Source organism: Bombina bombina, chromosome 2 (assembly GCF_027579735.1).
Source record: "Bombina bombina isolate aBomBom1 chromosome 2, aBomBom1.pri, whole genome shotgun sequence".
Taxonomy (NCBI): domain Eukaryota; kingdom Metazoa; phylum Chordata; class Amphibia; order Anura; family Bombinatoridae; genus Bombina; species Bombina bombina.
Window position 1 is genome coordinate 673,927,789 of NC_069500.1, and position 72,089 is coordinate 673,999,877.

Here is a 72,089-nt window from a genome sequence, read left to right on the forward strand (position 1 = left end):
TTTAAAAAGTAACAAATAAGTGTAAAGTTTTAGTGTCTACAAAACACTGGGAGCTGCCATGTTGTAACTTGTGTTACCTTCTCTGCTGTGGCCCATTAGAGACAGTTATACATAGGTCACTAGAATGTGCAGCCAATGGTTGTGCTGGATGTAACAGTGTTCTGCACTTCCATTTCAAACAGGAACTGAAAAGCTCACAATTTCAGAATGGAATTACAGGCAAAGAGGACAAAATAAATAATGAAAGTATATTGTAGAGCTGTTTTTTATATACAATTTATCATTTTATATTACCATCTGAAAGTGTTTAATGTCCCTTTAAAGGCCACATCTTTATCTCAGGGCATTTTGACAGTTTTTCACAGCTAGAGAGCGTTAGTTCGTGTGCACCATATAGATAACATTGTGCTCACGCACATGGAGTTACCTACGAGTCTGCACTGATTGGCTAAAGTGCATGTTTGTCAAAAGAACTAAAATAAGGGGGCAGTCTGCAGAGGCTTAGATACAAGGTAAAAAGTATATTAATATAAAAGCGTTGGTTGTGAAACATTGGGGAATGGGTAATAAAGGGATTATCTATCTTTTGAAACAATAGAAATTCTGGAGTAGACTGCCCCTTTAAACAGATATGTGTCTAGTGACAAAATATGAAATGACCGCATGAAGGCATATATTTAAACACATAAAGTTCCAGTCTGGAGCAGCAAGCTCCTGAGCAGGACATGGCAGGTGAGTCAATCATTAAATGACAGTTATAAAACCCCACCTATCACTGGCTATGTCTTGCTTAGGTTTTGCAAAGTTTGTTGCTCCAGAGCTGAGCTTAATATATGTTTTTAACCCAAATAAGGTGTGAAAGACATAGTAATCAAGTCTCACTTATGCAAAAATGATATACTGAAACAAATGAGTGCATGTTATTTTTGCATTAGAATGCCCCCTTAAACTATGTAAAAGAACCAGTATTTGGTAAGATAGATTCTGATTTCATACTGGAAAAGGCAAAATAGTATTATTAATATAATAATCATCATCATAATCATCATTATTATAATAATCATAATAATAACCTTTTATTTTTTATAAAACAGCATTCTCTCTGCTGCTACAGAAACATTCCAGACCAAATCTGCTAGGTCTTTGCAATCATTTGTAGAAATGCAGTGCTTTTGAATGGCTGTTTCACTAAACCGTGTTTACCAGAATGATGTGTGGTCCTTTACGGACTTGGCTATTTTAGCTTAATCTTTGCTTTTGATACATCATTCATTTGTTCTTTCTGTTTGACAGAAGCTGTTTAAACAAATGAGGATGATGATGCAGAAGAGAATGGGATTTTGGAAACTCATAATTGTCATCTGTTCTAGAATGTAGTTAACATTAGAGCAAATATCTTTCCCTGAATGTTTGCTTCTTATAGCTAAGTATAAGCAGCCAGTGATGCCAGTGAGCCCCCATTTGTAAAATGATACAATCAGTAAAGGACCTACTCAACAGAGGGCACTTGTGCACACATTTTATTGGGCCCCCCAAAGGTAACTTAGTAGTAAACAATAGTAATAATATAAATGCTGCTCTGTATAATGATTTTGAGTATAGATAGATAGGTAAATAGATAGGTAAATAGATAGATAGGTAGATAGATAGATAGATAGGTAAATAGATAGGTAAATAGATAGGTAGATAGATAAGTAAATAGATAGATAGGTAAATAGATAGGTAAATAGATAGATAGGTAGATAGATAGGTAAAAAGATAGATAGATAGATAGATAGATAGATAGGTAAATAGATAGATAGATAGATAGATAGGTAGATAGATAGGTAAATAGATAGATAGGTAAATAGATAGATAGGTGATAGCTAGACAGATGATAGGTAAATAGATAGATAGGTAAATAGATAGATAGGTAAATAGATAGGTGATAGCTAGACAGATGATAGGTAAATAGATAGATATAGGTAGATAGATAGGTAGATAGATAGGTAAATAGATAGATAGATAGGTAAATAGATAGGTAGATAGATAGGTAAATAGATAGATAGATAGATAGATAGATAGGTAAATAGATAGGTAAATAGATAGGTGATAGCTAGACAGATGATAGGTAACTAGATAGATATAGGTAGATAGATATGCACTAATAAAAGGCTCTCTGCATTTGGATTGTACATATTCTGCTCACACCTATGTGTAGACTGACTGCTATGGGTCCCCTCCAGCAGTTGGGCTTCTTCAGCTGCTGCACCAATGGTAGTTCCGCCTCTGCATACAATGATGTGTGGCTCTTGTGCATAGACACAATGCTCTCCTGCAGCTCACGTTGTCCTGATACTATTATGTTTGGGATATCTCATTTTTGTGCCCTTTCCCATACATATTTTTGTGTGGGTGCCCAGGCATAGAAGTACTATATATGGTTCTAACCTACACAGCAGCTTTACATACCATAATATGCCACGTCAAGTGCAGATTTTATACAAAACTTTTCAAAGGAAGTAGGCAAATATCTCAGCAAACTGGACATTACAGATGAATTATTTATTGTCCCAATATCACTTTCTAAAGCTTATTAAAATCACTAATATGCACAACTATTTTCAGATGTTTAGGATTTGCTAGTTTCTCTACTGTGACGGAAAGAAAATTCTATATAAAGCAATCTTTAATTTATGCTAATTCACTTTGCACAAAGTCTGCTATCGGCAGTTGTTTATTCAGAACATTTTTATCTAATTACTAATGAACTTTGTAAATTGGAACTTTTTAGTTGACCAACTAATCAATCAAACAAACAACTGGATAAAACTCCAGAGGCCCTTTTTAGATTTGAAGAACTGACCCATAAAATCTAAAAACATGATGCTTATTATTATTGATCGATATGTACTTCCAATAAAACATAACAAAACATGAATCTGTATGGGAATCTATATGTCTAAAATTGGAACAGCACAACAGCCTTAAAACATGAAGTGCAGGGTTGTCATATGGAGATAATTATTATTATCATTATGGCTGATAATTTGCACACATTGCTAATATATGTAATACAGAATAAATCACTGGAAAAGCTTGATGACCGTTCTTTAGCACCCAAACTTCAAAGGTTCCAACAACCCCAAAGTTTTCAATACACTCAAAGAAGTCTATTTTTACCTGGATATCTCAAAGCTATTACTTAGCCCTCCTGTAAGACTATGCCAATGGAAGCAGAGATATGAGACGGGCACCTGAGGTAAAAATAAATAAATCAGTAAGTGAGAAGTAGGAAGCTGAAAAAGATAGGACAGTGAGACAGTGGGATTGCTGACTATATACCTGCCCTGTGTCTGAGGGACTAAGCCCTCTTCACCTCCCCACGACATGTGGATTAAACAGCTACAGTATATATATAATTTAATGGTTTGGTGAATATACCGACAGAGTATATTTTAAACAACTTTCCAATTTATTTATATTATCTAATTTGCTTCATTCTTTTGGTATCCTTTGTTGAAGAAGCAAAAATGCATTACTGGGAGCTAGCTGGGAGCCAATAACATGAGGCATATAAGTGCAGCTACGAATCAACAGCTCCTGAGCCTACCTAGTTATCCTTTTCAACAAAAGATATCAAGGTAAGAAAACAAATTAGATAACAGAAGTAAATTGGAAAGTTGTTTAAAACCCCATGCTCTATCTGAATCATAAAATAAAATAAAAATGAGTTTTATGTCCCTTTAATGATGCTCATATGAAATCTTTTTGTGAGATGGCCTTCTATGTAAATACATTTTGTATGTGGGGTTATTAGATATAATATAGAATCAATGACCATTTACTTTCCGTTTGTACTTATAATATCTGTCTGTATAATTGCCCTTATCTTTAAGATAACAGACTTAAAACCAGTTTATTTGTTACAGGAATTGCGTGAAATTGGCTGTTATATACAATACCAAGGAATTTCATAGAATGCCTAAAATGACCATGGAAAATGTGAAAAAAAAATATTTCACATAATGCAAAGATATTTTATACACTGAGTGCAGAATTATTAGGCAAATGAATATTTTGACCACATCATCCTCTTTATGCATGTTGTCTTACTCCAAGCTGTATAGGCTCGAAAGCCTACTACCAATTAAGCATATTAGGTGATGTGCATCTCTGTAATGAGAAGGGGTGTGGTCTAATGTCATCAACACCCTATATCAGGTGTGCATAATTATTAGGCAACTTCCTTTCCTTTGGCAAAATGGGTCAAAAGAAGGACTTGACAGGCTCAGAAAAGTCAAAAATAGTGAGATATCTTGCAGAGGGATGCAGCACTCTTAAAATTGCAAAGCTTCTGAAGCGTGATCATCGAACAATCAAGCGTTTCATTCAAAATAGTCAACAGGGTCGCAAGAAGCGTGTGGAAAAACCAAGGTGCAAAATAACTGCCCATGAACTGAGAAAAGTCAAGCGTGCAGCTGCCAAGATGCCACTTGCCACCAGTTTGGCCATATTTCAGAGCTGCAACATCACTGGAGTGCCCAAAAGCACAAGGTGTGCAATACTCAGAGACATGACCAAGGTAAGAAAGGCTGAAAGACGACCACCACTGAACAAGACGCACAAGCTGAAACGTCAAGACTGGGCCAAGAAATATCTCAAGACTGATTTTTCTAAGGTTTTATGGACTGATGAAATGAGAATGAGTCTTGATGGGCCAGATGGATGGGCCTGTGGCTGGATTGGTAAAGGGCAGAGAGCTCCAGTCCGACTCAGACGCCAGCAAGGTGGAGGTGGAGTACTGGTTTGGGCTGGTATCATCAAAGATGAGCTTGTGGGGCCTTTTCGGGTTGAGGATGGAGTCAAGCTCAACTCCCAGTCCTACTGCCAGTTTCTGGAAGACTCCTTCTTCAAGCAGTGGTACAGGAAGAAGTTTGCATCCTTCAAGAAAAACATGATTTTTATGCAGGACAATGCTCCATCACACGCTTCCAAGTACTCCACAGCGTGGCTGGCAAGAAAGGGTATAAAAGAAGAAAATCTAATGACATGGCCTCCTTGTTCACCTGATCTGAACCCCATTGAGAACCTGTGGTCCATCATGAAATGTGAGATTTACAAGGAGGGAAAACAGTACACTTCTCTGAACAGTGTCTGGGAGGCTGTGGTTGCTGCTGCACGCAATGTTGATGGTGAACAGATCTAAACACTGACAGAATCCATGGATGGCAGGCTTTTGAGTGTCCTTGCAAAGAAAGGTGGCTATATTGGTCACTGATTTGTTTTTGTTTTGTTTTTGAATGTCAGAAATGTATATTTGTGAATGTTGAGATGTTATATTGGTTTCACTGGTAAAAATAAATAATTGAAATGGGTATATATTTGTTTTTTGTTAAGTTGCCTAATAATTATGCACAGTAATAGTCACCTGCACACACAGATATCCCCCTAAAATAGCTATAACTAAAAACAAACTAAAAACTACTTCCAAAACTATTCAGCTTTGATATTAATGAGTTTTTTGGGTTCATTGAGAACATGGTTGTTGTTCAATAATAAAATTAATCCTCAAAAATACAACTTGCCTAATAATTCTGCACTCCCTGTAGAGTACCACATTAGCATTAGATAATCTATGTAATTAAATACAGAGGGCAAGATTACAAGTGATGCGCAACTGCCATTTTGCGATCCAGTTTTCTTCCGCTGATATTACAAGTTGGGAGAAATCAGCATTGTGCTAGCGCAATTGTCCTTTCTGCATCAATTCATACCGCGATCTAAGAGCTCTGGTAAAGTGTTTTCCAAAACTAAAAAAGTTGCACAAAACACATAAAAAATACATTAGAAAGTACACTTGCACCCATAAACTACACTATTGACCCCTAAACCGCCATCCCCCCCATCGCAAACACTAAATAAAAGTATTAACCCATAAACCGCCATCCCCCACATTGCAAACTATCTAAATTATTAGCCCCTAAACCACCATCCCCCCACATCGCAAACTATCTAAATAAATTATTTATCCCCAAGATGCCACCCCCACATTAAAATCACTAAATAAAACTATTAACCACTAAACCCCATCCTCTCATAACGCACAGTAACGCACAGTAATAAACTAATAACTAAACCCTCTAACCTAACACCCCCTAACTTAACCCCAATTAAAATACCCATAACTTAAATTAAAACTATCCAAACTACCTTGAGATAAATAAAAACTTACCTGTAAAATAAAATTTAAACCTAAGCTGAACCTAAAAAATAACATTACTTAACAAAAAATAAATAAAACTACCCTCACAAAAAATAAACGAAATTACCAAAAAATAATAAAAATGATTACTATTCTAATACCCCTAAAAAAAAAAACGCCAAAATAAAAAAACCCTGTTCTAAAAATAAACTATCAATAGCCCTTAAAAGGGCCTTTTGTAGGGCAATGCCCTAAAGCTAACAGTTCTTTTGCATAAATTAAAAGTACATTTACTCCCTAACATTAAAATGCCCTAAACCCCCCCCCCCCCAAAAAAAAAACAACCTAACTCTAACCCCAATATTGGTACTCAGCAATGATGATGTGCCGCGCTCCATTTTCATCCCGGTGGCACCCCATCTTCATCAATCACGGGTCCATCTTCTTCTCACCCACGGTCCATCTGCTATCTTCATCCCGGAGCGGCGGGGAGGTCATCGGCGATGGCAATGTCAGTCTTCATCTTCAGCCCAGCGATACAGAACTACCCGTTCATGCGGTCTCCAGCCACACACTGAAGATTGACTACAAGGTACCCCTTTATATAGGGATACCGTAGCATTCCTATTAGCTGATTTGATTTTTTCAAATTCAAATCAGCCAATAAGATAAAAGCTTTTTACTTTCATCCTATTGGCTGATTTGAATTTGAAGAATCAAATCAGCCAATAGGAATGCAAGGGTATCCCTATACAAAAGGGGTACCTTGTAGTCAATCTTCAGTGTGCGGCTGGAGACTGCATGAAGAGGGAGCTCCGTGTCGCTGGGCTGATGCTGAGGACCGATATCGCCACAGCCATCATCGATAACCTTGCCGCCACTGGGATGAAGATAGAAGATGGACCTAGGCTGCTAAGAAGATGAACCTGCGATGGATGAGTACCAATTTTGGGGTTAGAGTTAGGTTTTTTTTTTGGGTGTTTTTTTAACATAAAGATTTATTTTTTATTTTTTGTGGGTTGAAAAAGAGCTAAATGCCCAAAAAGAAAACACCCCAAAATGAACAGAAACCCCTATTTTACAAATAAACTACCAAAACCCCTAAAAGGGCCTTTTGTCGGGCATTGCCCTAAACCTAACAGTTCTTTTGCATAAATTAAAAGTACATTTACCCCCTAACATTATAAACCCCCAAACCCCCAAAATCAAAAAATCTTAACTAAAAAAACCTAAAAAACCAATTTTTTTATTTTGGGATGTGTTTTTTTGGAGGGTATTAGAATACAAATAATTGTTATTATTTTTGGTCATTTCGTTTGTTATTTTTTGTAAGGGTAGATTTTTATTTTGGTGTAAATGTCAGTTTTTAGTAAAGGTTTTTTTTTTGGTAATGTTAGGTTTTTTATATTTTGTAAAGTGTTTTTTAAAGTAATTTTAGTTTTTTTTTAAGGTAAGCTTAGGTTCAGTTTAATTTTACAGGTAAGTTTTTTTTAAGGTAGTAAATATACTTTTAATTTAATTTATGGGTGTTTAAATTGGTGTAAAGTTAGTGGTTGTTAGATTAGGGGGTTTAGTTTTTAGTTTAATACTTTGCGATGTGGGGTGATGGTGGTTTAGGGGTAATAATTTATTTAGATAGATTGTGATGTGGGGGGATGTCGGTTTAGGGGTTAATACTTTTTTAAGATAATTTGTGATGTGGGGGGATAGTGGTTAATACTTTATTTAGATAGTTTGTGATGGCGAATTAGGGGCCAATACTTTATTTATGTACTTTGGAATGTGGGGAGATGCAGCTTAGGGGTTAATAATTTTATTTAGTGTTTGTGATGTGGGGGGATGGCGAATTAGGGGTTATTAGACTGGGTGCTTATGGTAGGGTGTTAGGTTTTTTAAACTTTTTTTGTTGTTTTCGCGAGTAGGGTGGTTTTTTCCACTTTTTTTCTCTCCATTAGTTTCTATGGAAGAACACATGCACGTGCTAGCAATGTTTGCGATTCTCAGGCTACCGCTTGCAAAAAGAAAAAGATTTTTTTTCAACTTGTAATTTGAGTGGATCCTGAGAAACGCAAAAACCATATTGCTAGCGGTGTATTCGCTAACGCTAAATTTAGATTTGCTGCACAATTTGTAATCTGGCCCAGAATTAGCTTTGGAAAATTATTTAATGATGCATGTTGATGCCCTTGTTAAAAATTTTATTTAAATATATATTCCTGTAGTAAAACTAATTGCTTTTCATTACGTTTTGGAACCTTTTTTTCTATAATACTGAGCTAGTTTTAGGTAATCTATGTAAGGATGCATGTTGATTTCCTTGGTAAAAATGCATTTCAGTTTTTGACCTCTTTGAATACAATAATGTATTTAATGATATGTATATGTAGGGTGCACTACTGCAATTGTTTCTTGTATTCTTAATTCTCTGTATTTTCAATCCTATTTGATGAATAATGCCCATCTGATTAAGTTTAAGCACGTTCCATTCTGCGTGGGATGATGGGTCTCAGATTGGTCTGCTTAGGCCAAGGTAGAGATAGCTCCATCTACGTATTAATTGTTACATTCTTTAGACACCAGCTCAGAAATGGACTTAGGAAGGAAACATAGAATTTGATGGTAAATAAGAACCAAAAAGGCCCATCAAATCTACCCATATTATATGTTACTTTTTTCTTAGGACATTCCTATGCATGTCCAAGGCATTTTTTAATTCTTTTGCAGTCCTTGTGTTTACCACCTACCACCTCTATTGGGAGTTTATTCCACAAATCTACCACCTTTCTGTAAAAAAACTGATGTCTCGCATTTCTCCTTTAAACCCATGTTTTGGTATTTCTTTTTTTTTGTGGAAAATATTTTCAGCTTCCACTTTTTTAAAGTGATAGTAAATTAAGTCTAAAAAAATTTGAAAAAATATACATCTGTTTCTTTACTTTATAATAAAATTGTGCCTGGTAACATATTGGCAAGCAGGGGCCACTTTCTTCAAGGGTTCCTAGGTGGCTATTGGCAATCGATGGCCACTTTCCTGGGGTGCCTGAGCGTGTATCCATGAGCAGGGGCTACTTTCCTGGAGTGCCTGGGCATCTATTGGTGAGCAGGGGCCACTTTTCTTTGGTACCTGGATGCATATTACTGAGTAGGGGCCACTTTCCAGCAGTACCTGGGTGTGAGCTGGGGCCACTTTCTCGGGGTACTTGAGTGTGTATTGGTGAGCAGGGATCAGTTTCCTTGAGGGTTTCTAGGTGGCTATTGGTAAGCAGGGGTCACTTTTCTGGGGTGTTTAGGTGCATATTGATGAGCTGGGACCATTTTCCTGGAGTGCATGGGCACCTATTAGCAAGCAAAGGCCACTTTCCCAGGGTGCCTGGGTACCTATTGATGAGCAGGAGCCACTTTCCTGGGGTACCTAGATCCATATTGGTGAGCAGGGGCCACTTTCCTGGGGTACCTGGTGTATGTTGGTGAGCAGGGGCCACTATCCAGGAGCATCTGGGGACCTATTAGCGAGCAGGGGCCATTTACCCTGGGTGCTCTTGGGTGCATATTTTACTTGAGGGTTCCTAGGCAGCTAGCAATTGGTGTGTGGGGCCACTTTCAGGAAATGTCTAGGCACTATTGCTGAGCAGGTGCCACTTTCATAGATTGCATGGTCCCTATTTCCTAGGCAAATGGCTTTGAAAGCTGAAAAAACCTGAATACTAGTTAGGCAATAGGCTTTTGCCTAGGCAAATGGTTTCAAAACTTAAATAACTATTTGCCTTACATAACATAATAAATTAATGTTAGGTAAGGGCAGGATTCTAGAATCTCCAATACATTGCTGAACTCTATGAAAATCTTCATTTATGCTTAAATTTGAACTGAGATTTAGCTCAGCATCCTCATTAGTTGAAAATAATAAGGCATTCAGTTTGTTGTCATGTGTGATGTATTAAATCTTTATTGGTGTTATGCACTTCCTGTTAACTCACTGATCCATGGAAATAACAGTCAGTTGTAGCAGTCGACCTTCTCTAATGGTGTTTGGCTAGGGCATCAGGTGTCTGTGCCATATAAATGAGACATTACGTAGGTCACAGATGAAAACATTGTTATTGTTCTGTATATAAGTGATTAGATGTTTTAAGATGCAGGGATATCCACAAAAATTGGAGACAAAAGTTGTTACCTATTGTTTATAGTGAAAACACTAAACATTTTCAGCCAGATTATGAGTTTTGCGTTATGGCTGGCTCGCTCATAACTTGTACTTTATTTCTACTGCTCACCTTTCATAGCGCTGCTATTACAGGTTTGCAAAAAAACGGCTTGTGCGGGCGATATGGTTGCGTTGAGCTCCATACCTCACCCAAATACAAGCAGTGTTTTGACATGCTCGTGCACGATTTCCCCATAGACATCAATGGGGAGAGCCGGCTAAAAAAAAGCCTAACACCTGCAATCGCGGAGCGTAAAGCTCCGTAACGCAACCCCATTGATGTCTATGGGGAAAAAATGTATGTTTAAACCTAACACCCTAACATAAACCCTGAGTCTAAACACCCCTAATCTGCCGCCCCCCGACATTGCCGACACCTACTTTACACTTATTAACCCCTAATCTGCCTCCCCCAATGTAGCCGCCCCCTACCTACATTTATTAATCCTTAATCTGCCGCCCCCAATGTCGCCGCCACCTACCTACACTTATTAACCCCTAATCTGCCGCCCCCAATGTCACCACCGCCACTATACTAAAGTTATTAACCCCTAAACCTCTGGCCTCCCACATCACTAGCACTAAATAAATATATTAACCCCTAACGTAACCCTAACCCTAACGTAAGCCTAACCCAAACACCCCCTAACTTTAACATAATTAAAATAATTCTAAATTAAACTTACTATTAATAACTAAATAATTCCTATTTAAAAAATAAATACTTACCTGTAAAATAAACCCTAAGATAGCTACAAAATATCTATATAGTTAAAATACATACAAATTTACCTGTAAAATAAAACCTAACCTGTCTTACACTAAAACCTAACATTACAATAAAATTAAATAAATTAACTTAACAAAATACAATTATCTAAAGTACAAAATATAATAAACACTAAATTACACAAAATAAAAGAAGATATTATCAAAAAATAAAAACGAATTACTCTATTTTAATAGCCCTATCAAAATAAAAAAGCCCCCCCCAAATAAAAAAAACCCTAGCCTACACTAAACTGCCAATGGCCCTTAAAAGGGCAATGTAAAAGAGCTAAATGCCCTTTTTAGGGCAATGTCCATCCAAATGCCCTTTTCAGGGCAATGGAGATGCTTTGGTTTATTTAAATAGGATTTTTGGGGGGTTTGGTTGTGTGGGTGGTGGGTTTTACTGTTGGGGGGGTTGTTTGTATTTTTTTTTACAGGTTAAAGAGCTGATTTCTTTGGGGCAATCCCTCGCAAAAGGCCCTTTTAAAGGCCATTGGCAGTTTAGTGTAGGCTAGGGTTTTTTTTATTTGGGGGGGGGGGGCTTTTTTACTTTGATAGGGCTATTAGATTAGGAGTAATTCGTTTTTATTTTTGATAATTTCTTTTTTTATTTTGTGTAATTTAGTGTTTATTATTTTTTGTACTTTAGATAATTGTATTTTGTTAATTTAATTTATTTAATTTTATTGTAATGTTAGGTTTTAGTGTAAGGCAGGTTAGGTTTTATTTTACAGGTAAATTTGTATTTATTTTAACTAGGTAGCTAGTAAATAGTTAATAACTATTTACTAACTAGTCTACCTAGTTAAAGTAAATACAAACTTAGCTGTGAAATAAAAATAAAACCTAAGCTAGATACAATATAACTATTAGTTATATTGTAGCTAGCTTAGGGTTTATTTTTCAGGTAAGTATTTAGTTTTAAATAGGAATTAGTTAGTTATTAATAGTAGGTTTTATTTTGATTTACTTTAATTATATTTAAGTTACGGGGTGTTAGGGTTAGGGTTACGTTAGGGTTTGGTTTAGGGGTTAATAGGTTTATTATAGCGGCAGAGTGGGCGGATGGCAGATTAGGGGTTAATTATATTTAAATAGTGTTTTTGATGTGGGAGGGTGGCAGTTTAGGGGTTAATAATTTTATTATAGTGACAACGATGTCGGGGAGCGGCGGAATAGGGGTTAATAAATGTTTTAAGTGGAGGTGATGTCTGGAGCGGCAGATTAGGGGTTATTAATTTTATTTTATTATTTGCAATGTGGGTGGGCCTTGGTTTAGGGGTTAATAGGTAGTTTATGGGTGTTAGTGTACTTTTTAACAATTTAGTTATGAGTTTTATGCTACAGCTTTGTAACGTAAAACTCATAACTACTGACTTTAGATGGCGGTACGAATCGTGACGGTATAGGCTGTACTGCTCCCTTTTTGGCCTCCCTGCAAAACTCGTAATACCGGCGCTATGGGAGTCCCATTGAAAAAGGAAGTTTTTAAAAGTGCGGTACTGACGTTGCGTGACGGTCAAAAAAGTGTGCGGTACAGCTATTCTGACAAGACTTGTAATAGCAGTGGTAGCGAAAAAGCAACATTATGGACCATAACAATGCTTTTTCACTCATAACGACAAACTCTTAATCTGGCTGTTTATTATTTCCTGCTCATTTGTATATTTGTAATAATTGTGGCTATAGAAGGAGAACTTATAGCATATGAGGGATATATCTCAGTGAAGCCAATATTAAGAGAAATAACAGTATATATATATATATATATTGTGTATATATATTGTGTATATATATTGTGTATATATATATATATATATATATATGTATATACAGAGAGAGAGAGAGAGAGAGAGAGAGAGAGAGGGAGAAGGAGGGATAGAGAGAGAAAGGGGCCCATTTATCAAGCTCTGTATGGAGCTTGAGGGCCCAGACTTGCCAGAAACACAAGTTATGGATGCTCCATAACCTGTCCGCCTGCTCTGAGGAGGCGGACAGACATCACCGCAATTCAACCCGATTGAATACGATCGTGTTGAATGACACCCCCCTGCTAGCGGCCGATTGTCCGCAAATCTGCAGGGGGCGGCATTGCACCAGCAGTTAACAAGAGCTGCTGGTTCAATGCTGAATGCGGAGAGCGTATTGCTCACTGCATTCAGCGAGGTCTGTTGGACATGATCCGCAATGTCGGATCATGTCCTACAGGCCTTTCATAAATAGGCCCCAAAGAATGAGATATATACTATACAATACCTAAATGATTTATAATTAATTAAATAATTTATGTGCAATTTACATTTGTGTTTAATGTCTCTTTAAAGGACACAAACATAAAATACCACAAACTTGTGGGACACACATAAAAGTATAAGTTTCCAACTTATTAATGGTTTCAGAATATGTTTCTATCTAGAAAATGGTGCCAGGGAACTCATTTTCCACATTCCTGAATTGTTTACTACTGAATTACAGGGATATTTATACAGAATCTGTTAATTTAGAAGAATTTTACCATAGAGGCAAGACATCTTCAAGAGGTTGCTGTGAGGCACCATGGCCAGAAATGGCTAAACATGATAGCCAAGCCAAGGGTACCCATAACAAAGTCAGTTTTTGAGAGGTGACGATAAAGACTAATGACTCAAAAGCTAATAAACCATTTGACAACAATAGAACCAGGATTAAGATGAAGATTCATACTTTTGTGTTGGTCCCTTAGGGTTCTGCTTTTTGAGTGTGCCACCCTCACAGAAGTGCAGTAGGGGGGGCATCTGTTAGAAGAGTTCCTTTATGGCCTTAGAGTGGGGGAATTGTGAAAGAAGGTTCCTTCAGGGAGACCCTCTTTTGGGAATACTTAGGAGGGGAATGTTTCAGTATGGGTATCCATACGGATTATCTTGCTTGGGGGTTTTGGTTTATTATAGACTTTATTGCAGTACTTCATGTAAGGCCATACCTTTGTGCGGGCAAACTGTCAATGAAAGGCTTATAGTAACACTATAGATTGAGAACATTTTTTAAAATATTACAATTCCCATTTTCTCTTAAATTGTATTGCATATAAACTGTCATTGTGGACTTATTGGGGTTAAATATCTTGTCATACTCTTAGCTCTGGTATTCTGGAACTTTTTTGATGGCCTATGTTTGAAGGAGAAGGTGGCTCACACGTAACCTCCTTGGCAGTGTCCCTCTGGGAATATTTTGTATATTATACTAATATACTATACTATACTTAAGTATTTTTGTCTTTATTGCCATTAGTTGACTAAGTATAAAATCAAGTAAGTAGAAAATGCTTTAAGCTGCTGCTTTTTTTTATTACTAAAGTATATAATCACTTACATATAAGCTTATAGTAATTCTATATACTATTCAGTACAAATCTTATGCAATTGCAGTCTAAGTTCTTATGATTATATATATTATCTAGTTCACATCAATGAGCTGAATATTTTATGCCACTCAGTTGTAGAGCAAAGGTGCTTTCCTTAGGTCATCTATAATATGAGACTATTAAGTATTTACTGTTAAGTGTAAATGACTTTACCTCTAGCAAGTGCCTACATTTGAGATATTTGTTTTAAATATTCTGCCAGAGTAACTATTTAGATTAGAGAGTCCTATAACAAGCTGAGATATTCTACCTAAATAATGTATTGTAGATGATGGTATTTCCCTGCTTAATATAGCTCTATAACCCCTCGTCTTGGTATATAGCTGTAATGTCCCTTTAAGACATTCCACTTCCACCTCTTACCCCCCTATAAATAGCCACGTCCTGTATAGAACTTTGCTTGATTATTTTGTATTTTTCCTCCTATCTTTGAAAGCTCAGTCTCAAGTGATCAAGTCTGAATAAATTTAACTTCTAGTTCTCATTCCTCCTAAGGATTTCCAGGACGCAATACCTCTATAACAAGAACTCTTTCATAACCTTTAACTGTTGTCTTACTTATCTCCTCAGTGTAAGGTGTTAGCTGCTCTCTCAGTCTGTCACCGGATCACCTGTATCGGACTTCAATCATACCGCCATTCCTCCGCAGAACCCACAGGATTCATCTACAACTTCGGACAACTATCACGCTGTGATAAAGTCACATAACTCATGCTGTACTTCACAGGTACTTACTTCAATAACATACTCGCTGAACTCTTTCCTTCCTCACTCTAGAACCGTGAGCAAGCCTGCTCACAAAACAGGAAGAAGGTTTCAGATTCATCCGCCATCACAGCGTCTCACGCTGCACCGCTCCAAGAACAGGAGAACCAAAGGTATAGCTACTTGCTAACAAATTGTTGCATAATTGTTCTTAAAAGTCAAAACGATATCTTTATGTTGCTACTTACTCTGCAATTCCTCTAATGCATAACTAAGAACTCTCTCACTGAATCTAGTTATTAAGAAGGTTATTTACAGTATCTCTCACAGATGTGGGCCACAGACACCTTGTGGAATGACATCACGTTGCACAATCAATTCAGACTCTGCCTTAATGACAATTTGAAGGATGAGATATCCAGGGTAGAGATGCCTGACACCTTAAACGGACTCATCAAGCTGGCTACCACTTTAGACCGCAGACTGAGAGAGCGCCGCACTGAGAGATTATGCACGGAAGTGATTCAAAGGAGACCCATAGCAACTTACATTGACAGACATACCCCTGTATCTGTGCCCATGGAGATTGGCGTTATCAAGGCTCCACTCACACCTGAAGAGAAAGCTAGAAGGCGCATCTCGAACCTATGTCTTTACTGCGCTAGTAAGGAACACTCTGTAACAACCTGTCCCATATTGCAACGTACAAAGAAGGGTAAGCCATCACACCTTTACACTGTTTCCCTACAGAAAGACAATCATGCACTCACTATGGTTTTATCTTTGCAGTGGGAATCTCATCAGGTCAAGACTGAAGCCTTAATTGACTCTGGTGCTTATGGCTGCTTTATAGATGCCTCTTTTGTTTCACAAAATAAAATACCTATTTTCACAAAGAAAAATCCTCTCTTTCTTAAGGTAATAGATGGTTCTTTTATCCAAAACGGACCATTAACCCATCATACTGTACCTTTACTGATTCACACAACAGATGGACATGTAGAGTATCAAAGTTTCGACATAATACCAACAGCAATCCATACTGTCATACTAGGGTTACCTTGGTTATTAAAACATAACCCTAGTATTAATTGGGAGAATTTTAAGATTACCTTCACTTCATTATTTTGCAAAAACACTTGTTTTCCGCAACAAAACATTGGCACACTACAGACAGTCATACCACCTGAATACCATGACTTATCCGATGTCTTTGATATTAAAGAAGCTGACACATTACCACCCCATAGGACTTTCGACTGTCCCATAGATTTAATTCCAGGTTCAGTACCTCCTTTTGGTAAAATATATCCATTGTCGCAACAAGAATTACAGTATCTTAGGGATTATTTGGACGACAGTCTCAGAAAGGGTTTTATAGTACCTTCTGTATCACCTGCTGCAGCAGGCATTTTCTTCGTGAAAAATAAAGATCACACACTGAGGCCCATTATTGATTATAGGGCTCTGAATGCAGTTACCATCAAGAATCGCTACCCACTTCCACTCATCCCTGAACTTTTGGAACGCCTCAATGGTGCCACTATTTTCACCAAACTCGATCTAAAGGGGGCGTATAATTTGATTAGGATTAAAGAAGGGGATGAGTGGAAGACTGCTTTCAGAACCCGATAGGGCTTTTTGAATATAGGGTCATGCCCTTTGGCCTCTGCAATGCCCCGGCAACCTTTCAGAGTTTCATAAATGAAATATTCAAAGACCTTGTTGACATCTGCGTCATAATATACTTAGACGACATTCTAATTTATTCTAGAACCACTGCAGAACATATAAAACATGTCAGATGGGTCCTGATGAGGTTGCGTGAACATAAACTGTTCGCGAAACTAGAGAAATGCCTATTCCATGTAAACAGAATTAAATTTCTTGGATATATAGTCACTCCTGATAGGATTGAAATGGACCCTGAAAAAGTATCTGCGATAAAAGACTGGCCCCAACCTAAAACAGTGAGATCTTTACAAAGGTTTCTTGGGTTCACAAATTTTTACCGCAGATTTATTCGTAACTTCTCTACCATAGTAAAACCTTTGACCAAATTAACTACAACAAAAACTAGGTACAACTGGACCAACGAAGCTGAGACCTCTTTCAGGTTATTAAAAGAAAAATTCTTAACAGCACCCATTTTATCTATTCCAGATCACACTTGTGAGTTCATATTAGAGACAGATGCTTCAGACACTGGTCTCGGGGCAATTCTCTCCCAAAGGAATGCTATAGATGGGATACAACATCCAGTTGCCTATTACTCTAGGATGTTACAACCAGCTGAGTTAAACTATACAATAGGGGATGAAGAGTTATTGGCCATTAAGACCGCATTAGAGGTTTGGAGACATATTTTAGATGGAACAGACAAACCTTTTATAATATACACAGATCATAAGAATCTTCAATATTTACGTCAAAGTAAAACTCTCTCCTCAAGACAGGTACGGTGGTCACTATTTTTAGATAGGTTTAACTTCTTGATAACCTACAGGCCAGGACATTTAAACACAAAGGCTGATGCTCTCTCACATTTACATGAGCAAAATCAGAAGTCCGAAAACACCATGACTCTTATACCACCTCACAAAGTCGTAGGAAAGCTTACACCACTCGAAGATGACATCATCCAGGCACTCCAAACTGACATTATACCTAGTATACCATCCTTGAGAAAGGATCACACTGGTCTCTACTACTATTATGACAAGTTATACATCCCCCAACAACTTAGAACTTACATATTACAACAGTACCATGATACCCCACTTTCTGGTCACCAAGGTATAGTTAAAACCAAAGAAGCAATCAATAGATACTTCTGGTGGCCCAAGATAGCTGACTCCATCCAGCAATGCATTGTATCCTGTACAGTGTGTGCTAGAAACAAAACGGAAAGATTGAAACCTATTGGCCTCCTCACTCCTTTGCCACTCCCGGATACTCCTTGGACTGTTATATCTATGGACTTTATTGTTGACCTACCTTATTCTCAAAACCATAACACCATCATGGTAGTAGTCGACCATCTCACGCGATTGGCACATTTCGTACCTTTAACTTCTTTGCCATCTGCAACTGAGACTGCTGATGCTTTCATAAAAAACATTGTGCGTCTTCATGGTATACCTCAATCCGTCATTACGGATTGTGGATCCCAATTCACCTCTCATTTCTGGAGGGCTTTATGTTTGGCTTTACGTATAAAATCTAGACTAACCACAGCATATCATCCCCAAGCTAATGGACTCACTGAAAGAGTTAATGGGATATTGGAGCAGTATCTACGTTGTTACACCACTCATTTACAGGACGATTGGTTCTCTTTGCTCCCGTTAGCCGAATTCTCATACAATAATTCTGTCTCGGCTTCAACCAAGTTAAGTCCTTTCTTTGCCACCTACGGTTACCATCCTCAAACTGTCCAGATCTCTCGTGTACATTCCGATTCTCCAGCAGCTACTTCATACCTCACTAATCTTAAGGAGTCCCTTGTTCTCCTAAAGGAACATTTGACATCTGCTAAGCTTTCGCAAAAACATTACTATGACCTAAGACATAGGGACAGTCCGAATTATAAACTGGGTGACTTAGTCTGGTTATCCACTAAATACCTGAGATTATCAGTTCCTTCCCGGAAATTGGCTAATCAGTTCATTGGACCTTTTCCAATAAAAAAGATACTCAATCCGACTTCTGTTACACTGGATCTCCCGAGGAAATACAGGATACATCCCACATTCCATGTGGCACTGTTAAAACCTTATGTCCAAGACACTTTCAGGGACCGCCCAAGAAAACCACCTCCACCCATTCAATTGGAGGACCACGTTGAATATGAGTTGGATTCTATACTGGACTCTCGGACTTTCCGTGGTCACCTTGAGTACCTAGTTCGTTGGAAGGGCTATGGTCCTGAGGAGGATTCTTGGGTGCCCAAGTCGCATATCCATGCCGATCGTCTGCTGGATGCCTTTCATGTGAGATACCCTACCAAACCTGCATCCTCGGAGCGGATGCCTTGAGGGGGGATCTGTAATGTCCCTTTAAGACATTCCACTTCCACCTCTTACCCCCCTATAAATAGCCACTTCCTGTATAGAACTTTGCTTGATTATTTTGTATTTTTCCTCCTATCTTTGAAAGCTCAGTCTCAAGTGATCAAGTCTGAATAAATTTAACTTCTAGTTCTCATTCCTCCTAAGGATTTCCAGGACGCAATACCTCTATAACAAGAACTCTTTCATAACCTTTAACTGTTGTCTTACTTATCTCCTCAGTGTAAGGTGTTAGCTGCTCTCTCAGTCTGTCACCGGATCACCTGTATCGGACTTCAATCATACCGCCATTCCTCCGCAGAACCCACAGGATTCATCTACAACTTCGGACAACTATCACGCTGTGATAAAGTCACATAACTCATGCTGTTCTTCACAGATACTTACTTCAATAACATACTCGCTGAACTCTTTCCTTCCTCACTCTAGAACCGTGAGCAAGCCTGCTCACAAAACAGGAAGAAGGTTTCAGATTCATCCGCCATCACAGCGTCTCACGCTGCACCGCTCCAAGAACAGGAGAACCAAAGGTATTGCTACTTGCTAACAAATTGTTGCATAATTGTTCTTAAAAGTCAAAACGATATCTTTATGTTGCTACTTACTCTGCAATTCCTCTAATGTATAACTAAGAACTCTCTCACTGAATATAGTTATTAAGAAGGTTATTTACAGTATCTCTCACATTTTATTACTGGCTTTCAGTTGTGCAGTTTCACTCAATTGTATAACCGAAAACTGCTTGACTAAGTTTTCACTGATTTATTTTGTGAGTCGCTTTTGATAAAATCGCTAGCTCTTATAAAACCTTTAATAAAAAAGATATTATTAGGTATTAAGAGCTAGCTACAAAATCATATATATACAATCATAGTCAACGTAAACATAACAATAGCCCACTTTGTGAACAGTGATACCTTATAAGACATCTGCTTATTTATGTTATGTTGAGAAGTCCTATATTTGTATTGAGGAGATTTGTTACATTGAGAAGCCCTGCATTAGATAGGAAGATAAACTCTTATTTCATTAAAGGTTCATTCCCTCTATTTGTTCGTCTAAGAGCTTATTATAATATTACAAAAAAGAGGTTTACTATTTGATGTCCATGACTGGTCTGTTTTATTTCAGGGAACCTTCTGTTGTGCCCTGAAATAAAACAAAATGGTCTCATGAGTAATTTAGAAGGTTTACAGTCTAGATGGCATGTTGTCTGAATAATATTTTTATTGGAATTATTCACTTACATTTTCTCAGTACATTTGACAACTTTTTGTTGATTAATATGAAGAATTCTAATCATTATTTTGTGTTATTTGATGTACGTATTGTACTGTAATTATCTTTTACTTCTTCATATTGTCTGTATTCCTTGAATTAAACCTCAATTAAAAAACAAACAAAAAAAACACCTGTTGCTCTTACTGTGCATCACTAATAGATATGAATTTAATCACTTATAAATACAACAAATGCCTGAATATATTTAATAGACATGTGCACAGACAAATTTTGGACGAATCGTTCATTACAGACAAAATGCTTTCTTTAGTATTTATTCATGGGGTCATTTGGAATTAGTATGTTAATAAAAAGATTAATTAGCTATTCCCTATCGGAAATGTTTCAGGGTAGGAGAGAAGCAGCTAGACTAAAATAAAGTTAAAGAAGCATCTAGTGCTACTTCTACTAGTAAGCAAAATCTTTTTTATTATCTTTATTTTTATATCTGTTTGTATACAAAATATAGTACAGGTAGTACAGTAACCAAGCCAATGGCATGTATTTATCAAGCCGACAACCGCAAATACTCTGGAATTCCGCAGCGTATTTGTGGCGAGCCTGATTCGCTTTAGTTATCAAACCCTACAGACCGGCAAAAGTAGAATTTGGTGACGTAACATACGATCTGCCGGACTCAGTCCGACACAGATCAATGCTTACGTCACTACAGATGTTCCGAACGCAAGTTCGGCACAATCTGACTACTTTTGGAAGTTATCAAATATCTACCAGGTACGCTACGCACTATTCATGCCCAGCATACCTGGTTTTCAATCCCCCGCCCTAGAGGCGGCGGATGCCATAGGAATCAATGGGAGTCGGAAAGCAGCGAGAGCTGCTGCCCGATATCCCATTGATTCCTATGGGAACGTGTACACCTAACACCCTAACATGTACCTCGAGACTAAACACCCCTAATCTGCCCCCCCTACACCGCCGCCACCTACATTATACTTATTAACCCCTGATCTGCCGCCAGACACCGCCGACACCTAAATAAAACTTATTAAACCCTATCCCGGCGCTCGCATTCTATTGGCTGATTGGAACAGCCAATAGAATGCGAGCTCAATCCTATTGGCTGATTGGATCAGCCAATAGGATTGAACTTCAATCCTATTGGCTGATTGGACCAGCCAATAGGATTTTTCCTACCTTAAGTCCGATTGGCTGATAGAATTCTATCAGCCAATTGGAATTGAAGGACGCCATCTGGGATGACATCATTTAAAGGAACCTTCATTCTTCAGTTGGACGTCGTTTGAAGAGGATACTCTGCGTCGGATGTCTTGAAGATGGAGCCGCTCAGACTTCTGCTTATCTGGAGGATCACTTCTGCCCATCTGGAGGGCCACTTCTGCCCATCTGGAGGACCACTTCTGCCGGCTTTGTGGAGGACTTTGGCCCGGTTGGGTGAAGACTTCTCAAGGTAGGGTGATCTTCAGGGGGTTAGTGTTAGGTTTTTTTAAGGGGGGATTGGGTGGGTTTTGGAGTAGGGTTGGTTGTGAGGGTGGTGGGTTTTAATGTTGGGGGGTTGTAATTTTTTTTTACAGGTAAAAGAGCTGATTACTTTGGGGCAATGCCCTGCAAAAGGCCCTTTTAAGGGCTATTTGTAATTTAGTGTAGGGTAGAGCTTTTTTTTATTTTGTTAGGGGGATTAATTAGGTGTAACTAGTTTAAACATCTTGTAATTATTTTATTATTTTCTGTAATTTAGTGGGGGTTTTTGTACTTTAGATAATTTGTTTTAATTGTATTTAGTTTAGGTAATTAATTTAATTATAGTGTAGTGTTAGGTGTATTTGTAACATAGGTTAGGTTTTATTTTACAGGTATATTTGTATTTATTTTAACTAGGAAGTTATTAAATAGTTAATAATTATTTAATAACTATTCTACCTAGTTAAAATAAATACAAAGTTGCCTGTAAAATAAAAATAAACCCTAAGATAGCTACAATTTAACTATTAGTTATATTGTAGCTATCTTAGGGTTTATTTTATAGGTAAGTATTTCGCTTTAAATAGGAATAATTTATTTAATGATAGTAATATTTATTTAGAATTCTTTAAATTATATTTAAGTTAGGGGGTGTTAGGGTTAGGGTTAGACTTAGGTTTTGTGATTAATAAATTTAATATAGTGGCGGCGACGTTGGGGCGGCAGATTAGGGGTTAATAAATGAAGGTAGGTGGCGGCAGTGTAGGGGGGGCAGATTAGGGGTTAATAAATATAATGTAGGTGGTGGCGGTGTAGGGGGGGCAGATTAGGGGTTAATAAATATAATGTAGGTGGCAGCGGTGTAGGGGGCGGAAGATTAGGGGTTAATAAGTATAATGTATGTGGCGGTGGGCTCCGGCAGCGGCAGTTTAGGGGTTAATAATTGTATTTAGTTGCAGTGGGCTCCGGGAGCAACGGTTTAGGGGTTAATAATTGTATTTATTTGCGGTGGGCTCTGGGAGCGGAGGTTTAGGGGTTAATACATTTATTAGAGTTGCGGTGGGCTCCGTGAGCGTGGTTTAGGGGTTAATACATTTATTAGGGTTGCGGTGGGCTCTGGGAGCGGCGGTTTAGGGGTTAATACATTTATTAGAGTTGCGGCGGGGTCCGGGAGCGGCGGTATAGGGGGTAAACAGTATAGTATAGTGTGGGTGTTTAGTGACAGGGTACCAATAAAGCTGTAAAAAAGCCGAAGAGCAGCGAGATCGATGACTGTTAGTTAACAACAGTCCGCTGCTCATCGCACTGTACTTGGTGCGCAGCTTTTTGACAGCTTTTTTGGTAACTTTGGAGAACGTATTCAGGTCCGCGGCAGCGATGTTAGGCGATCTTAGGCGAGCGTATTGGTGCCGTCGAATGCAAGTAAGTTTACGGCTTGATAAGTAGATGCCAATGTCTACCTTTAGAAGAGAAATAAAAAGTTACAACTTTTCAACTATTTTCATAAAGAATAACCTTACATAAATATAATGGTACCATGAGTTATTAAAAGGCATCCAAGTGGATTTTATCAGACTGTTGTAAGATTATAAATAACATGTAAATGTTATTAATAAGATAAATAAGTATTATAAATATACTGAGCTTAGAACTCTGTGAATAAAGAAAATAAAACAACAATTAAATAATGACCCATGTTGATATTCTTAAGCTCTATAACTCATAGGAGAGGAGGAGGAGAGAAAAAAAATCATAACTAAGTCACATTATGCAATGTATTCTCTGACATTTTTACCAAGGCTGATTGTTAGATACCACATATTTTTTTTACTAATGACCATAGCCAAGGTGATAATGAAAATGTAATTTGTCAGTGAGTTAAATAACATACTGCTCCATGCTTCTGATACACTCGATTATTGTGACAACATGAGAAAAGGTTGGTATAGCAAGTTTTGTAGCTTTATCAGGTGCATAAGTAAACCTTTTTGCTCCACACTTACCTTCAGAAAACCTATGTGCAAGAGATCAACCTCCGGCTTCCTGGGGAGCTCACGATGCATTTAAAGGGACACTGAACCCAATTTTTTTCTTTCGTGATTCAGATAGAGCATGAAATTTTAAGCAACTTTCTAATTTACTCCTATTATCAAATTTTCTTCATTCTCTTGGTATCTTTATTTGAAATGCAAGAATGTAAGTTTAGATGCCGGCCTATTTTTGGTGAACAACCTGGGTTGTTCTTGCTGATTGGTGGATAAATTCATCCACCAATAAAAATGTGCTGTCCAGAGTTCTGAATAAAAAAAAAAGCTTAGATGCCTTATTTTTCAAATAAAGTTAGCAAGAGAATGAAGAAAAAATAATAATAGGAGTAAATTAGAAAGTTGCTTAAAATTGCATGCTCTATCTAAATCACAAAATAATTTTTTGGGGGTTTAGTGTCCCTTTAAGCACATACATCGTCCAGACCAGAGGGTAGGTACCTTGGGGCTGTTCCATCAGATATGAAGTTATTTACCATTGAACCATATCACTTCCAGCAGAGTAGAGAGGCAATAGGGAAAATTATATGTATTACAATTGGGACTAAATGCCATCTAGTGGTGATTCTGTAATATAGTTCATACAGGGAAGCACAATGTACTTACTCAATTCACAAATTGAAGCTCTTTCAACCAGATGTTGGTCTCCAAACTGATTACCAAATCTTTTTCCCAGGCTGAGTTTCACGCCAGCTTGTCAGGCTTCTTTCCCGACAGGGGCAGTAAGTAGTGGTTAGGCAATAAACTCTGTATTGGGGATATTTTAACCACTACATATCTCCACTTTATCAGGGGTCTCAATCCCAATTTAGGAAACTCCCAAGATCACAATAGACAAACAATTCTGTTATATTAAAAGTAGAAAGTTAATGAAATGTCATGAACCAAACGAAGTTCGCTAAACCATGTCCACTTGTTGTGACCTGACATACAACAAATGTTTCCCACCCATCAATATATATGTTGGCATATATCTAAGAAGCATTGACAGCAAGTGAATTGGAGTAGGGTGAGGAGACACCCCAGGAGAACTCATAACACCAATCCAGTCTTTGAGAGCATCTAGTATTAATTGGTGATTAATCTCTAAATCCAACTTCCTGTAGTATGGGATCCATGACAATTCCTCTAGACAAATGCTCAGAGGAAGAAGTCCTTGCTCCATCCAGTAAATTTAATCTGGAAACCCAAGGAGGCTTTTCTTTCAAATGTAGTTAGTCAAAACACTTTGGAATTTACTAAGTAAGGTTCTGGGTACTGATTATAAAATACTCTGAAAGATATTTGTCAATTTGGGTAGAATAACCATCTTTATTGCTGCTATCCACCCAGTCCAGAACAATTCAGCAAACTTCCCTTTAACAGTTAAATTCCCCAAATGTATCTATCTGATTTTTCTGAAAACTAACCCTAATCTGGGCTAAAATAAATTTCCAAATGTTTGATAACTGAGGAATACCAAGTAAAAGCTTACTTTATTTATTTTATTTTAAAAATTATTTTTATTGAGGTAGCTTTGTTACAAACAGTATAAACAAAATTTCAAGAGGTATCATAACAGATAACAATAAAAGTAGACACCAGTTCATGGTGGAATGATACATGACAGTCTTATAAGGCAATATTTTTCAGCTCCTCATTTTGTTTTAAAACTTCGTCATGTCATCAATGATAACCAAGTCCACTGGTGGGACCATACTCTTCAAAGGTCAAAGGAGGACACAAAAATTAATATCAACTAGTACTAGTTAACATCAGACAAAGGAAATCAGTAAAACTGTTACATCAAAAAAATCTTCAGGTAACGTTATATATATAATAACAGAATAGCTATAAACATTCAGTAGGTAACAGTGAATATATAAGTAAACACATCAATATTTTCCGTGTTAGGGCCCGAAGAGCGCTCTTATAAATATGTGAGAAGAAAAAAAAAAAAGGAGGGGAAGGGTGACCGGTCATAGAGTAGGAGGGGGAGTAAGGACAGATAATCTAGGAGTAAGACCACCAAGGGAAGGCTACATCTTATTTTATTGCTATCATTCTCAATCTCTCCTATCTATTTGTGCTCTGCTTCTTTGGAATTCATCCCATGGGCTCCAGATTGAACAGTAGAAATCTAAACGCACTTCTACTCGCAGAACATATTCTCCCATTCTTTGGATATAGGTGAGCATATCTAAGATTATTGACAGAGTGATAGGGGTGTCTCTGGCCCAGTGTCTGGCTATTGCTAATTTAGTGGCTAGGAGAATGATAATACATAAAGCCCTAGCTGGTTTCTGCAGGCCCTCTAGTCCTAAGCGAAAAAAAGCAATGTCACTAATTAAGTGTTGAACTAGATGTAGTTTGAGAAGCAAGTTTGCAGTTTGGGACCAAATTGAGTCAAGCTTATGGCAGCCCCATCATATATCATATACAGCCTCTCCAGCAATCCGCCTGTTGAAGGGGAAAAATTTGATACAGCCTGGTTGGCATCCAATGCCATCTGAGTAATAATTTAATATACAATTTGAATAGGTTAGAACAACGAACTGCAAGTTTCGTATCCTGGATAGCTTGCTGCCAAATCACATCCCAATGCAATACTCCCAGGTCTCTCTCCCAGTCCCTCATGGCATGAGATTTAATGAATAAAGGTGAGTTGAGTAAAAGTTTATAATGGCAAGATAAGGAGCCATGCATGGGTCTGCCCGAAGTCCACAGTCTCCGCCAGTGTGTGAGGGTCCGGGTGCCAGATTTGGAGAACCCCCAGGACAAAAGCAATGAGGTTAGTTTAAGGTATTCAAATTGTAAATCTCTAGGGAACTCATTGACTGGAAAATCTTTGGGCGGCATACTTGTTTAATCCCCAGCGCATCCCAGTGTCTGGGTCGTAAGTCAGGTAGACAGTATAGTAATGCCTTTATACAGTAGAGTGCACTGGCGAGGGGTGTGGGGCCATAAGCTGGTGGAAGCGAAGTTCTCACCAGTACCAAAGAAAAATCTTTATAATATGGTTATGTATCCCTTTGAGAACATCAGCGTGGTTAGGGATCCATATTAAATCAAAAAGGTTCACTCCTGCAGGCAATGAAGCCTGTTCAAGTTGTTACCATCTCGAGTTACTAGACTGAACCGACCAAGCGGCGATGTGTGATAACATGGCAGCCTTGTAGTAGTGGGTTATGTTGGGTGCCGATAGGCCACCACAATTAATTGGCTTTTCGAGTTGAAGGAGCAAAAGTCTAGAAGGGCGACCCTTCCAAATGAACTTATTAAAGACCGATTGGAAGTGGTTAATGAGATAGACAGGAACAGCTGCTGGGAGACATAAAAAAAGACATAAAAAAATATGTTAGTATTAGGAAGAAACATCATTTTCAGAGCCATCACTCTACCTGTCCAAGACGCCTCCAGTGAAGACCACTTTGCGGTCAGTCGTCTGAAGTCTTGAAGAAGAGGTTCATAGTTTTTTGTAATGAGTATCTTGGGATCAGAGGATAGCTCAACTCCCAGGTGTCTCAGTCCATCTGTGGACCACATCAAAGGATATGATCTCCTCAAGTTCTCAAGTCTGGCTGGCGACAAACCCAAGGCAAACGCCTCTGTCTTTGTGTAGTTTAATTTATAGTAAGATAATCTTCCAAACTCCGATAGTAAATCCTCTGTTTCTGACAAAAACACAGTCAGATCAACAGCGAACAGTGCCAAAATGTGTGTGTGGGGGGTATCATATAACAATAAGCCTTGTATGTCTAAGCTTTCCATAAGTTTGCTAGCCATTGGCTCAATGGACAGGACAAACAGAAGGGGAGAGAGGGGACACCCCTGACTGGTGCCGTTTTTAATATCAAATGACCTGGAGCAAAACCCTGTACCTCTCACTTTAGCTGAGGGCGCTGCATACAGTGCGATAATTGCAGAGATGAACTTGCCAGGGAATTGGAAGGAGCGGAGCACCTCCATCATATAATCCCACCGTACCCTGACAAAAGCTTTTTCAGCATCCAGTAACAGGGTCACCAGTGGGATCTCAAGAAATGCTGCCTCAGAGAAGATGTTCAAAAGTCTCCTGGTGTTATCAGAGCCCTGTCGTCCGGGGGTAAAACTCATGTGATCGGAGTTAAGGGAGATCCCAGTTAATCCTGTTGGCTAAGATTTTAGAAAAGATTTTCACGTCTCCATTTATGAGGGAAATCAGGCGATAACTCTTGCACTAATTAGGGTCCTTTCCTGGTTTGAGAATTGCAATAGATACTCCCTAGGGAAGCGACCTGCCTCAGAAGCTGCATTGAAAACCCTGGCTAGGAGAGGACTAAGAATTGCTGTAAACTTTTTGTAAAATAATGCTCCGTATCCATCAGGGCCTGGTGCCTTATGGAGTTTAAGGCCCTTGATAGTGGTTGTGACTTCCTCGAAGGAAATGTCAGCTATAAGGGAGTCAATAGATTCCTCTGGGACATGTAGCAGTTGGAGTTCGGCCAAAAAATCAGCAATCTGCACTTTAGTGGCGTGGTGGGTACTCAAGAATGAAGAGAGGCCAACTTGAGACCTACACAAGATATAAAATGTTCCCAAGATGTGGGTGAAAGTGGTCTCACGGGACAGGGTCCTGCCTATTTGGGTTCCAGTCTAGGGCTCTGGCCCTCAATGCATTGTTGGCTTGTGGAGTTTGATTCAGGGCATCAGCATCCCCTGTAGGTAGCTTCCATTTCTTCAGAAGATGTGTGATACTAGATGCAACACTCTATTATCTCCAAAGCTGATCCCAGAAAGAATATATTAACCTCAAAATATACTCAAATGACCAATGTGCAAAAGAAGGAGGGGTTGGGATCGCGCTGTAGACAGCTGGAGAATATAATAGTAATTATATATCAATTAATGGTGTTTACCAGGTTATTAAGATAATAAAGGGCAGATGAAATAATTATGTTTTATCTTTATAGATTGATATTTTACTAGAGTATATATATATATCTCCTTATGAATAGATTCGCAATTAATCCTATATGCCGTTTGGATTAAAATAGCTTAAATAATGCATAAATATGTCTGAATTAATAGAATAAAATGTTAATACTAGGATATAGCATAGAATTAATTTAAAATTAGTTTAAAATAGTTCAGAATGAATTAGAAGTCAATATAAAAGTTAATAACTGGTTCTCAAAATTTTAAACATTTTATTACAATAACATAGAAATAAGATGCCGGCATCAAAAAACAATCCTAAATAATTTTATATGATTCTAATTAAAAAACGATAGTTTTGGTCTTATGATAAAAGTTACAAAATTAAAATTGTGCTTTAGTGATACCCTAAGAGTTGATATCTGGGTCTCAGAACATTTGTAGTAGTGCAATATTATCCCCAATGATGCAGCCATGTCTCGTTCTTAGCAGTGACTGTGTCCTTATAATTACCAGCAATATAAATACCTGCAGTCCAAATACACTCTTCGGTTCAATGTATTACCCGAGGATGCTGTAATGGTGTATCAGCGTGTGCGGTCCTCCGCTTGCAATAGTGTATCCAGTCTCTCTGTTTGAAGAAAGAAGTTCCGGTTCCGGTTAGGAGTTCAGATTGAACCCGCTATTGACAATAATCCGAACTTACTCTGATTGCATCTGAACTTGATATAAGGTTGGTTGAGAGGAATAGATAGGACAGGTACATTGATCTACTTCTCATATTGAGTAGCATCTATATGTGTAATTCCTGCCCCAGGACCTATTTCCAATCTCCAACACACCACTAATACTTTAAACCTGGAGACCGTAATACAGACATCCCACGGATTATTGTCAATAGCGGGTTTCTTCAAACAAAGAGACTGGATACACTATTGCAAGCTTATACACCATTACAGCATCCTCGGGTAATACATTGAACCGAAGAGTGTATTTGGACTGCAGGTATTTATATCGCTGGTAATTATAAGGACACAGTCACTGCTAAGAACGAGACGTGGCTGCATCATTGGGGATAATATTGCAAAAAGACTATCCTACCATCGCCACTACTACAAATGTTCTGAGACCCAGATATCAACTCTTAGGGTATCACTACAGCACAATTTTAATTTTGTAACTTTTATCATAAGACAAAAACTATCGTTTTTTAATTGGAATCATATAAAATTATTTAGGATTGTTTTTTGATGCTGGCATCTTATTTCTATGTTATTGTAATAAAATGTTTAAAATTTTGAGAACCAGTTATTAACTTTTATATTGACTTCTAATTCATTCTGAACTATTTTAAACTAATTTTAAATTAATTCTATGCTATATCCTAGTATTAGGATATTCTATTAAGTCAGACATATTTATGCATTATTTAAGCTATTTTAATACAAACGGCATATAGGATTAATTGCGAATCTATTCATAAGGAGATATATATACATACTCTAGTAAAATATCAATCTATAAGGATAAAACATAATTATTTCATCTGCCCTTTATTATCTTAATAACCTGGTAAACACCATTAATTGATATATAATTACTATTATATTCTCCAACTGTCTAATGCGCGATCCCAACCCCTCCTTCTTTTGCACAGCTGCCATTTCTTCAACAGATCCTGACCCTGTCTAGGGGAGAGGGCAACATATTGGGTTCCATTCTTAGTAATTATCAATCTAGTAGGGAAGCCTCAATGATAACGAATCTGATGGAGTCTTAATGTACTAGTAACTTCAGTAAAAGATCTCCTCTACTGTAATGTATGTGAGGACAGATCCGGGAACAGTGTAACATCCTTAAACTGTCCAGAAAGTGTAGGTTGTCGCAAGAGAGTCCTCAATAGTTTCTCCCTGTAGTGGAAATGTGCTATTGTGTCTCTGGGTTTATCTCTGTGTATGTGGTCAATTTTGCTCTCTTCCCCACTTGGGGACCCTAGAAAAGCTTGGAAAAGAGACTGAGCCAACTTTTTGAGTTCCTGTGGTGTGACTGACTCAGGGATACCCTGATCCTCACGTTATTCCACTGAGAGCGGTCCTCTAAGTGGGCCAGTTTGGCTTCTAAGGAAGAAATTTGGTCAGCAAGGTTTTGCGTTTAGCTAACCTAATTTGTGTGATTCATCATTAAATCCTCCTGCTTCCTCTCAATAATATCTGTATGCTCATTAATGGTAGAAATGTCCTTGCGTAGGTCATCAAAAGACTGTTCAAGCTTATCAAATCTTTTTGCAAATGGCTGGCTCTGTCTGTTCAATAATTGCTTTATGGAGTCTACAGTAATTACATCTCCCTGAGATCGTGATGGTGGAGAGTGCCTAGAGCCGGGCCTCTCTTCTGTAGGATCAGGAGAGAGAGATCTTTCATCATCTGATAGGCCAGGATTACGGTCTCTGAGAGGTTGGAAATGATCCCTAACAGTATTTTTGGAAGATATGCTAGTTTTTTTTTCCTCCTTGCGTGTTGCAACATTGCTGGGAGTAGATAAGATGCTCTGACTTTTGTAACTTTATTTCCAGAGGTTATAGCAGAGTAAATACTGGCAGCACAACAAGGATGATCACAGTAAGCACACACCGGCAGGGCAGGGAACTACAGTTCTTTAGGCTGCCATATTATGCCTAAGCAGAGTTATAGTTGAAAAGAAAGAAAGTCTCTAGAAGCCCTCAAATATATAAGAGAGTCAAAATAGGGCATCTGTCTAATGGTGTGGTAATTATGCTTAAGGGCTGACTACACATAAATTTGAACAGTCCCAGGGATTATGTGCTGGTGGGGTGGGACTTGAATTACTTAGGCAGGGTCTGCATCTGAGGTTTATGACTCCTTCAGTTATAGAGACTTTTTCTGAAATCCCAATGAATCTGCAGATGCTTATTGTTGCTACGAATTAGCCCTTCTAAAATGGTGTAGCCTTTGCATGAGGACGTCAGCCTCTATGTCAGTAGTGTGAAGGCCTTAAGTGTACTGTCCAAAGCAGCTATGAGACACTGTATTTAATTCAGAGCGCTATTGCAGATCCCCAAATATTTTTTATAGAATATCTGCTGTAACACAGGTTCAGAAATGCAGTTACCCACAGCAATTGTACACAGCACTTTATTCAATTCTCAAGGCTGATAAGATACATTTTAGGGTAGTAGCAGGAATACAAGTAACTAGGTGTTGTTTTGTACAACAACTATCTAGATATTAGTATCAGACCTTTTCTTGAAGAATATAAGATTAAAGACAGGTGTATATCTTAGACAAGGGGATACATTATAGTTAATCTAGGGCTTCTGTCTGTTATTCTATATTATATATTTAATGTCCAGTTTCCATACTGGACTGTTCTCCCAAAAGCCAATTTTGATTTCTCTACCCTCTCAGAGCATACAGCGTATCAAGTTTTTATTATCGCTCTTGGCAAGAGATCTATTTATGCAGCAGGACTCTATCCAATAAATGCTATGGAGTATTGATGGTCTTTCCAGCACTGGACTTTTGTAATGAAAGTCTCTCCAGGGAGTAGATTAGCTTGGTTATGATATGTTATGAGTGTCCAATATAGGTTTATGCCAATATATTTTCAGCCAAGAGGGCTTTATTATGCCCCATTCAAAGGTAACTTGGCTGGTTTGCTGGGGTTCAGTGGGAGATAGGTGTTATGGGGATTCTGAGGCTGATGAGTACAGACCCCGAACAGCCTATATAAGCTGGCTTCTTAATAAAACAAAAAGAGTGTCCCAGGGTTTGATGGGAAATCATGCGTGTGGTGTATATGGTGTAAATCTCACTTGGTGTCCAGATTGACTACGCTGTGGCTTTGATATATGTATCCTTGATCTATGCTGCACAGAACTCTCTGCAATCAAGAGCCAGGATCGTCAAGGCCTCCCGTCCAGTTTGCCAAAAGAAGATGGCGGCATTTTCACGCCACTCTGAAGAAAATCTGCTTCCCTGCTTCTGCAGCACACACCGTCTCCAATACTGCTTACCAGTTTAGGCCTGTTATGGCTTTCAGCGGCTCCCGCACTGGTTAGTAAGATCCTCAAGACCTAAGGTTGACAAAGTGTCTATGGATTATGCCACCATCCTTTATAATGTCCAGGTTTGTCTCAGTTAAGACAGCTGTAGCTCCGGAGAAAAGCCCTGACCATCCGGAGCGATGTTCAGGAACAGGCAGTAGTACTCCTGGCATATGGTCTTTCAGGAGCGACCTAGGCAGTAATTGCGTAGGTAGCAAACTGGTCCCAAACTTGCTTGTAATGTGCGCTACACGGCTAGAATTCCAGGGCTAAAGCTATATGTAGTGCCCAAGTAAGTCCTTCAAATATTGAGGTTAAATGTAGACACAATTAAGATTTTATATTAGCTGTTTTTGGTATTTAATATATGGAGCTCCTCTACTATGCGTCCTCTTAGCTCGGCTGCTAGCTACGCCCCCTGCAGAAGTATACTTTGATTGTAATTTATCAGATTCAGAGAGATTAATTTATAGAGGTAAAGTTTGAGTTATATTAAGTTTATAAAAGCTCAGTAAGCTAAATCGCTCTAAGAGACCGAATGTGGCTTTTAAAGAGTTTTCAGGAGATGTGAGCAGATAATGTCATTTGCAACTTTATGTTGATCTCCTCCCATTGAATATATATATTTTTTTTAAGGGATCAGGATTGAATAAGAACAAAAGTGAAAGTTACAATTGATAAGGACATCACGAAATATTTGATGAGTGTAAATTTGAACTTTTTGAAGCCTTTCTGCAGAAAACCCTTTCCCACCTTTAGCGTAACGAGTGTAATATGAACGAGTCAAAAAATATTTTGTCAAATATATTTTTTTATTTTTTTATTTTTTATTTTATTAATGGGACCACCTGTTTATTGTTTTCAGATGAATGCCATGAACAACACAAATTTAGTGGGTGTTTTTAATTCAATATCTTGTGTAGCAAAGAAGAAACACTTGCAAAGCAAAATATACAATAATTATAACTGCAGCACTTCAGAAACAAGTTTGCAAAGTGGTTTTGTAAATTTGTTTTGTTGTGTTTAGATGATGATACGAAATTTGTCTCTGCAATGCCGCAGATGCAAATCAAGGGCTGAATCTGGGCTTTCAGGTAGACTGTTTTATAGATTGTTTTATTTTTTTTTAATTTGTATTTGTTTTGTAGGTTTTTTTTAAATATTTTATGATGCTGGTTATTCTGTAGAGTGGGAATATAATAGTTGCAAGCTAGAATAGGCTCCATTGATTTTAAAAAAAGCTGATCTTGCCCCTGCTGTAATGATAAGGGGCTGGTACAAATCTCTGAATTCTGCAATTTTGAACAGTTTATTTTTTTTCATCTTGATATTAGTTTCACTAATGAGTTTTGAAGCTAGACCATTCCTTTTTTTATTATTTTTTTTATTGAAGAATTGTTACACTGCCTTAACTTCGCCAATACTTTGTACTGAGAGAATTCAACAGCCGTTTTTCAACTTTTTCGATTGATCTATTTCCACAACCTTGATCTTCTGAAAATCCCTTTTTGGGTTGGAATGTCAAAAAGTGTTTAATCACGCCCTTTGTCACATCCTGCTCTGTTGAGCAGTATCTATGGTGAATTGAAGTTGCACTGGGGAGAGTGCCTAGTTAATTCTTTTCCAATTGAGAAGGTTTTCTCGAGAGTGTAATATTTTATTTTACTTCAACAGATAATAAATGAGATAATGCACCATTACAGGCTTTGTGCTCTTTCACAGAAAATATACTTTATTGTTTTCTTATGGTTACATAGATAAATAATCACAAATCTGAGAGCTTCCTGCACTTCTTTGAAATTGACAAATACAATGTTTTTTTGCCAATTCTTTTTTTCTAGATCAGTGGAATTATTTGGATATAACTGTTAGTTGCATTTGTGTTGTAGCTGCAGAAGAGAAGTTTAGATACATAGGGTGTAATTTGTTTTAGTCACTAGATGGCGTTTGGTGAATAAATATATAGATGTGACCTTTAATGCCTATTGCTTTAGCTTGTGCGTCTCACAGTCATTTCATTTTTCACAGTTTTTTTTTTCCATAAAAATTTAGAAGTCACTAACACATAATACAAAGATACATGACAGCTTTCTCTCCCCTGTAATAAGTCACAGTGAAATTCTATCGGCTAGATTACGAGTTGTGCGTTAGGAGGGGTGCGTTAGTTACGTGTACTTTATTTACATTGCGCACTTTTCATAACGTAGGTATTAGGAGTTTCAAAACAACCTTGTAACGCGTTGCGGGTAACACGACTACCGCGTTTATTTTTAAAGCGTAAACATTCTCCCATAGAGATCAATGATAAATGAAAGAAGCACGGATTTTTCAGCTAACACTCGATCTCACAAGAAATACGCACTGCTCTGTCATATTACGTATACGGAATAATGCACAACGAAAACACACATCAAATGTACAAACAACAATCACGCAACATAGCACATACGCATTACACATTCACAATCGGAAAAGAAAAAGAATGAACAACATTTACACTAAACGAGGAATACAGAAATAACTTACGATCTTGCAACACGGAACAAAACATCATAAGGTTTTAATAAGTGCACCAATGCATCAAGCTAATTGTGTGTTTTCAGTTACTGACTTAACCCTATTAATTTACCCCACTGGGCCTTTCTCCCTTATAAATGTATATCGGTTCCTTTGAGGCTGGAATTTCTGCCAGCATTTTAGTTTTAATACACCCAGTTTTTAAATATGTCCTAATAAAGATTTACATTTTAACTTGTGTGACTTTTTTCCAAACTCCAATATATTTAAGGGTCTTTTTTAAATGCTAATATAGTATCATTTCTTTGTTTAATTTCTCTAACTAACAGATACGTAATATAAATGTACCAACAACAGCATTATTGAGAATCCAAAAAGAGTTAATATCATTCATTTGGAAGGGGAAAAAAGCTAGAGTTAATAAACAAACCCTCATTTGTCATAGGAAAAAGGGTGGGATGGGATTACCAGATCTGGTCGCGTATTTTCACGCTGCTAGAACAGCGCAAACTTCATTATGGTATAACCAATCAGATAATATCCAATGGGTTAAAGTTGAACCAGATATGGTAATGATACACCCACTCTATCAATTGCTTTGGTGCCCAAAAAATAACAGACCCTCAATATGGCGGAGATTCATTGCTATCTCCCACACGGTGACATTATGGGATTATTTAAAAACCAAATATCCTATTGTTCAGGTGGGTTCAAGGGCGACCCCCTTAGCAACTTTAAACAAGGAACAGGATCATATTCTTCAACAAAAATGGGCCAACAGAGGCCTTTATAGAATAGCAGACGTTTTTAGAGACAATAAATTCCTGACTTACAACCAATATGCAGATCTGAATGCTAAAGAAAAAACAAATTGGTTTCATTATTTACAGCTAAGAGCCAGAGTTAACAAGGTAATTGGGACAAGTAAGATAGGTACTAATACTTGAGCATATATGCCTTACACCACACAGAACACAAGGTACTATTTCTAACTTATACATCATGTTCAATAATACTTCTAATATAGTTAAACATCCATTCATGCAAAAGTGGGAAGCTGACTTTAACTTTGACTGGCATTCAGGTGGTATTTTCACCCATCTAGAATACACGGCAAACAAGACCATAATAATAATTGCCTGCGTGGTTGTAATGCGATCTAATAATGGTTCATGCAATAAGCTTGAGTGGTCGTCAAACATATCTTTTTATCAAAAATTTTGCCTAAAAGTTTGGAGGCCTGTAACCGTATGTTTGAGACATGGCAGCACAACCACCACATATGAGAGTAAGTTCCAATGGAAAACTCAATAAAAAAACAAACATAATATATAATGCATAAACTAAGAACTAATACTATCAAAGATTTCTTAATAAGGGGGCTTCGAGGTACTTGCTTTTTTGCACAATCGTATAAGAATTTATTCCCCCATTAATTTTTATGAACTGTGTAGTTTCGTGTATTTCTACAAACATTTTTAGCTGCAGCAGGTAAAAGGAGACGTCCCTAACTGAAATTCCATTGATCTATTTTAATTGCTTTATTTTATGTTATGCTATAATACATTTTAATGGAGACTTAATCATTTTTATTTGTATATTTAAATTTTTATTTGTATATTTTAGACAACTGGTATTTCCCTTATAGCTTTTAGCGCCATCCTTGTGTTTTCATATGTTTGTAGTCTAATTCAAAGTTAACATTGGGGAGATAACTTAGAAGAATTGGCTTTAGGTGTGCTTCATTCCTGCACATATCCACAATTTTTGTATTTTATACATATAGGGCCAGATGATCTAAAGCTCTCCCCGCTGGCAAGATTATGTAAGAAATTTAATCAGTACTGTGAGATCCCTCCAATTATTTTAGAATACCAAATTTTCGCTTGAGATCTATTTAAATAGATATGTAGGGTACTGGATGTGGCGAGACACACTCTTTGAAAAATAATGCTCAAAATGTTCTGTGTGATTTCTCTACATGCCATTGAGTTTATGACTATCAGATAGTAAGTCAGGGCCAATAATGCACAAATAGCATGCTCTAAGTATTTAGAGCATTCAACTATGGTTTTAGAATGTCTCTTAAATATCCAATAAACGTCTCAAGAATAGCAACTTTATCACCATCTCTACTTACTACATTCTTTCATGTTTCTACTGAGGCAATAGAATATGGATACTCAATATTCCTTAAATTCTTAATTATTCTAGTTTTAAAGAATGACCCATATATTGGTGTTAACAGGTAATTAGGTATAAAAAATGTGAAGCAACAATTAATATACAGTATATTAGGAGCGACAATGAATATATATGAGAATAGTATATTGTTTCTTAGTAAGACTTAAACTGAAAATATTTCCCACCTTAGAGTATATACAAATTCTGCATGTTGTATTATCACATAAGTAATTATCATTAAGGATTTGATACAATGTGTTATATAATGGCCCTAAAATGATATATAGGGGGATATTTATCAAAGCCTCAAACGCAAATACGCCGGAATTCTGCAGCGTAATTGTTGCGAGATTGATCCGACCTAATTATCAAAGCCTACAGACCGGCAAATGTTGAAATTTGTGATGTAACATACGATCCGCCGGTCTCAATCCAACGCAGATCGATGCTTACGTCATTACAGATGTTCCGAATACACATTCAACTCTATCTGACACTTTTTCAAAGTTATCAAACTTTTAACAGGTACGCTCACGGCTATTCCGGCCCAGCGTACCTGGTTTTCAATCCGCAACCCTGGAGGCTGCGGATGCCATAGAAATCAGTGGGAGTCTGAAAGCACCGAAAGCTTATGTTCAATGCTGCCAGATATTCCATTGATTTTTATGGTTTAAAACATGGTTTAAAACATGTAACGTTAACACCTAACACCCTAGCATAAACCCAGAGTCCCCGAGTCTAAACACCCCTAATCTGCCACCCCGACATCGCAACACAAATAAAATGTATTAACCCCTATCCTGCCGCAACCTAAATAAAGTTATTGACCCTATTCTGCCCCTCCCCACCACTGCCGCCACTAAATAAATGTATTAACCCTAAACCTCTGGCCTCCCACATCACTACCACTAACTAAACCTATTAACCCCTAAACCATCAGCCCCCACATTGCAAAAAAATAAATTAAGCTATTAACCCGTAAACCTAACAACCCGCTAACTTTAAATTAAAATTACAATATCCCTATCTTCAAATAAATTTAAACTTACCTGTAGAATTAAAATAAACTAATTTTAAACTATTAATTAACCTGCCCTAACTATTATACTACAATTAAATTAAACTACCAATTAAATTAACTAAATTACACATTAAAGAAACCTAACCCTACTCAAATTATTAAAATATACTATTAAACCTTATTACAAATTGCTAAATTGCAGAAAAAAAGAAAAACACTAAGTTACATAAAAACAAACTAACACTAAATTATGATAAATAAAAAAACAAAAAATAACACATTATCAAAAATTAAAATAATTACACCTAATCTAATAACCCTATCAAAATAAAAAGCCCCCCCCCCCAATAAAAAACTCCTAGCCCACAATAAACTACCAATGTCCCTTAAAAGGGCCTTTTGTGGGGCATTGCCCCAAAGAAATCAGCACTTTTAAATGTAAAAAGATACAAATACCCCCAACAGTAAAACCCAACCAACCCCTCCAAATAAAAAACCTTTCTAAAATAACCTAAGCTCCCCATTGCCCTGAAAAGGGCATTTGTATGGGCATTGCCCTTAAAAGGGCATTTAGATCTTTACATCCCCAGACCCTAATCTAAAAATAAAACCCACCCAACAAACCCTTAAACAAACCTAACACTAACCCCCGACGATCCACTTACAGTTATTGAAGTCCCGCTTAAAGGATCCATCCAGCCGGCAAGAAGTCTTCATCCAGACGGCCTCTTTGATCTTCATCCAGCCGGCAAAGTCCTCATCCAGGCGTCAAGAAGTCTTCATCAAGACAGCATCTTCTATCTTCATCCATCCGGCGCGGAGCAGGTCCATCCTTAAGACATCCGGCACGGAGCATCCTCTTCATACGGTCGCCGCCGTAAACTGGAACTTCAATGCAAGTAATGTCATCCAGGATGGCGTCCCTTGCATTACTATTGGCTGAAAGATTTCAATCAGCCAATAGGATTAGAGCTGCTAAAATCCTATTGGCTGTTCCAATCAGCCAATAGGATTTGAGCAGCTCTCATCCTATTGGCTGTTCCTATCAGCCAATAGGATTGAGCTCTCATCTTTTTGGGTGGGTTTTATTTTTAGATTAGGATCTGGGCAGTAAAAGAGCTAAATGCCCTTTTAAGGGCAATGCCCATACAAATGCCCTTTTCAGGGCAATGGGGAGCTTAGGTTATTTTAGATTAACTTATTTTGGGGGGTTGGTCGGTTGGGTGCTGGATTTTACTGTTGGGGGTGTTTGTATTTTTTTACAGGTAAAAGAGCTGATTTCTTTGGGGTAATGCCCCACAAAAGGCCCTATTAAGGGCCATTGGTAGTTTATTGTAGGCTAGGGTTTTATATTTTGGGGGGGCTTTTTTATTTTGATAGGACTAATAGATTAGGTGTAATTCTTTTTTATTTTTGATAATGTGGTTTTTTATTTTTCGTAATTTAGTGTTTGTTTCTATTGTAACAGTGTTTTTCTTTTTTTCTGTAATTTAGTCATTTGTAATAAGGTTTAATTGTATATTTAAATAATTTGAGTAGGGTTAGGTTTTTTTAATATGTAATTTAGTTAATTTAATTGGTAGTTTAATTTAATTGTAGTATAATAGTTAGGGTAGGTTAATTAATATTTTAAAATAGTTTATTTTAATTCTACAGGTAAGTTTAAATTTATTTGAAGATAGGGATGTTGTAATTTTAATTTAAACTTAGCGGGTTGTTAAGTTTAGGTGTTAATAGCTTAATTTAGTTTATGGCGATGTGGGGGGCTGAGAGTTTAGGGGTTAATAGGTTTAGTTAGTGATAGTGATGTGGGAGGCCAGAGATTTAGGGGTTAATAACTTTATTTAGGTTGCGGCGAGGTCTGGGAGCGGCGGGATAGGGTTGAAACATTTTAGTACAGTGGCGGCGTTTAGTCACAGGGTATAAATAAAGTTGGTAAAAAGCCGAATAGACGAGAGATCGATGACTGTTAGTTAACAACAGTCCGATGCTCATCGCCCCATACTTGGTGCGCGTCTTTTTGCCGGCTTTTTTAATAAATAAGGAGAGCGTATTGAGATACGCGGCGGCAATGTTAGGCAAGCGTATTGATGCCGGCGAATGCAACACAGTTGACTGCTTGATAGATATCCCCCATAGAGTTTAACAGAGTTTCATTTTTCATTTTTTTTTTTTTCATCCAGTAATGTAGCTCTGCAGTTTACATACATTTTTTTCACTTGGAGTTTACTATATATCTGAAGAGGTTTACTATTGTCGGCTCCCATTGAAATAAATGGGTTTTGCTAAACAATAATTTGCAATGTTTACACTGCCAAAAAAGATCTTTTTACCACTGCCGAACTTTGGTAGAAAAAAAAATAAAATAAAAACATTGTTGTGTTTGAATTGATCTCTTTATACAGTGTCCAAGGAAAATAATAATTAAAAAATGAAACATCCTGAATTTTTAAACAATCTGAATGTTATTTGTACATGGAATGATGGATATACAGGGCATGTTTGTTTATTTTTTTCCATTTTAAGGGCTAGAGTACAATGGCATGCTAATGTTAGCGAGGGACGCGATAAGCAATATCGTGACAGTGCTCACACGCATATTACAAGTTGTAAGTAAATGGTTAAGCTCGAGCACATAGACTGTGCTTAAAGTATTAGCACAACTGGAGACAGTTTAAAGTGTAAGGCTTAAAAAAAAATCTGTTCATACAGCACATCATAAAGACATTAAAATAAACGATTGCACACATAAATATACTTTCTGCTAAAAAAAAAAAAATGTAAATATTAATAAAAATGTTTTATCAAGGGATAAAAGGGATATGGTATCCAATTAAGGCACTCTATATCATATTTGGTGGACCTGCCCTAAAATATGTCACTTTTGGGACTTTATAATAAAATACGATACACTAGGAATCCATATCCCCCCAGACCCACTGACCTTCCTATTCCCCAATTACCCAAAACTCCAATTGAATATACACAAAAAACTCTTACAAATAATTCCATGTATGTAGAAAAAAGATACAACACCTACCCTACAAATGTGGATACAAGAAACCCAAAATAACCTCAAGCTAGAAAGATATCACTATCTAATCTAAAACACACTAGAAACATATTACAACATCATGTTCCTCTGGGAATCCCGAATAAATCAATAGATTATCGCTTCTCCAACACTCCCCTATAAATTTGCTGCATATGCACAACCGTAATGGGCATATTACATTGTAAACCAATGGACATCTTCATGTTTTGCTACAACCCAAAACTGTAACTTCCGATCGAATGTATGCTGTTAATGCACTGTATGCCTATGTAAGCTGTAAGGTGTAATAAAAAATGATATAATAAAAAATAAAAAAGGGATACGGTATATGACAAGGCATTTGACTGGTAAGGGCTTTTATTTATATCTAAATATATCTAAATATATGTATGTGTGTGTGTGTATATATATATATATATATATATATATATATATATATACAGTCATGTGTAAAAGAAAGTAAACCCTCTTGGGATTTCATGGTCTTACATATCAGGACAATATATAACAATCATCTGGTACTTAGCAGATCTTAAAGTTAGGTAAATAAAACCTTAGATGAACAACAACACATGACATATTACACCACAATTTATTTAACGAAAATAAAGCAAAAATTGAGAAGCCACGTGTGAAAAACTAAGTACACCCTTATTGCTTCCATAGGAATTAAAAAGCTAAGTAGCAGCCAGGTGCTGCTAATCAAATGCCCTTTATTAATTGATTATCAGCAAGTGTGACCACCTCTATAAAAGCCGAAGTTTTAGCAGTTTGCTGGTCTAGAGCATTCAGGTGTGTGTTTGAACAATGAAAAGTAGGAAAGACATCAGTAATGATCTTAGAGTAGCAATTGTTGCTTCCCATCAATCTGGGAATGATTATAGTCCACTTCCAAACAATTTAAAGTCCATCATTCTACAGTGCGAAAGATTATTCACAAGTGAAAAACATTCAAGACAGTTGCCAATCTTCCCAGAAGGGGACATCCCAGCAAATTCACCCCAAGGTCAAACCGTGCAATGCTCAGAGAAATTGCAAAAACCCAAGAGTTACATCTCAGACTCTACAGGCCTCAGTTAGCATGTTAAATGTTAAAGTTCAGTACAATTAGAAAAAGACTGAACAAGTATGGTTTGTATGGAAGGGTTGCCAGGAGAAAGCCTCTTCTCTCTAAAAAGAGCATGGCTTAGGCTTGCCAAGTTGCATATGAACAAACCACAAGACTTCTGGACAGACAAGACCAAAGTGGAGATGTTTGGCCATAATGCACAGTGCCACGTTTGGCGAAAACCAAACACAGCATATCAGCAGAAACACCTCATACCAATTGTCAAGCACGGTGGTGGAGGGGTGATGATTTTGGCTTGTTTTGCAGCTACAGGACCTAGGCACCTTGCAGTCATTGAGTCGACCATGAACTCCTCTGTATACCAAAGTATTCTAGAGCCAAATGTGAGGCCATCTGTCTGACACAATGTTCTAGATACTGTATAAATGGTGATTATTCAAAAACGATTTTGGGACTTTTAAAAAAAAAAAAAAAATCAAAAAAAATCTTGATCACCAAAAATAAGATGGAACGGCAAAACCTTAAAGGGACACTGAACCCAATTTTTTTCCCCGTGATTTAGATAGAACATGAAATTTTAAGCAACATTCTAATTTACTCCTATTATCAAATTTTCTTCATTCTCTTGGTATCTTTATTTGAAATGCAAGAATGTAAGTTTAGATGCCGGCCTATTTTTGGTGAACAACCTGGGTTGTCCTTGCCGATTGGTGGATAAATTCATCCACCAATAAAAAAGTGCTTTCCAGAGTTCTGAACAAAAAAAAAGGTTAGATGCCTTCTTTTTCAAATAAAGATAGCAAGAGAATGAAGAAAAATTAATAATAGGAGTAAATTAGAAAGTTGCTGAAAATTGCATGCTCTATCTGAATCCCAAAAGAAAAATTTTGGGTTCAGTTTCCCTTTAACTCCTGATCATGACAACTCGATTGCCAGCAGAAATCCCGTGTAGAAAAGATTAATGTACCAGAAATTGCAAACTTCTCACTTTTTCTACAGATCTCGTTAGCTGTATGAGATATCACATATTAAATACTTATAGAAATGTAAGTTTATGTACCGCCCAATACTGATAGACTGTATCAATGAATACTCATAAATAAGTTTAGCAATGCCAAGTGTTTTACAATATGGTGAAACATAATACAAACGTACAGTATGTAAACTGTTTCAAATGAAAGCTGATGAGGGAATTTGTAAAATTATATTTAACTGCTGAATATCGTAAACTATCTAAGCATGAATGTATCCTCTCATAGTAAATCTTCAAAAGAAGAACCAATTTGCCAAAATATAATAAATTAGCCATTAGATGTGACTTGATGGGCAGAATTAACACAAAAGCTTTTTGAAATTGAATTTTTGATATTGCTAATTAACGTTACAAACATGTAATAACACGTAGGTCATTATGATTGGTATATTCATAAAATGTGGTATATTGTGATAGAGTTGTCCTAAATAATCAAATGAATATTAATGAACTACCCATAAAATAGAATTTATGACATAATGGGTTAATATATGTATTGATCTAATAGTCAGGTTGGTATAAGAGGGCAAAATAGCTGCATATAAGACAAAGGTAAAACTTTATATAATTGAATATTTATTATAAAAACAAAAAATGGCAGTGCAGTTACATAAAAAGAGAATTAACATATATAATTAAACTATGCAAAACAGTGTTAAAAGAACATTATAAAAAAGTCCTACACCAACCTTTATTTGAGTTGGTGGGAGCTGTCACACATGTTTGTAGAATCAAATAAATACCAATCTTTTACCATATTGTATAACAGGTTTATAGATGACGACCAAGTCTTTATATGGAGGGGAGTTGAGACTAAGTTGAAATAATTTATAGGTTAGCTAAACGATAATGATATGGATTTGTAATTTACCTTTGAAATTAACTTTAGCGAGATACCATTTTTGGATGTCAAGCTAAAGGCAGATATATTTGTTAATTCACAAATAATACACATTGGTTACAAGTTTCTAAACAATGTCCTTTATGGTCACATGGTAATGATGTCATGTGGTGACCGGCTGGTATCTTCAACACAATGCAGAGTGTATGCCAGATATAAACTTTAAACTCTAACTTATTTGCATACCGGTTTTATTAAAGCTAGCCACACAGATTGTGGATTATTCGCTAGACATGTACAATGTTTGAACAGCATGAGCTGTCAAGTGACCTATAATTTTTGCACTGCATATCGCATAAGTAATGACATCAGACACTGTAGGATTTAGTAAAAACATTGGAAGTATAGAAATTTAACAGCAACAAGTACCTTTATAAATATATGCATGCTTTAAAATCACTTATGAAATGCCATCAAAATGAGTATGTATATACTATTGTGAAATGGGAATGCATTAATGTTTTATATATAGATATGCTTTGATACAGTGGGTGGAGTTTAGACTTAATAAGCACTGTTTGGTCTAGGAGTTTGTTACACATTTTCAGGGTGGATGTTGGTCTTGACAAAAGCTCCGGTGTGGAGCGGAATTGTTGGCCAGATTTTTTAACTTTTTGGAGAAATACATTTTGCATTTTTAATAAAATCCTGTGAGCAGTGTTCCATCTAAGGCAACATTTTGTGAGCGGCCAAACAATGAAACAGTTAATTAGTGAAGCACACACTGCAGTTAGTGGGCTGCTCACAAAATGTGGCCTTAGAGGGAACACTGCATGTGAGCGCCTTTATCTTCGTCAAGGACACTATATAATATATACTGTATAGGGTATATAAGGAAGGTGATAATGGGAAATGTTTGTAACCTTGACAAAGGCCAAAATGGAGGCTGAAACGTTGGAATAAACATATGATGATTGCAAAGAAAGCAGCTGTGTCTTTATGATTCTTATAAGTATTATTGAAAGACTGCACCAGCAAAGTATGTGAAGATGTATATATATATATATATCCATCTTCACACACACACACACACACACACACATATATATATATATATATATATATATATATATATATATATATATATATATATAAATTAACAAGGAAAAGCACCCAAATTGGAACTTTTTAGGGAATTGTATTGAGCTACATATATATCCCAGTCTTTATTTCTTTCTTCTGATTGATATGGAACATCTGAGCACACTGACCTACTCTTTTGTCAACACAGCAACTGAAAGGATATTATACACTGATAAGTCGGAAGAACTGAATATAAAAGAAAAACCTAAACATGTGTATCATGAACTGCTGAGGTTAAAGAAAAAAGAAGTGGATTATTATTTGCATGCTATCTCACCGGGATTCAGAATTAAGAACGTCCCAACTATAGGAACAACCCAGAATTTTGTGAGCGGTGGTGCCGAATACTTAATAAGTGCTCCCTTGACCTTATTCTTCTGGTTGTGGAAGTGTTAAGAAGAATATTAACCGTGCTTGAACAAGAACGCTCAAAATGTGATACAGAACATTGTCCCATCCTTGATACAGATAAGTCAGAAGACTGGCTGGGTAAATTGGATGATCAGGTACAGAAATATAAAGAAGAACTCACCGCCTTCAAAAAAGTGCCAACATGTGGCAGAAAGTTACCGACTTAATTTGGTATTGTCAGGGTTTTTTCCCTGCTCTGTTTGCCATGTGCTGCTGGCAGCCATTTTACTCACCTCTCTTGCTGACTCTGGTGCATACTGTGTGATGCTGCTAATTTCCTGCACTTCCTTTTATGACCATACTGGTGTACATCATCAGTGTGAGACAGGATGCAGTCTCAGAATTGTGATGTCATCACTTATTATTTAACGGACCTCTGTTCGGTATGCTTTGCCCTTGCGTTGTCTCAGACCTGTTTGTGAGAGCTCCTGTGTATTACCTGGCTGTCTGACGTCCCTCCTAGTTCCTGATCCCTGGCTTGTTCCTGACTCTGCTGTTTTCCTTGTTACTGATTCTGGCTCGTCTGACTACTCGCTTTGGCTCCTGACTCGGCTCGTCTGACTATTCGCTTTGGCTCCTGACTCGGCTCGTCTGACTACCAGCTCTGGTTTTGATTCCTGACTTGTTATTTGTCTTGTGGACATTGTATTATTTTTTGCTATTAATAAAGGTGTGATTATTTTTGCACTTCTCGTCTCAGTCTGATTCCTGGCACCCTGACATTATGCAAGGGCCATGAATCCTGATGGTGCTAATAATCCACCTTTACCTGCCATAATTTCCAGGATGGATGAACAGGATCACTGCTTGGATCAATTTGCACTAACCCTGCAAACCCTGCTGACTCGCACTGTACATTTGGACCAAAGTGTCCCGCAAGTTATGGCTGCTCCTTTTTCCGCTGCTGCACCTAGTCCTACCAGGAGCATGTCCGGTTCTGCACCTCTACCTCAGCGATATGGAGGCGATCCTAATCAGTGCAGAGGGTTTTTGAACCAGCTGGGCATTTACTTTGAGATGTTACCTCAGGCGTTTCCCTCTGACAGAACTAAGGTGGGATTTCTCATCTCGTTACTCTCTGACACAGCTCTTGCCTGGGCTAATCCCTTCTGGGAGACTAATAAACCTGTGATTTTAAATTACCCTGAATTTGTGGCCTCCTTTCGAAGGGTATTTGATGTTACGGCTCGCTCCTCCTCTGCTGCTAAACGACTCATGTCCATTCAGCAAGGTACAAGATCTGTTGCTCAGTATGCCATTGAGTTTGGTATGCTTGCCGCAGAGGTAGGTTGGAACAATGAAGCCCTTGTTGCCGGCTTCTTTCATGGGCTCTCTGATGCGATTTAAGACAAAGTTGCTGCCAGAGATTTACCAGAAGCTCTCGAGGCATTGATGTCTTTTTTGATCCTAATTGACATCAGACTAAGTGAGAGGCCCACTTTCAAGGAGCGCTTGCGGAAGCCTCCTGTTCCGTTGTCTCCTATGAGTTTGTTCCCACCCATGCCTCACTCTCCTCCCATGCCTCCTGGTCCCGAGTCACCAGGTACTGCTGAGCCAATGCAGTTGGGATTTACGCTTCTCTCCACGGCAGAGAGGGAGGGGATCTGCCTCTATTGTTGGTTACAGGGTCACTACACGGCCAGGAAACGCTCACACCTAAGGTCCTGTCGGGGGGCAGACCTTGGGTGGTTTATCCTCGTCCCTGGAACCGCTAAAGGAGAAACCTTTGGTCGCGGTTATCATTTCCTGGGTGGACTCCTCCATAGTCACCCAGGCTCTTGTTGACCCGGTGCTGCGGGCTATTTCATTGACAGTGCTTTTGTATCAAAGCACTCCATTCCTGTTTTGCCTCGGTCTGTTCTGCTGGGCTATTGAGGCCATTGATGGCAGGCCCCTTCAGCCCGCACTTCTTACTCACGAAACTGCTCCGTTATCCATGGCTGTTGGGGCTCTCCATTTTGAAACCCTCCAGTTCCAGGTGATAAACTTTCCGCATTTTCTGGTTGTTCTGGGTTTTCCCTGGCTCCAAAAGCACAATCCCAGTCTCGACTGGCACAGGTCGGAAATTTTTTTCGTGGTCTCCGCAATGTATTTCCACTTCTCTTCGGAAATCAGTTAAAGTCTTGTGCACTTCTTCAGTATCTCAATTGCCAGAGGAGTACTGAGAGTTCCTAGACGTTTTTGACAAGGTGCGTGCTGGTACGTTGCCTTCTCACTGGTGTTACGATTGAGTCATAGACCTGCAACCCGGAGCCATTCCTCCTCAGGGCCGGGTTTACCCTCTGTCTGTTGCGGAGAATTGTGCTATGGAGGAGTATGTTGCCGATGCTCTGTCGCGGAGGATCATCCGCAAATCCTGCTCTCCTACAGGGGCTGGCTTCTTCTTTGTGAAGAAAAAGGGTGGCGAGTTAAGACCATGCATCGATTATAGGGGTCTTAATCGTCTTACCAATAAGAATGCTTAACCTATTCCGCTCATTACGGAACTCTTTGACCGCCTCATGGGAGCTACGGTCTTTACTAAAAACTTGATTTGAGAGGAGTGTACAATCTTGTTAGGATCAAGGAGGGCCACAAATGGAAAACAGCATTTAACACCAGGAGCGGGTATTATGAGTATCTTGTAATGCCCTTTGGCCTATGTAATGCTCCTGCTGTTTTTCAGGAATTTATTAATGATGTCCTACGAGATATGTTGCAACAGTGTGTTGTGGTGTACTTAGACGAGATCCTCATACACTCACCCACACTTGAGGCTCATCGTTCTGATGTTACACAGGTTCTTCAGAGACTACGTGAGAATGGCCTGTTTTGTAAACTCGAGAAATGTGAGTTCCATCAGACTCAAGTAACCTTCCTAGGTTATGTTATGCAGGGTTCTCCATGGATCCTGACAAGTTATCTGCAGTTCTGCAGTGGCCTCGCCCAGTTGGTCTTCGGTGTATTCAACGTTTTTTGGAGTTCGCCAATTACTATAGAAAATTTATTAAAAACTTTTCTTCCTTGGTCAAACCTATCACAGACATGACCCGTAAAGAGAATGATCCACTCCATTGGTCACCTACTGCCATTAAGGCCTTTGACAATTCTTAAGACTACCTTTGCTGCCGCTCCAGTACTGGCTCATCCTAACCCTGTCCTGCCTTTTATTCTTGAGGTCGATGCATCTGAGACTGGAGTAGGTGCCCTCTTTTCTCAACATCCTACGCCTGACGGATCCTTGCATCCGTGTGGTTTCTTCTCTAAGAAATTGTCTCCAGCAGAGTGCAATTATGAAATTGGCGACAGGGAATTACTGGCCATAATTTTGGCACTCAAGGAATGGAGGCATCTTCTCGAGTGTACTAGCATGCCAGTGCTCATTCTTAATGACCACAAGAATTTAACTTATCTATCTGAAGCAAAACGTTTGTTGCCCCGACACGCCAGATGGGCGCTATTTTTATCTCGGTTTAATTATGTGGTCTCCTACCTGCCTTGTAGTAAGAATGTTAGGGCTGATGCCCTCTCTCGACAATTTTCATCTCTGTCCAAGGAGGAGTCTGTACCTACTCCAGTTATACCTCCTGACCATATTTTGGCTACCATACTACCATATCGAACTAAACTTTTGCACAATTACCACTATCCTAAAGCCGCAGGTCACCCAGGCAAGAACCAAATGATTTGGTCTGTCACTTGACAATTCTGGTGGCCAGGTCTTCGTTCTGATGTTGCTGCGTATCTTGCCTCCTGCTCAGTTTGTGCACAGAATAAGACTCCTTGACGTCTTCATGTAGGTCTTCTTCAACCTATTGCTAATGGTGAGCTTTCTTGGACACATCTTTCCATGGACTTCATTTTCTAGCTCCCTGTTTCCAATTGCAATACTGTTATCCTTATGGTGGTTGACCGTTTTTCTAAAATGTCACATTGCATTCCCTTGAAGAGGTTGCCTACCGCTCAGGAGCTTGCTTCAATTTTTGCCCGGGAGGTCTTCCGTTTACATGCGTTACCCAAGGAGATAGTGTCGGACCGGGGTAGCCAGTTTGTCTCCAGATTTTGGTGTTCCTTTTGTGCTCAAATGGGGATCCAGCTTTCCTTCTCCACTGCATATCACCCTCAATCCAATGCTGCGGAACGGTCTAATCAAGCTCTGGAACAGTTCCTCCGTTGCTATGTCTCAGATCACCACAATAATTGGTCTGAACTGTTACCTTGGGCAGAGTTTGCTTGTAATAGTTCTATTAATGCTTCCTCCAACTTATCCCCGTTCATGGCAAACTATGGGTTTCAACTATCCTTGTTGCCCGATTCATTCATGTCTCAGGGTATTCCGGCTTTGGAGGAGCATCTCCGGCAACTCCGTTCCTGATCCCTGGCTTGTTCCTGACTCTGCTGTTTTCCTTGTTTATGATTCTGGCTCATCTGACTACTCGCTTTGGCTCCTGACTCGGCTCATCTGACTATTCCCTTTGACTATTCTCATCTGATTATTCCTGGCTTGTTATTTGTCTTGTGGACTTTTTATTATTTTTTGCTATTAATAAAGGTGTGATTATTTTTGCACTTCTCATCTCAGTCTGATTCCTGGCACCCTGACAGGTATACCCGTGTTAGTTTGGGATCCCTACACCAGGAAGTAGGAAAGAACAGCAGCGTTTGAGACTAATGAAAGGTGCCACGTTTGATTCTGCCTCATGAGGGAGCGACTGTGAAGCAGTGGTAATTGCGGAAGGGACATTCAGTCTCAAATTTACGATGTAGCCCAATTAACCACATTCCCCCATCAAAAAAAAGTTAGGCGATAGAAAGAAAATGCTGTGCCAAAGAGACTAAAAGGATTTATGAGTTATATACTCATCTCTCTACAGGTATGTCTTCCTGCTTCTGCCTCCCTGACTTCTTTTAAACGCCCCTTAAATTTGTGCTAGATTCTCCTGGTAACCATTTCCTCTGTCTCCATTTTGTCTACCTGTAATAATTTTATCAGATACTGTCTTAAATTCATTCATCCTGCCACCCCCCCCCCCTCTAATTTGCAAGTGTGTAACTCCTGGCTAGCTAACAGATGCTTAGAAATAGTTCATTACTTTTCAATGCTACATATAGAGCAGGCATAAGGCTCATTTTTGAGCTGTGGCTCTCTGATTCTAAGTAGCTCTCAGTTACAAGTAGCAGAGTTACTCACTGGAGTTAGAAACTGGAGATGGAAACTGCAGACCAACTAACAGGTAAACCTAATAACTATACTTCTACACAATGCTCTCTATGACTTTTCTGCTCTCTCTGTCTGCCCTTCTCCAAAAAATCACTGCATGTCCCTATAACAACAATCCCCACACTATCCATATCTCACCCTCCCTTCTCTCATCCCCTATGCTGTCCTCTCATGAACTACTTTGTTTCCTTAGAAACACTTCCCCCTCTAACTCTCCTGTGTCTAATCACACCCGCTCCTACAAATCTCACTCTCACCTTCTGTCACTCTCACTGCTACTACTGCTTGCTGCTGGTGATGTCTCTCCTAACCCTGGCCCTGCAGCAATCACCACACTATTACATTCTTGCTCCATCTCCCACTGCAAAAATTCTAGGTCACCCAATACCAACAATCTCATCTCCATTAACACACAGCCCCACCCTTTTCTTGTGCCCTCTGGAATGCTTCCTTTGTCTGTAACAAACTTACAACTGTTCACGACCTGTTTGTTTCCAATGCTTTTAACCTTTTAGCAATTACTGAAACCTGGCTATCTTCCTCTGACACTGCTTTCATTGCTGCTTTCACTCATGGTGGTCTTCACTTTAGCCACACACCTAGGCCAGGTGAGAGACATGGTGGCGGTGTTGGCATCTTACTCTCCCCCTCCTGCTCCTATCAGTACCTATCCCCATTTCTATCTCTCTCCTTTTCTTCCTTTGAAGTCCACTGCATTCGCCTGTTCTCCCCCCTCTCTCTCAGAGTTGCAGTTATCTATCGCCCCCCTGGACCAACCTCCCAATTCCTTGACAACTTTTCTGCCTGGCTTCCTTACTTTCTATCTACAAATACACCTGCTCTAATCCTAGGGGACTTCACCATCCCCATTGACAACCCCTCTGCCCCTGCTGCCACTAAACTTCTCTCACTCACTAACTCCTTCGTCCTCTCACAATCCACCCTATTCCCTTCCACGATATCCTACCCTGACCATGCTATAACCCACTATAACAATACTCTCTCTGCTGCACTTGACACTCTCGCTCCGCACCAACCTCGCAAAGCCCCACATCGTCAGCTCCAGCCCTGGCACTCCCAACAAACACGACACCTACAAAAATGCCCCCGCACTGCTGAACATGCCTGGAGGAAATCCCGCTCTCAACCTGATTTCATGCACTATAAATTAATTATTTACTCTTACACCTCTGCCCTTCGCTTAACTAAGCAAATCTACTTCTCTTCTCTTATATCCACTCAATCTTCAAACCCTAAAAGACTCTTCTCCATTTTCAACTCTCTCCTCTACCCACCTGCACCACCCCCTTATCTGCATTCAGTGCTCAAGACCTTGCTGACTATTTTTTCAATAAAACATTTGCCATCCGAAAAGAAACATCCCAACACAAACCTGCAATCTCCCAACTCCGCTCCTAGTCACCCCCTCTGCCACTCTTTGCACCCTCCTCCCAACCACTGAGAGTGAAGTGGCTTCCCTTTTGTCTTCCTCACACCTCACTACCTGCCCACTTGACCCTATTCCTTCACATCTAATTCCTCCTCTGTCTCCCACCCTCACTCCGGCTCTTACTCACATATTCAACCTATCCCTTTCTACCGGCTCATTCCCTGCCTCCTTCAAACATGCAAAGGTCACCCCTATCCTCAAGAAACCCTCCCTTGACCCTAACTCCCCTGCAAACTACCGCCCCATATCACTGCTCCCGCTAGCTTCAAAATTCCTTGAAAAACTAGTTTTCCATCGCCTAACCCACTTCCTGTCCTTTAACTCATTGCTCAACCCCCTGCAATCTGGCTTCCGTCCCCAACACTCAACTGAGACTGCCCTTACCAAGGTTACTAACAATCTCCTTTCTGCTAAAAACAAAGGCTGCTACTCTATACTCATCTTACTTGACCTCTCTGCTGCCTTTGACACTGTTGACCATCCCCTTCTCCTACGGACTCTCAGCTCTCTTGGTCTCTGTGACACTGCCCTCTCCTGGATTCACTCTTATCTCTCTAACAGATCCTTCTCCATCTCTTTTGCTGGGATCTCCACCTCTCTACTGCCTCTGTCTGTTGAAGTACCTCAAGGTTCTGTCCTGGGTCCTCTACTCTTATCTTTTTACACTTCTTTACTGGGTAAACTTATCAACAGCTATGGCTTCCGCTATCACCTCTATGCTGAAGATACCCAGATCTACCTTTCCACCCCTGCACTCTCTCCTTCTGTCAATACTCACATCAGCAACTGCTTATCTGGCATTTCCTCCTGGCAGTCCTCTCACCACCTAAAAATAAACATGTCCAAGACCGAACTACTTTTAATTCCCCTCTCTAACTCTACTCCAGTTTCTAATTTTTCTTTCACTGTTGGCGGCACCACTATCTCCCCATCACCCCAAGTCTGCTGCCTCGGAGTTACGCTTGACTCAAATCTGTCCTTCATTCCCCACATCCAATTGCTCTCTTCATCCTGCCGCAACCACCTATGCTGAAACTACTATACAGCTAATCCACTCCCTGGTAATTTCCCGACTTGACTACTATAACAACTTACTAATTGGCCTCCCTCTCTCCCACCTCTCTCCCCTCCAATCTATCCTAAATGCATCTGCCAGGCTAATACACCTCTCTTGACGCTCTGTTTCTGCTGCACCTCTCTGTGAGTCCCTTCACTGGCTCCCCATTCACAACAGAGTTAAATTCAAAATTCTCACCCTGACCTACAAAGCCCTCACCAATGCTGCCCAACCCTACCTGTCCTCACTCATCAACAAATATACTCCTGCCCGCCCCCTAAGATCCAACAATGACCTGCTTCTTGTGTCCTCTACCATCACCTCCTCTCATGCTAGACTACAGTACCTCTCTTGTGCGGCACCAACCCTCTGGAACGCACTTCCTCGAGCTATCAGATTTGCCCCTAGCCTCTCCTCCTTTAAACGTTCCCTAAAGACCTTTCTGTTCAGGGAAGCTTATCACCTGACTTATTAACAAACTAACTTCACTTAACTAACAGTTGCCCTCTATCTCCTCACTAATATCATTCTCACCTTTGCAGTCCCCACCTACTGTTTCCCATCCTCCTACCCATCTAGATTGTAAGTTCCCACAGGAATAGGGCCCTTAATTCCCCCTGTATTTGTCTGTAAAATGTTGTCTTTTATCGTATTGTTTCTCCATTGTACTGTTATCCTTGTACCCATGGGCAGCGCTGTGGAATCTGTTGGTGCTTTATAAATAAAGAATAATAATACTGTACAACTCAAAGGTCTGAACACCTATTTTTCTATAGCATGCTTTCTTTAAATATGATAAAAATGAAAAATTTGTGATATATATATATATATATGTATGCATGCCCTTTTATTTTCAATTATAGTAACTCGTGGATACTTTGTTCTTTCTAGCAAGAAAAAGTAACAGAGGAGAACACAGGCAAATAATGCAGTATACAGTGTTACCACTAGATGGCACAGAATATAGTGTATCTATGGGTAAGGGTTTTGGATGTAATTAGGCATTGAGGTTATATAAGGAAGGGGATTAAGGGAAATGGGGGCCGAAAGGTTAGAATAAACATATGATGACTGCATAGAAAGGAGCTGTGTTTTTATGATTCTTATAAGTATTATTGAAAGACTGCAGCAGGAAAGTATGTGAAGGCATAATAACCTTTTATGTATGGAGATATATATATATATATATATATATATATATATACATATATATATATATATATATATATATATATATATATATATATATATATATATATACATATATACATACATACACACATAAATGCATATATATATATATATATATATATATATTATATAATGTTTCACAGTACATTTATGCCCAATTACATTGTGGAACCAAGTGAATATTTTGACATCAGACATGACTTGTCTGACACATCTAGTCCCTGGTAACATAAAATAATAAAAAATAGAAATATTGCTATGGATGTGATACCGAATGGAGCTTGATGCCCCTGTTTCCGCGCAAGCCTTCAGACTCGCCGGAAACAGCAGTTATGAAGCAGTGGTCTAAAGATCGCTGCTCCATAACTTGTCTGCCTGCTCTGACGCTGCGGACATCAATCGGCCTGATTCTATACGATTGGACTGATTGACACCCCCTGCTAGCGTCCAATTGGCCGTGAATCTGCAGGGGGGGCAGAATTGCACAAGCAGTTCACAAGAACTGCTTGTGCAATTCTAAATGCTGACAGTGTATGCTGTCGGCATTCAGCGATGTGCAGCGGACATGATACACAACATAGTATCATGTCCACTTGCACTGTAATAAATCGGACCCCTGGTGTCTATCAGCCAAATTGAAAGTTTTATAGCTTTTTTACAGAGCAGTTTTTATACAGAGCAGCCGCAAATACTTGCACTGGTATATAGTGTATTGCACAGCCACTACTGTACTTCTTATGCATATAGCTGTACAAACTACTTCTTTAACATCTGATCCTTAAGATTCTCCATAGATTTAATACTCAGCCTCTTACCCTCTGTGGAATGCTATTCTCAGGTATTCCACAACTGCAGAGTTACTTTCTTTAGTGCCCCACAAAAAAATCTGAAACTACTTCTTGTAATTTCAGGGTTGAGATTGCAACACTAAATAAAATAAACAAAAGAAAAAAAAAGAGACTTTATAAAAGCACTCTCTCCTCAACCCTATTAGATTAATATTCACTGTGGAAAATGGCACTAAAAAAATAAGTAATAAATTAACATTACGTGCCACAGATATTTAATAAGCAGATAAAGCAAAAAATGCAAAAGAAGACGTAATATACTATACAAATCTCCAAATAGGTGAAGCAATCACTAGTGTCCTGGAAAAAACAGGTGCAGTCCCCAAATACATTTAAATGAAGAAAATGTCCTCATCTATACCGTCACAATAGAATTAAAATCCAGTCTCTTCCTTTGTGTCCAAATATATGGATGAGAGATTCAAGTCATGCCTTGCTATGCTGTGCTGCATAAGGGTATTTAAACCTAAAATCTGAGGGAATAAAGCATCTGTTCCACTGTGCTAGGCTAAGGGCTCAGGTGTCACAGGTGGAAGGGTAGTGTTCTCATGCACACCCAGCAGCTAAGTCGCCTAAGCCAATCCAAGCTACGGAGAAGATGGAGATTAACTCCAGCGCTCACTACTAACACTGCACAGCTCTTGTACCTGCTTGTGCAAACTAAAGGGCTATACTCCACTGAATTTATAAATGCAGCATACACCAGCATTAATGGAGATTACAAATCAAAAGCTGACGTACGTTTCACCCTGACAGGCATCTTCTGGGCTTGTGATTGCAAAACCTCTGAAGATTAACCTTAATAGCATCATAGTCATTACTCAAATCAGTTAATAGCTCTCCAAATGCTTCCAGGAGTAAGAAACTTTACCCACTGGTTATTTGGCAGCTGGTACTAGTGGCAAGTTGTTTTTAAAGCACAGAGTAAAACATTCAATTCCATATCTTTGTCTAAGGTATTAAAGTTCTCTACACAAGAATTGAGTATAGTGGAGTGTTCTGGATTCACTACTGGGATGTGAGGAAATTGTTCTATTTAACCACACCAGCACTAGCTGATATTCTGTTTCAGCTTGTTGTTCAGCAGCTTAAGTGATGGTAAATTAAAACATTCAAAATCTCACCAGTAGAATCTAAGTGACATTCATAACCAAACTGATATATTTTTTTTTTATAAATGTGTCTTAATATAAAGTAAAAAAAAATAATAAAAGTTTTATTCCGTTTTAAGTTTTTCCCTTCTCCCCCTTAACCTTTAACTGTTTGTTTGTTTTTGTAGAGACATACAGCGCGGTCCCACCTCCTCTATACATAGTTGGTAAATCATGATCCCCAGTGTTAGATGCACATGCCATAAAAATATCACTAAATCTTAACATTTTTGTGCATAATATTATAATATGTCTAAAAGTTTTTTTTTATAAGAACAATGGTATCACAAAATAAGACTGAAAACATTCCCTGCATTACAATAGAATGTTACCTGCAAATTTAATAGCTATGCAATTAAGCAATATTTCTATGTAAATTATTCCCTTTGGCTGATACCGCTCATGTTATAGACACTCATGAACTGGATGACAATAGATCTGATTGGCTGTGTGACCATCATTTGGCCCCTGATATGCATGTGTAAAGAGATTCAAGCATGCCTGCACATTAGAATCAGTGAGCCGTGTGGCAATGATCCTCCCTGGGTGGCTGTCAAAAACGTCACTAGAAGAAAAAAAGAGTCAATCGAGTGGGGCAGAAGGAGGAATAAGTGGTATATAAAAATAAATAAATAAAACATATTTAAAGGGATTTTAAGGAAATAAACACCACTTTTGACATTTCATATAAAAATCTGTCACTATCAATAAAGTGCTCACTTTAACTTTACTATCGCTTTAATGTTTAGCAGCAACAGCCTCCTTAGAAGACTGCTGCTTGCTGGTCTTGATATATGAGGATCAGTTGTATCTGCAAGCTGTGATCCACAGAGCCCACATGTTTTAAAACAGTTCACAATACAAAGTAGCATCATAATTTACTGATACAAATACCACAGCTTTATGCGCCTGTTCCAACAGCAATGTTTCATCCACTGTGTCTATGGATTCACATTTTGCAGCACTATACAAATTAATGATAATAATAATAATAATATTTGTCTCTTGCAATGTTGTGAGAATTGGCATTTAAGTATCTTGTGCACGCACTATCAGGAAGTTTCACATGCGCTCTGTGGCAGATTTACTAGTGGTTGAAATTAAACTAGCATTAAGCTCCCAACACCTTGGTTTTGGCTAACTTGTAGCAGCTATCATTAGCTTTAATAACCTATTCACAGAGGTAAATGGTGTCCTGAAATGCATGATAACACATTTGTGTCCTGTAATGATTCAATGAAATAGATTCATTGAGCAGAAAAGTATGATCTTTTAAGTGTATTGTTTCATTAAACATAAAGTTACAGCACACTTATTGTCAAATCATGTGCATAGTATTTGGGTTAATTAAGACCATGATAATATTTTTTTTGTTCTGTTGACAGACAGACAAACGGATGGCGGACAGACCGACAGACAGACAGACAGATGGACAGACAATTGATAGATAGATGGATGAACAGATAGATAGATGATAGACAGACACTCACAGTGCCACGCAGGTACCAAAAATGCTTTGGTTTCTTTTTTGAATATCCCAAAGACTATAATATTAATAATAATATTAACAGCAATAATAATAATAAAAACATGTAAAATATAATAACATAACTCACAAATGATTTACTTAAAGACACAGTAAAGTAAAAATGTATCTTTCATCATTAAGATAAAATATGCAATTTTAAACAGCTTTCAATTTACCTCTGCTATCTAATGTGCTTTGGTTTCTTGGTAACCTTTGATGAAAGCATACCTAGGTAGGCTCAGGAGCAGCAATGCACTAAATGGAGCTAGCTGCTGATTGGTGACTGTACATATATGCCTCTTGTCATCACCAGATGTATTTAGCCAGCTCCCAGTAGAGCAAAGGATAATAAAATGAAGCAATGTTGATAATAGAAGTAAATGGGAAAGTTGTTTAAAATGATATACTCTATATATCAATATACAATATCCCACAAAAGTAAGTACACCCCTCACATTTTTATAAATATTTTATTATATCTTTTCATGTGACAACACTAAAGAAATGACACTTTGCTACAATGTAAAGTAGTGAGTGTACAACCTGTATAACAGTGTAAATATGCTGTCCCATCAAAATAACTCAACACACAGCCAATAATGTCTAAACCATGGCCACCATTATTTTCTAGCACTGCCTTAACCCTCTTGGGCATGGAGTTCACCAGAGCTTCACAGGTTGCAACTGGAGTCCTCTTCCACTCCTCCATGACGACATCACAGAGCTGGTGAATTGTAGAGACCTTGTGCTCCCCCACCTTCCGTTTGAGGATGCCCCACTGATGCTCAATAGGGTTTAGGTCTGGAGACATGCTTGGCCAGTCTATCACCTTTACCCTTAGCTTCTTTAGCAAGGCAGTGATCATCTTGGAGGTGTGTTTGGGATCGTTATCATGTTGGAATACTGCCCTGCGGCCCAGTCTCCGAAGGGAGGGGATCATAATCTGCTTCAGTATGTCACAGTACATGTTGGCATTCAAGGTTCCCTTAATGAACTGTAGCTCCCCAGTGCCGCCAGCACTCATGAAGGCCTAGACCATGACACTCCCACCACCATGCTTGACTGTAGGCACGACACACTTGTCTTTGTACTCCTCACCTTGTTGCCACCTCACACACTGGACACCATCTGAACCAAATAAGTTTATCTTGGTCTCATCGGACTACAGGAAATGGTTCCAGTAATCCATGTCCTTAGTCTGCTTGTCTTCAGCAAACTGTTTGCGGGTTTTCTTGTGCATCATCTTTGGAAAAGGCTTCCTTCTGGGATGACAGACATGCAGACAAATTTGATGCAGTGTGAGCACTGACAGGCTGACCGCCACCCCTTCAACCTCTGCAGCAATGCTGGCAACACTCATACATATATTTCCCAAAGACAACCTCTGGATATGACGCTGAACAGATGCACTCAACTTCTTTGGTCGACCATGTGAGGCCTGTTCTGAGTGGAACCTGTCCTGTGAAACTGCTGTATGGTTTTGCCCACGGTGCTGCAGCTCAGTTTCAGGGTCTTGGAAATCTTCTTATAGCCTAGGCCATCTTTATGTAGAGCAACAATTCTTTTTTTCAGATCCTCAGAGAGTTCTTTGCCATGAGGTGCCATGTTGAACTTCCAGTGACCAGTATGAGAAAGTGTGAGAGCGATAACACCAAATTTAACACACCTGCTCCCCATTCATACCTGAGACCTTATAACACTAACGAGTCACATGACCAGGGGAGGGAAAATGGCTAATTGGGCCCAATTTGGATATTTCCACTTAGGGGTGTACTAACTTTTGTTGCCAACGGTTTAGACATTAATGGCTGTGTGTTGAGTTATTTTGAGGGGACAGCAAATTTACACTGTTATGCAGGCTTTACGCTCATTACTTTGCATTGTAGCAAAGTGTCATTTATTCAGTGTTGTCACATGAAAAGTTAATTCTTATTGGTGATTTGTGCTGATTTTTATTATTGTATGATACAACAACACCACAATTTAAAGGGATAGTAAACACCAAAAATTATATTGTTTAAAAAGATAGATAATCCCTTTATTTACCATTCCCCAGTTTTCCATAACCAACACTTTTATAGAAATATACTTTTTACCTCTGTAATTAACTTGTATCTAAGCTCTGCTGACTGACTCCTTATCTCAGATCATTTGATAGACTTGCATTTCAGACTCTTAAATAAATGTTATCTATATGAAATACATGAACTAACACCCTCTAGCTGTGAAAAACTGTTAAATGCCATTAACTAAGCATCGACCTTCAAGGGCCTAGAAATTAGCATATGAGCCTACCTAGGTTTAGCTTTCAACTAAAGATAACAAGAGAACAAACCAAATTTGATGGTAAAAGTAAAATAGAAAGTTGGTTAAAATTTCACACCCTATCTGAATCATGAAAGTTTGGACTTTACTATCCCTTTAAACATGTTTTTTTTAGTAACCCAGGATTTTCACCTTAGCAAATAATTGTTTAACCTCTTTGTTATTTTAATAATGTTTTGTGATTATGATTAAAATAATAAAGCAATCTGTGATATTTGAACACTGAACAGTATTATTGCAACCAAATTGCCTTAGCCAATAAGCTAATTATATTATTATAAGAAGAATTACAGCCCTGCTCCCTATATAGCTTATAATTAGTTTGTATTATACTAAAAACAAATATCCTTAATAGCTTTTTTTATTTCATAATCTTACAACTAGAAATTTGACACTTGGTCATCTTATACCTAGGTGAAATGTGCTCTGACTCTCAGATTTCTTCATCCACTAGTTTTAGTAGAATAAAAAGGTTTTCTCAAAAGTGGAATCATTTCATTAGGGGCATATTGAGCTCAGACTATTCTCTTTAGATCTATTATCCTACTAGATTTAACGAACAATAGTTTTGGTTCTAGGTTTGGCTACAATCATGTTACTAATGCTACATGGAAAACTATTATTTACATCTTAATAATTCATAAAATACTAAATAGATTTACTTCAAAGTGAATAGAGTAGACAGTCAAATATAGACTAAAACATTACAGCCAAATTAATTTAGCCATATAAGGGTTATAAGCAATGGTGGTTCTAGGGCGGCAATCTATTATTTTGCTAAGGAAGAAGGCAAAAAGGTAAAAATTACTACTCCCTGATCCTGTCCTTTTAGGCAGTCCATGTTCACCACTGCTTAACCACACCCCAGACCACCTGGCTATGCACTCAGAACACCTACAACTCCACTTCCTACTGCTCTGACCCTGCCCATAACTCTCCGACGACCCACCCTATTCCTATCCATGGAAAATCTGCGACTACACTGAGGAGAATGAACATAGAATCAACTAGAAAACTTAAACTATGGCTAATCAATATATATAAAAAGTATGGTTTTTGATTTCACAACTTCAAAGGACAATAAATGCATATCAGTAATAGTAACCTGTAAAATTAAATGTTTCTTGTACAGCTGAAATATGTGAATCTAATATAATTTTGAATAAGAAACACAGTTTCAATAAGCAAATTTCATATCTGCTGCACAGAAAAAATCATGTCTTGATAGAAAAGAATAAGATGTGCAAACATTGTTTATAGAATCTTCTTGCAAGACAGCCCAAGTGTCATAAAATATGTTGAGCTGAAGGCAAGTTTCAGCAAACGCACAATTTTTAGATGATGATTCTTGGAGTCTTCATGGGAGAATTTTTATTCATGTATTGATTGGTGGGCCGCAGATTGGGACTGCAATCAAACGGAGGTGTTCAATATGTTTCTACAATTTTGAGATACCTTGAAAAATCCTCAGGGAGCTGATTTATAAAGCTTGGTAAAAAGAAATGCATGAGTGTGGGGAAAATTTGCTGTAGGGCAGAAAGTAAGGATTTATCATTGTAGCGCATCACATTGTATTCCAGGACGGTCTCTTGATGCACTACAAGTTTATTCACACTACTGTAAACAGAAACTATCTGTGTGACTGCCTGCTACATGATATATAGAATGCCTCATCCGTCCTGTGTCTTTATATATGCAGACATTCCTGCCTGTTTGTTAAGTACTATAAACAAACAGGCTTTGCAGCACATTTTTTCATTGTGACAAATAATTAACAATAATTGCCTTTTGCAAAACTAGCTTTACACTAGAACACAAAATTATTGATTGGTACGTGATGATGTTGTCTAAAACTTTATTAGTCAGCTCTGAAAAAATAAATAAATCATTAACATTGATTTCACAAAAAGCAAGCTATTGCCATATAAAACTATCCGACCTCCCTTAAAGGAATAGTCTAGTCAAAATTAAACTTTCATGATTCATATAGAGCATACAATTTTAAGAAACTTTCTAATTTACTCCTATGCTTGCTGATTGGTGGCTACATTTAGACACCAATCAGAAAGTGCTACCCAGGTACTGAACCTAAAATGGGCCGGCTCCTATGCTTACATTCTTGCTTTTTCAAATAAAGATAGCAAGAGAACAAAGTAAAATTGATAATAGGAATAAATTAGAAAGTTGCATAATATTGCTGTTCTATCTGATTCATGAAAGTTTAATTTTGACTAGACTATCCCTTTAATTTACTCTTACTGCTCTTAATTTGGTATAAACCAAAATTAAAAAATCCAGCCGAGTAGGAGAAAAATTAGTAATAAAAAGCCATAGCTTTATTAGTAGAGTTGTGCATTTGTCTAATTCATTAGCAAACAAATGTTGAATATGGCGGCCACCAGTGACATTCAGTTATTAAACCAGATTTCTTTTGGTGAGAATGCAACACACTAAGATTTAGATTTGCACTTTCACAAGAAGAAATCTTGTATCCTTTAGTGAAAAACATACATAGGTTGGCTCAGGAGTGTGCATGTGTTATGTGGCAGTAGTGCTTGCAACAATGTCCCCTTGTTCTTGCCGCACATCTGATACAATATTGATTTAGATAGATATGGTTTCTTTAACTTATGTCCGTTTGAGATATTTTTGCAGTGTTTAGGGGGAAGGGACCAGATCAGTTTTAATAATCATACAGTATAGTTAATATATGGGGGGCTGTGCCCTTCTTATCTAGATAAGGATCCTTTTTGTTTCAGTGGCTTTTGTACGATGGGACAACCGTAGCAAACGGCTTCATAACTGCACTCAGACTTTAAATTGAATTTATTGCTTATATTGATATTGTGGGCAATTCATAGGTGGCAGTGGGTTTATTCCCTGTTTTAATATTCCACTACTTTTAATGTGAATTTCATATTAGTAAGTGATTTACTCTATTTGTATTATGTTAAATTAAAGGTTAAGTTTTATTATTAGTTAATTCTCAGTGAACATATTGTTTATCAAGTGAGTGTTTTGGTAAGGTGCTTCTTTTCCATCTCTTTACATTTAGTGTTTGACATTTTAGCACTATAGCACCCCCCACTGTCATAAGTGAGTATTACTTTGGATTTTATTCAAATATTTAGGGCCAGATTACAAGTGGAGCGCTTTATATCACTTTCATGAAAGCGATATTAGCGCTCCACTGTGTTATACCACCGCACGCTAATGTGCGCTGGTATTGCAAGTTAACAGCAATGGGAACAGAAGCTTGCGTTCGCATTTTTGGGAAGTATTGTGCTCACGAGAGAGCGCTTCCACGGGGTGCAATGAGAGCCTCGTTTTGATGCGGTCAGAGACAGCATCAGAACCTCGCACAGTGAAGGGGTACGTCACGCAGAGATGGCCGGAAATTTTTAAATATATATGTATATACACACATACATATATATACACACATATTAACACATAAATATATATGTATATACACACATACATATATATACACACATATTAACACATAAATATATATGTATATACACACATACATATATATACACACATATTAACACATAAATATATATGTATATACACACATACATATATACAAGGAGAAAAGGGATGACGATGGCACTACTGGAATTGTTGCCCTAATAATTATAATCAGTCCCACATAGTAGGGGGAACCATAATCAATAACTCGAGGGCGGGTGCTGTACATATGTGGAGAGAGACATACGAAACAGATTCAGTACAGGACTGAACAAGCAATGTACATGGATAGCACTCAACAATTAGAAAAGCTTGTGTCAATATTAGATACTGGATAGAAAGGATCCATGCAAGAACATTCTGTCTGCATAGAGACGTTTAAAACTTAACTTTTATTTCAAAATAAAAGCCAATTGAAATGATACACACAATTAAAAACACTGTAACATAAAGGGCCCCCCAAGTTTGGAGAATAAGGTACTGCTCCAGGTAGCAGTGGAATAAGAGAGTATAGGTACTCGGTACAATATAGTAACCTCTTAACAGTATAAACAATATAACCTGCCCACTGGGAGTGTGTGTCTATTAACAATATTCAAATCACACAGTGCCCAGATACTAGAGCAAGGTCTATGTCTAAGTGATTGTTATTACAGATCTCCAACCGTCTAAGTAAGATCCTATTAGTAGAGTGGCACCTCTAATGGGGTATAATAGTAGGGTACAATGGCTACACCCAGAAGGCGATGAATTTAATATTATTAGAGTCAATATATCTGGTGCCTTATAAATTGGGTTAGTATATATTAATATATAGACCCTGGATAGAGGAGGTACAGTAAAGATAAGATCAATCCCTTACCCTCGTAAACGGAAGTAAGAATATAACTTGTAACTTGTAGCTGTAATCTATGACAGTCACCACTAAAAGGTAGTCGTATTATTCTATAGGTGCAATACCATAGATAATTAAGTAGGTATACTGTAGTTTAGGACGACAAACTACCCTCTCCCAATTAGTTAGGGGGGATAATTAGTAGTCAAGATTTTTCTTATAGTAAAAATTTTGTCCAAGGTAATTAACTGTACATATGCTTACTTAGAGGTAATGGTATAACACTGTGGGTATTACACCGGAGACAGTTGAGTAGGTATATTATTAATATTTATATGCCCGTTTTTTCTATAGTGAATAGGCGATTTGAAAAACAATATATTTTATTTCAACTTAGCAACAATCAGGTGTGTTTGGTGTGACTGTATTTATTTAGAAAGTACAGATCCGACTCCCAATTGGTTTTGGGGGGGATCATTAATATTCAGGAGACCCAGCTATATTTGCACGTGTGCAGTTTAACTTCTATCAGGTGTTAACCATAAACACAATATCTATATATATATTTTTTGAGAGAAGAATGCAGTGTCAAGTAGATCAATTTAACAGTCTGCCACAGTTGTCATGTGACTTTATGAATCAGTGTAATTAAACACCGCCAAGTTCTCCCCACTTTAAAGTGCTTCCACTGAGTATCTTTCTCTTAAATATCTATGATTGTATCGTTCAAAGATAGTAATTAATTATTTAGATACTAGCCAGTGTAAGAGCGTGAAGGTTACACCTTAAGTAAGCGCATAAAGTTTCTACTGGTACTCCCAAGGGGGTAATATTTGCGAGATTGTTACCAAATAAGATAAAAGATAATATTACCTATTATACCGTCCTGTCATTGACAGGAAATATTACAAAATAACAAATACCAAGGGTACCGGAGCAGCACTAAATTATGTTTTGAAGGACTACCTAATAGTAACAAGTCAAAATAAGTTTAAGGAACTATAGGTAGACCCGCGAGGGCCGTTACAGCAATTTAAAACACACAACCGGAGAGGGACCTAAGCGTCCCTACTCCCCCTAACATGTTTCGCAAAAGAGCTTTATAAGAAAAATCTTGACTACTAATTATCCCCCCTAACTAATTGGGAGAGGGTAGTTTGTCGTCCTAAACTACAGTATACCTACTTAATTATCTATGGTATTGCACCTATAGAATAATACGACTACCTTTTAGTGGTGACTGTCATAGATTACAGATACAAGTTACAAGTTATATTCTTACTTCCGTTTACGAGGGTAAGGGATTGATCTTATCTTTACTGTACCTCCTCTATCCAGGGTCTATATATTAATATATACTAACCCAATTTATAAGGCACCAGATATATTGACTCTAATAATATTAAATTCATCGCCTTCTGGGTGTAGCCATTGTACCCTACTATTATACCCCATTAGAGGTGCCACTCTACTAATAGGATCTTACTTAGACGGTTGGAGATCTGTAATAACAATCACTTAGACATAGACCTTGCTCTAGTATCTGGGCACTGTGTGATTTGAATATTGTTAATAGACACACACTCCCAGTGGGCAGGTTATATTGTTTATACTGTTAAGAGGTTACTATATTGTACCGAGTACCTATACTCTCTTATTCCACTGCTACCTGGAGCAGTACCTTATTCTCCAAACTTGGGGGGCCCTTTATGTTACAGTGTTTTTAATTGTGTGTATCATTTCAATTGGCTTTTATTTTGAAATAAAAGTTAAGTTTTAAACGTCTCTATGCAGACAGAATGTTCTTGCATGGATCCTTTCTATCCAGTATCTAATATTGACACAAGCTTTTCTAATTGTTGAGTGCTATCCATGTACATTGCTTGTTCAGTCCTGTACTGAATCTGTTTCACACATACATATATATACACACATATTAACACATAAATATATATGTATATACACATATTAACACATAAATATATATGTATATACACATATTAACACATAAATATATATGTATATACACATATTAACACATAAATATATATGTATATACACATATTAACACAAATATATATGTATATACACATAGTAACACATACATATAGATGTATATACACATAGTAACACATAAATATATATGTATATACACATATTAACACATAAATATATATGTATATACACATATTAACACAAATATATATGTATATACACATAGTAACACATACATATAGATGTATATACACATAGTAACACATAAATATATATGTATATACACATATTAACACATAAATATATATGTATATACACATATTAACACATAAATATATATGTATATACACATATTAACACAAATATATATGTATATAATCATATACATATATATTTACAGGGATCACACAGCTCCCATAGAACGTAATTAAAAGGTACTTTTCAGTTCTAGTTTTTTCTAACACCCTACTCCCACCAACTTTAGACCTAGTGCAGTTTTTTTTTTAATTACAAAAAAAATAATAATTTTTTTTAAATTAAAAACTATAATGCCATCATTTTTGAGGGCATCTGATATCCTTTTAGAAAATTAACCAGAAATCTGATCTATGGTTAATTTTCTGAGTGCTAATTGCTACCGCGAGCTTGCAGTAGGAATAACCAGCCACTTTGTAATGGCTGGTTAATTATCACGCTCCCGCAAACAGGCAAATTTGCCTGTTTGAAGGCTCGCAATAATTTAGCGCTCCACTTGTAATCTAGCCCTTACTATTTTGCAACAATGTAATAATATCATACATTGCTGCAAACACCTCTGCCATACTGTGCTCAAGATATGTCTCTGCTCCTGAGCCCACCATGGTATGCCCTTATAAAAAAAACAATAGCAAGAGAACAAAATAAGTTATAATTTATTGACAATTGCATGCGTTCACTGGATCATTCACTCACAGATACCTATATGCACACACACACATACACACTTACATACACTCACTCACACACATACACTCACTCACACACATACACACATACAGTACACACACACATACACACTTACATACTCACTCACACACACACACGCGCTCATACACACATACACACTCACACACCCGCACGCTCACACACATACACACATACACACTCACACACACGCACATAAACACATACATAGACTCACTCACACACACACGCGCGCTCACATACACACACATGCGCGCGCTCACACACACACTTACATACACAAATACACACACACGCTCACACACACACACACATATACACACACACACTCACGCTCACACACACTCACACACACACTCACACATACACACTTACATACACACACTCACACACATGTCCCTTTGTGGGGTTATATACATAGGTCTCTGCAAGCAATACTATAATAATAGAATGCTCTAGCACATTGCAGCCGCATTCTATTACTGATCTTCCATGTCCTTTTATCATCTATAAACCCCCACATCAGATACAAGTTTCCAGCAATCACTATAGGCATCAACATTACAATTACATTACAAGGGATAGTTATCCTCAAGTTGTAAAAGCTACATGCCCAGAAATCAGAGGCTTTTACTAGAGGCTTAGGGGTATATTTATCAATGTGCGAGTGGACATGATAGGAAGTAGCATATTATGTCCGCTGCACATCTATAAATATTCTGTCGGCATTTATCATTGCACCAGCAGTTCTTGTGAACTGCTGGTGCAATGCCCCCCTCTGCAGATTCGCTGCCAATCTGCCGCTAGCAAGGGATGTCAATCAACCCTCAGAGCAGACAGACAAGTTATGGAGCAGCGGTCTTTAGACAAGGGGCGACAAGCTCCATACAGAGCTTGATAAATATGCCCCATAGAGGCAACTGTTTAATGCCAGCTAAATGCACAAATAATAGATGAGATACCCCTGGCAAACCTTTTATGCGACACAACCAGACCACAGATAGGATGTATACCCATACCCATGCAAGCCATTTAAGCTAGCTACATACCCATATATAAAACTGAATGCATGATCCTTTCTGTCCCATTATACCAGATCAGACTAAAAGCCACATCAGATTACAGACTATATACACATACCAGCCAACATTTTTCTGGAGACTTTTTCAGACAGGAAGATAAGGGGAACTTGTTGCCAGAGGCACACCTGTGTTTGGTCTGCAGAGCCATGACAGGAGTGACAGGACCGTGGGTGTGTCTGGGGTAGGTTGGACTGAGTTGGAATATGTTGGTAGAGCCAGGGCAGTCCCTGGTAACCAAGAAATTTGCACTGACAAGGGAATATGCAGGAGGAACAGCAGGAAGACCTCTCAACCTGTAAAATTCTCACATGATCAAGGATGGTTGGGAGGTATGAATACATGAACTTGAACTTTGCACCCCCAAAACTCTCTGGACATGTGGCATGCATCATTAATTGACCATATTAAGGGCTGCATAGGGGGATTATAATAACGTGCAGAAGAGTGGACAACGGCAGTGTGTGCAAGGTTCAAAGATGGAGGAAAAGACCCATAAACATGACTTGCTACCCATTCTTGGTTTCATCTCAAGTCTGAAGAGTCATGTGCTACACATGATGCTCTGCAAAAACAAAAACATCCAACAGTGTAATTCAAGCAGGTTTTTATTTTTTTTTCCAAACCAGTTTTATTTGAAAATAACAGAGTTATACAAACGTTGGAAGTCACAGCTTCCCTTATCCTAGTTTTATAGATAAAGCCAAGTATACCAATAACAAATTCAATATTTATAACACACAATAGTTAGCCCTACTACTAAAAGTCTGGAATTATTAGGGAACACCTTCCTCCCTTATTCCCCTCCCTTCCCCTTCCTCTTTTTCTTATCCAACAAATTAAACTACAAAAAAACACCACAATTTTTAAAAGTCAGGTTTTAAATCTAGAAATGTTCAGTAGTATATGTATATCTATATATCACTGGTCAGCCCTAGGGTACAGCCATTCTCCTCTTAAATTTGATTCCAATATAAAGATTGAGTTTTTAAATTATTTTTGTACATGTTTATCTAATGATGTAGTTCAAGCAGTTTACATTCTGGTAACAGGCACCCCTCTGCTGCCACGGGCCCTAGGCTCCTGCCTACTTTGCCTAACAGAAAACACAACACAGCACTGTATACCGTATTTTTAATAATGCATAAAATTAGCCATATGGAAGATAGTTTTAACATAAAAAACCCCTAAAATATTATTCATCATTATAAAAACGGTTACGTTTTTTAACACAGTAATCATTAGTTCACGCTTTTACTAAATGAGCATTTTTTACTGTACATCATCATACCCTGAAGACAAAATTAATTTAACCTCTGAAAATGCTACTTCTGCTTATGGTATAATGCACACAGAATTACAGAAGCTGCAGAAGTTTATTGCCAGTAGAACAAAGCAAAATGTATGCTGATTCCTGAGTCTCACATGATGGGATTTGTGTCTACAACATTTATCAGACTTTGTCACAATGAATTAATTTGCAAGAAAAACATCTTCTCACCAATATTCACAAACTCAAGGTGATATCCTAATGAGTAAAGCTTTAAAAGGACATGTGCAAATTACAGGAATGTTTTATAACATCATCTAGGTGTAAAAACATAAAAGTACTAACTGGAAGTAAAACATGTTTGTTTTGCAGCTGTAGTGGATGTTTTACTGATAGACTTTATGAGCAGGGATTTTGATTAACATTAAGAATGGAAATACACAATATTTTAGACAGTATAAAACAGAATAAGTTAGTGCAAATAAGGTTAATGTTGTTCTATATCTGGTCATTTAAAGTACATGAAAAGGTAAATATAGGGGCATAAAAAAAGTTGAGATGGAGACAAAATATATGTACTTTAATTAGTTTACCTACAAATTTATACTGCGGTGTCTCGCCATTAACCCTTGCTTTTAAGTTTCCAAATTGTACAGCTCTAACTCCCTCCACACAATTCCTTCTATCTACCTTTGTATCCGAATTTGAATTGATTTGAAACGAAATTCGAAAAAAATCCAAATCAGTCCGAAACCAAACGAAACAAATTTTTCCGCTGTGCACATGTCTATTTAACACTCATTATCTGCTGGAGCATGCCTAGAAGCAAATAAGCTGCTGTGAACTCAGTTGAAACACAATGCCTGTGTTTCTGATGCTAAACACTGATAAGGAGGGTGGATCAGACTACTCCAGACAGCATAGCTATGTAACAAATTTAGCTTATTTTTAAAAAAAAAATTGAAATACTTGCCAGCAATTTTTTTTATTACTTTATTTTTGAAGACAAAAGCTTGAACAACATAACAAAATATTACAGGGCAGTATTGACAATGGTACACATCGTGCAGATAAGGTAAAGCTAACATATTTCGGTAATTGGGTCAGTTTATATGTGTCCACAAAACTAAACAAGAACTAGTACCAAAATTAAACCAAATTATACAATACAAACATGAACATTATGTAAAGTGGAGCTTGAAAGACAAAACCCACATCTTTTTTAATAATGCGAAGGTTGTTAGTGGGGAACTTTCTTTGTTGATAAATAGGAAAACATCTATCAGAGTTATTATTAGCAGCATCATGTGTCCACATAATTTACTATGAATAAGATGTGGCATTCAAGCTTTGGAGTCTATTCTGTTGTGGGAAATTTTATAAC